Source organism: Patiria miniata, unplaced genomic scaffold, assembly GCF_015706575.1.
Source record: "Patiria miniata isolate m_02_andy unplaced genomic scaffold, ASM1570657v1 HiC_scaffold_2, whole genome shotgun sequence".
Taxonomy (NCBI): Eukaryota; Metazoa; Echinodermata; class Asteroidea; order Valvatida; family Asterinidae; genus Patiria; species Patiria miniata.
The window spans coordinates 3,090,786-3,143,710 of NW_024037058.1; the positions used below are offsets into that span (position 1 = coordinate 3,090,786).

The following is a 52,925-nucleotide window of genomic DNA, read 5'->3' on the forward strand; positions in this document are numbered from 1 at the left end:
TCGGGTACGTATCTGAAAACACCCGGCAACAATGGCAGCTCGAGGCTAGATTGCTAATGAAATGCATGGGTTAACGACACCTGAAAGACGCCTCCTTACCAAGCAGTTTTTGTCTCTGGTTTTCAATGAACCTTGTACTATCGCTTCCGCATCTTCGTTTTTCTTCAGTGTCTTTTGTCTCTGCCATTCATTCCATTCCTCATCTTCTTACCTCTCTTCTCTCCTGCATCCTTCTCTCCTTCCTCTTTTTCGTCCTTCCACTCTATTTAATTCGCCAATTAAAGCACCTCTCCCATCGTCTCTTTTCATCTCGCCTGTAATTCCCGGCCTTTGGGGCTCTCCCGACCTGCCAGCTAACAATGCTGCACATCCTTACTGCGGAGAGTCGTTTCCTGTCCAAACCCAAGGCCGACATGTCACCTTTTCAGCAAAGTAAAAAGAAAAACCTTCTCCAATGCTGCTGATTTTCATCTTCTATTACTTAATAGTCTCACAAGGCTTTTTTTCTTTGTTAAGTCGGCGTGAAATATCTATCTACCAAAGTGTCATTAATTTCAGGTAAAAATAGTTTGGTTTATCATTGCCAGCGTGATTTTTTTTACTTTTCTTTTTTTATTCTTTCGAAATGTTTGCTGTAACAACCGGACACCGCAGATCTCTTTTCTACAGTATGAATCTGTTAAATAAAAGTTTTCAAGTTTTCAATTTCGAAGTTCTCCATTTTTTTGCACTTTACAGTTTTGAGTGGTTCAACCGAGATGCACAGGAAAGAACAATCTGATTCAAAGATGATAAACTGTATTTTTTATAAATGGCCTCAAATCAGTGATTCATACCTCTAGAAGTTTGAAATCTGACTGAGGAAGTATCCGAGGGACGGCATTGTACCACGAGACAATGGCTCCAGAGCTTATTACCGCGGTAGAAAATGCCTCTTTTGCCTTCATGTGAAAAAAAATCCCGTGTGAAAACACCGGCATGGCGTTCTTTGTCTATTGATTAAATTCTGTCGTATTTTGGACAGATATCTCGGTCCCTATCTTGAGAACGTCACAACCGTCCTTCCCTGACGAGTAATCGATGGGCATTTCCTTGCCCATCAGCCCGTGTGATTGTTCTTGTAAACCCGAGGTTCACTCGCCCCTGCGCATCAATACTCAGCCTGTCACTAATTTTCTCAAATACATCTTTATCAATACAATTATCTACGTTATTTAAATGGCCGTGAAGGTGGTCTCATGTTCCTGGTATTCTTGGCGTGAATGTCGTTGGCACATTCTTCACATGGAATTCTCGCATGCAGTCTTTTTGTTACCAGTTAAAATACCATTTTACTTTTACATATACCACCAACATAACACTGTATAGGCGTTTCAGAGTAAACATCTTTTTTTTTTTTAATGAATGAGGCGTCAAACTTCAACTGTATCGATAGTAGTCTGATACCCGTAGCGAATGTATCATGGTATAGTTGTCTTCATACAATCAGTTGTACTTAGCTCTTAACACGATGTAGAAATAATTTCATCACTCTAGGATTCAGCATGGCGCACAGAGGACACATCAGTCAAACGGGGAACAAGGAGACAGAGAAACTTTTAAACATTTAAACAAATATCAATTTTCGAAACAATTCTGCAGAGGGAACAGGGCTACTGCATTGCAAACCCTAGTATGACTTGCCTGGATTTATAGTTCAAACACTGGACAATGAGTGTGTGTATGTTCGTATCAACCTGACCCGTACAGTTAACTCATCGGTTCAAAAGTCGGTGTTTGTTCCAAAATCAGTGGATTTGTTAAAAATGTAAACTTGCAGAAAATGTTTGTGAACTTTAAAGGTATGTCATCTGTCCTAAACAACGAGAAAATTCTGGATCGTGTTTGGTGTTATGGTGGTCTGATAACAAGCTGGCAACGCGGCGATACGCCAGGGTGTTTTTCCTCCCGGAGCTGAAGGTCGGGGGTTTCATTGTTCAGCCGTTTGACCTTCGTCGGTGAGAAGCCGAAGCCCAATGTCAAGCGAGCTTTGTGTCACCAGGGTGACATAGTCGCCTCTCCCTCGCTAGCTGCTCTCGCTTGTGCACGCTTCCTTTTCACAGAGGGGTCGGTACCTAATAATTGTGCCATTCGACATTGCAGAATTAGACAAATATCCGCTGCAGGTGGTATATATGATGATATAACAGCTCCTAAGCAGTAGCGTCTGCTGTCACCTTGTGCCCAGTATCGATGAAATCACACGATTCCTTTATGCCGGTTCTAGATTATCGATTACCAAATCCCTGTCGAGGCGTGGGCTCATTTTGATCAACCCCTCCGAGTTCAACTATTTTTTTGTTTTAATTATACGGGTGCTCGTGATGTAAGTGTCATGGTGTTGCACGCGTGTGTGTGTGTGGGGGGGGGGGGGGAGGAGAGGTTGGTCTTAATTACTGCAGAAATCAGGACAGGAAAAGAGAAGCGAAGGTGACAGTGTCTTGTTCTCATTTCGGTGGAAGTATTACCAGACTTGTCGGCCCTGGACTTGGCCATTGCGGTTGATATGAATGACCGGGCGATGCTTTATGACAATAGATCTCACTGATCACTAAACCTTGACCGTCTTCCCTATTACTAGCACATGGAGTTTCTAACCTTGTTCTGCCACAATGACTGAATCAGGGACAGAGGTTTAGCTGCAGCTATATCAGTCATATTTGTCCGGACAAGAAGACACTAAATTCTTATCTTGAATCTTTTTTTGGCTGCTGGACGCAACGGTACATAGCCTCTACTTCAACTTGCATGAGTGCTTGGGACACCATCTTTCAGTTTTTTGACATTTTCATTTTCAAACTGCTGTATTATGGCGAGTTGACAAAATCTCTGTCTGTCTGTCTGACGCGTGGGTCGCCTTTCTGGGCCCAATTTCATAGAGCTGCTTAAGCACAAAATTTGCTTAAGCACGAAAAAACATTGCTTAGTAAAATCACGTAACCCGCCAAAACTCCATGCGATGTACATGGCTTGTGACTGGTATTTAGCTGTTGTTTACTTAGCATAACAATCGAGTGGAGTTTTGGCCGGTAACCAGATTATATTAAACAAGATTTTTTTGTGCTTAAGCAAATTTTGTGCTAAGTAAGCAGCTCTATGAAATTGGCCCCTGCTTAGTTTGGTTCATTTGACTTGGCTCTGGAAATGAAAAATACTGTAGGTTCAAGTAGTAAAGATTGCGGATTATTCGAATTTAAAAGTCCAACTTATCCTGGGTTCTCTAAGCAGTAAGTTAGAAGGGTACTTATTTCGAGGAACATGAAAGCCAGATACTTTTCCATGACCAAAATTTGTTATTCATCCGCCCCGAGTCTGGCCAGAAGGCGTGCTGACAACACAGCACAGTGTGCAATGCTGATCGACTACTACAGGTGAAACATCGATTTCTAATAATTGGCCGTGCCTTTGAAATCGAATATGATTCTGTGGAGAGCTCATCGAATTAATGGCTTCCATCCAGTCTTCTGGATCGTGAACCTGGCACTAATAATATCAACAGACCACAGGGCTATCAAAAGTAAATTTGTTTAGATATCCGGGACTAATAGATTTAGGAGAGAAAAAAAGAGTACTCAGCGGTTTTTTTTGGTTTAGACGACCTCTGTGCGGCGATCGAAAGTTATTCATGTACCCATTCATCAACACAAATGTACAATTTTTCAACTCATCATGCACATATGGAAATCATTCTTTTTTCCAACTTTACCGTGTGAGGCTATTTAGACTTGGGTTCAAAATTTGAGTGTTCCAGTCAACTGAAACCAAAATGAACCAGATTGCAGAATAAGTTCAGCGTTTTTACCCATGCGCATTAGTGAGCATTGAAGGATCAATGAGGGCTGTGAAAACAACCTCGATTATTCACGAATTGAAGTTAGAGTGTTTCGTTTCTTTGCATATATCACGAGAAATAGCAATTTTAGAGGAAAACAATTGATAAAACATGCATGGTGGAGCGGAGCACCATGTAAGGCAGGCTTGTTTTCTACAAGTTCAGTCAGGTTGCGCATCATGACGTAGTGCACGGGGGGGGGGGGCCATAGGAAATCCCACCACGAGGTTGGGGGAAAAATGACAAAATTATTATTTGTGAAATGTAGGCTATGTATAAAGCATAATAAAAGGGAAAAAACACTTAGTAGGCCTACCCCGACCCGCCACCACCTCACCCTCATTCGCCCTGTCCTTGAACTTTCCTTGTATAGTCCCAACCACTCTAGGCAATTACATGAACTCGATCCATATTGTGTTTCCCCTATCCCTACCCGACTTCATCACTCCAAAACTGTTTTAATCCTAGCAAAACATGGATCCCAGTACAGTCCCAAATCGCATCCTACCTCGTCCATTCTTTCCGCCCTACAGCACCTCAAGCACGACTCACCCCCTCAAAACCCCCACCAATTCCCACTGCAACTTGCAATGCCAAACTTACCCTCCCCGCCGCATTCTCACACCAACCCCGCATCAATCCCCACCGTTGTCCCTGTTCCATTTCAACCCGCCCCATTCCTCTCTACTCTACCCCGTTCCATCCTGCTCTATCCATCCTTCCCTGCCTCCAATCTGCTTCAAATTCCCGTTTCCCTTGTATGTCAAAGTGCGGGTTTCTGGGTGTGTCTCCCATTGTGAAACGCTGAGAAACTTGTATTCAAGGCTCATGCCTCAATGCATGCTTATGCGCATGCGCACAAACTTTACTGTTTTATTGTTCTGGGCTGTTTGTTCACAATATCATCACCATATTGTTTTTTCTTGTTAAGAAAGATGTGTACAGAGTGCGATTTGCAAAATTCCAATTTGTATGAATTGAGTGGAAGCCGGATTAAGTTTCTCCATGGAGGTAGTCCAACTTGAGTAAGTCGAATCAAATTTAGCTCATTTTGAGACGAGTGTCGGATTTGAACTTAACTGGGTATGTGTGGAGACTGTCGAGGCGAGTTTACAAGAAGCGCGGTCGAGATGTCTAGTAGCATCAGGTGAAATGGGTGCACGGTAATGTTAAAGCAATTATCTTGCAATGTTTCCCTACAAGCAGATTTTAGCACTGAGAATGGAGTAATCTTTAAAACTTATAGACCTAATTGGATTGAATCGGAAGTGCACAATGTAAAACAGACCTGTTTTACAAATACATCCGGGTAGTTGCTTTGCATAGTTAGCCTATTTTTGCATCCATTCAAAAGGCACGAAGTGACATTTGCTGTAGGCCTATTGCAGTATTTTTCATCCACAGACGTTTACACTTCCGTGCACTAATAATGGGTTAATAGGTAATGTAGTTTCCAATACAAACAAGGATTAGCATTACAATATGCGTGGGCCTTAAATCGTAAAACAGACTGTCTGGGCTAAGCTTCAACATAATATGACATCAATCCATACCATATTTCAATTTCGGTACAATTCCGCCTGGCGCCGCGCCATCTGCCTCGTTACTGTAACCATTCTCTGTCTGAGCACGCGGCAAAGAACACATCTCTCAACGACCAGAGCTGTAAAATGCTCCCCTAATTCGCCCTTAAATAGCCGACAATTGCAAGCAAGGTAAGGGGAACCTAACCCCGCGCGGTGGGGTACTCCAACACCAAAAAACAACTGCGGCCGAAATCAGACTCATAGCAAATCCTCTTCCATGTCAGAACCTCCCCCGGGGACCCGTCTAGAGTCAGGGGTTAGGTAACGTGACAGAAATATTACAAGTGACCCCTGACCCCCAGCGCGGGTGGAAGAATTTGGCGCCCTCCCTAGGGTGGCGTTGCTCTACTTTTGGCTCGTTGGAGTTTGTAGCTGTTAAGAATCTTTTATTGGTTAAACATTTTCCCCGATGGTTAGCAGCGAGAAATGGTGAGACTCACATGTGGCATTATTTGCCTTTTGATCAGTAGAAGGACCAAGGGGTTACAAAAGGGGAAATAATATTAATGAGCCAAATTGGCCAAAAATGAATAACATACTTTCAAGTCTGTCACCTTTTCGATTTGGTACCAATCTTCATGCGTTAAACAATATCTTGAAACTGTTGCCACACCCAGCAAACGATTGACGTGGGGTGGGGTGGGTACGTCTCGTGGCTCATAATGGCCCACATATCTATGACATAGTTTAGAAATAGTAGTAAATAGGTCTTAATAAAAAGCTTTCATCCGAAAACAATTTGTTGCAAAAACGAACCATTTAACAAGGAAACAACAGCCCAACAGAAGCGTATAGTATTCGTCTTACGATGACATTTCAAGAGTATTTTCCAGACAAATTTCTCAAGTTTACTCAGCTGTGCAGGATTATTCTCTTGCAAATTCTCATCATTTAATGATGGGGCCTGTGCCTTGCCTCGAGGCCTGACCTGACTGACGACGTTTGAAATCATTATTCATCACACGAAGACCAAAAGAAATCTGGGATTTTTTTTATTGCTCGTGGCAAAACTCAACTAAGAAGACGACCCCGTGAATTGCGTCGGGTTTTTTGTTTCACGCGGTCGGCGCGAGCAGGCGACCGGGCAAGATAATGAGTAGGGCCGGGGCTCTGCCCCATCAAGGTGATACACCTGGCCCTCGGCACTTTAACACTCGGACACTTTGGTGTCTTTCGAGCTCCCCAAAGATAATAGAAATGCACGATGGGGGACGAACACCCGAAACATTTACGGAATCCTAAAATTCCAATCGGGTTAATGAAATCAACGGATGGTGTAAAAAGTCAGGAATATACATATATTTAACAGTGTATGCCAGTTGGCCACTTAAGCATACTAAAACGGCCTTTTATCCTCAAAAGAGCTGTGTAGCCTCAAAAGCATATTTTGAATGAATTTAGTACAATCTTCTATGACTTTTAAAGGCCCTCTCTCCATTTAAACTGATTGCAAATGTTAAAATAGTGTTTAACCATAACGGGAGATGTCCTTCAATATAGTAGCTGACAAGATTACACAGCAAGTTATCCTTTCGATGTCTGTATTAACTCAGCGACACTCCTCTCATCTTCACATTGTCGTTATTGCTTGGTGTATTTCGTTCGGACTTCGAATCCCAACAGGACCAAAGGTTGATTAATGTTCACTCGGATTTTCTTAGTTAACCCGCCCCTTACACTGCTGAATGGTAGTAGCTTGTTATGTCGCATGGCGCGGTCGTATATAGGGGAAAAGGGGATGAAACCTTTCCACTAAATTACTTCTGTGCATGCAGGCTTCAAATGTGAATTCTGAGGTACGGTCCAACTTAGTTAGGTAAGTTTTTGTTGTAATGTTCGGAATTGGAAAAAAGAAAGATATATTATCTGAAAAGTCAAGTTTTTTTCCCAGTTACCTCCATCTGCCTTTAGGCACAGTAGGTCCGCTATTGTATAATACCATCGGTAAGATTCTTGAGTGAGTTTAAGAAGTTGGAGAATTTGTTTTGAAATTTGACGACGGATGTACTTCCTTGTCCCCATACTTAGTTTGAAAAACACCTAAAGAAAAATGCCGGATTCTGGCTGCAAGGTGTGAAAACTTGAATGCTGCTAAAAGGCTTGTACTTTGGCGTAGGATTAGCAAAATCTTGAAATATCTCCAAAGACCCACCGACCGAGAGGGGGCGAAATGTAACAACCCGCCGCTAGACTCCATCCCGCAGAAGGTGATAGGATCAGATTTAGGGCGTGAGCGGGAAAGCTTTGCTGGATAAGCTGGTTTGGGATGTAGTGCCGTGAGTGTGAAATGCTGGCAGCTTTAGAGGGAATTGAATTAGTCAAATATAGGGTGGTGAAAACATGAAGATCGGAAGGTGGACCTTTGATGCACCGGAAATACTACGAAATAATGATTTATTTTGTGTTTATTTTTCTTTTTAATTTGGCAGCATTAGTTTGCCCTGCACTATCAGAAAATGACATTTAAAAACATTATTATGTTAAGTTTCTATTGGAAGTACGTTATTTATCTTTGCATCAACACATCATACGAAGGCATAAAACAAATGATATTCACTGTTCTTGTCAACCGTCCGAATGATGAAAGAAAATGATTGGAGTTTATACCGACCAAGCACATATCTAGTTATTCCCATTCATAAATACCTTTTCGGTCAGAAAATCAAAATTTTCGGTCCAAAATTGAAGTCAAAACAAGTCAAAGAAAATTTCCAACAATTTTGTGCAACATTTTCACTTCATGTTTTTCGAAACACCCCTCTAGCTATATAATGGAGTGTCCAGCTCGCGAGTAAGTCGTAAACAACTCCTTTTATGGAAATTGGCACGCGCGTCGCGCGTACTGCGCGATGTCGCGCAGAATGTAGCTGTGACGGTGCGTTGTAAATTTTGGACTTTAACATACTGACTCACTGGTAGCATGGAGCTATATAGAAGCTGGTAGTATTTCGCATGCCTACGTGAGGATTGTGAACGTTCAACCAATTAAACGGTAAAAGGCACCGGATTTCATAGGAGTCCAAATTTCACGTGATACTGGAAAAGTATTTAAGACCAGCCAGTCGATCTTTATCAACCGTTTAAGACCGGCCTCATGACGGGCTCTCGACCAATAGGAATGGGTACACTGTTTTAGATTTTATGAATTTGAAATCAGTCTCTAGATGCAGGCAAAAACAGATCCTTCCTTAGCGCAAATCTGGGAGAAAATCTATATTTTAATTATTGTTCACATGCCTTTTCAGAATCAAGGGCTTCATTCTAGTGTGATAAAAGAGTATCACAATGCAATGACTTTTTTTAGTTAAAGTTAATTCATTTCAAATTACACCAACAACAAATAAAAGAAAGGTATTATGTATGAAACTTGAAAGATCAAATCCTTTAGAAGCCATTCCTATGTTCGGCAAAAAAAAAATAGGTGGCAATAAAAAATAAAGATCATTTTGAGGAACTGACATTGTGACGAATCCTTCGCTTAGATTGATGGTTGTTGTTCTGTACACAACTCTTTATGTATATTATTCTAAGAGGTTCATTAATGTATTCAATGCTCAGTACATGGAGCAAGGATAAATGGATAGAGCTATGATATTCGAATGGTATAAAACCCAATGTTGTAGATGTGTTTATCCACGGTTTAGCATGGTATGGTATACGAATGGTATAAACTTTAAACCAATGTTGTAGACGTGTTTCTCCATGGTTTAGCTTAGGGCGGCAGCTGGGTGGATTTAGGTACCGTTGTCGACGGGTGTTGGGGGGCGGGGCTCAGATGTCGCCACTTTCCTCCTCAAGGTCTTGTCCACAGTCATTATTGCGACACTGAAACAATACTCTTACACAGTGCCTCCTTGAGCCTTTTGTGCAGGCGGGGGGTTATCCAGTGCGCTCTAAATCAACAACAAATATCCGCTGCCGTTACGGGTTGACCTTCAGCGACCGTCTGTCGCGCGAGGCACGCCTAGCCTCTCCACAACAATGGAGGTCATTGCCAAGTTGGGACCCGGCCGGCCGTGCCCCCTCGATCCCCCACACGTTTCCGGCGAGGCTCATAACGATCGATACCAATACCAACGGGGGACTCATTGAAAAACAAACCCTGTGTCGCCTGCTTCTCTGTCTAGGCATCCCCACAAGGAGAAACTTCAGCTTGCATGGATACTTTCTCTCTATGCAAGCCGTAGGTGCGAAATCTACTTAGTGGATTGAGGCCGCCAGCCTATAGCGACCTCATTTCGGCAGCCACCGTTCCCAACTCATGCAGCTACTTCGTAAGACTGACTATAGGAGTGGATTAATACGGACAGCGCGATTTGCATCAGGGATCGTCACCTACGGCCTACTCGAGTTTTGGACGTGCGAAAAGTTCGATCCTCACTCGACTGCTTGACGCCGATCAAGGGCCCGCACGCCCGCCGAGTGCTCTGATGTCGCTACCCAGCTACGGGTCCAAACAAAAGTCCCCGGTCCCTGATTCTCCATCTTGAATTTTTGACACCTTGCTCAGCTATGGGCCTTTGGTTGAGTCTGGGAAATAATGGGCCATTGTAGGTGATTGTGCGCGGGCCTTTCATGGAACTGACTTAATTTGACGCGCGAAAATTGCTGGCCAGCAATATCCGATGGAATCATGGAGAGCAGCATTGCGAGCTGGCCAATAGACCATTATCATGTTGCGTGATTTTTTCCCATTCAAATCAACGTAACCAAAGCGAGGCTGCCAGAAAAAAATAGTCTGGTTCCTTGTTGCGCAAAAAACATCATCCTTCAGTACTGTTATTGGATACAGGGAACATGACTGAAATGGTGGCTGCATGATAAAGGCCTATTGAATGAGAAAAGAAGTCATGTGATCAAGATTACCAAGTTTACGATCGGCTTGTATCATGAAATGCCATCCAAAGCTCAACTTTTACAATTTGTCGATTTTCCCCCTATAATACATTTTTAACTTTATATTTTATTCGAATTAAAAATCTCCCTCATTTCCTTATTTGGAAGTCTGCAACACCCTGATTTTAATTTTTTTTGGCACAAATATATCTGCTTTGCGAGCAGCCTACCCCGCAAGAACGGGAATGATTATAATTAAATAGCTAAACATGGGCCGATTTTGTTTTCGGTCGATGTCTCATTCAGAAGTGAATAACTTTTGTATTGTTAGAAAAATAACAAAGTTATAAAAGGAATCTATTTTCGGGACGAACCTCGAAAATAGCACGGGCAGTTGCATCCTTAATTTTTTTATTTTTTATCTTAAACACTTTTTACAGAGCAATAGGCCTAAACAATAAGGTTTGGACTGCAACAATAATCATATCGATATAAAGAACAAATGTAGAACTTGTTAACGTTAAGTTCTTTTTCAAAAGTGTTTTCAACATTAGCTTTCAAATGAGTTATTTCTAATTACCTTCCGGTGTTGCTTCGATATCGTCATCTGCAACGAATGTGAGTTATGTTCGATACATTCCCCCCGTGTCATGTCAGTGTAATAATCCATGCGTGTGATTTTGATCGACCAAGTGAAATCTCTTCAAACTGTTTTTCGCAGGAGTTCGTGTTTGCTATTCCGATTACGTTGGTGTTGTGTTTTCGGAAGTGAATAACAAATTAAATTCTGTACGAAAACAACACAATCATCATCATCAGGGAGATTAAAATGGCATTCAAACAGGACATTCCTGGCACGAAATCTCGAAAACAGCTCCGAGCTTATCACGCACACGGCATCATTACGACTAATAGGATGTACTTGCCAGGTTTTGTTTATGGCCAACCCAATATAGGTGGGCCAACCGATGTGATCCCAGAATGTGGAATACCCACACGTGTACCCTATCTTCTCTGCTCAATGAATCCATGTTATGATGCGCGGCTTTAGCACGGCTCCAGCCGGTATCCTGATCAATGATGCATCTTCCATGCCTTCTTCGCCCCCTTGCTGCGCGCGACTCCGCTGCTACCGCGGGATGTGAAAGTGGGTCAAGGGTCAACGCGGCGCCGCCATGTTAGATAAAGTCAAGCCAGCTACCTGTCATAAATGTCATTGACGCCAAAGCATAACGCTAAACCATGCGGAAATGTGGCTGTGAGATCATTACGACCAGGTGCGGCCAGCGATAACCATGGTTTCAGTACCATTAGTTCAACAAATTCAACTCAATACAAACTGATGGCGGTATATTATTCTCACCTATTTTAAACTCATTTTAAGAGCTCAGTACTGTATCCGTTATGTTCCATTTAAAATTAGGATTTTGCTTTACATGCATTTTTTTGTTTTTTACATCACTCAACATCAAAACAAGAATGTTCAAAACCTAACCTAAAGTTTCAGCTTAGTGGATATTACACTTTTCGAGAAAAAAACATTGAAAAACCATGCCCAACCTTTTGATCACGAGACACGATTTCGCCAATACAACTCTTTAAGTTCCCAAAAATCGCTCAATTGACTGATCGTTGGAAATCACTTACATTTCTTGATTTCTTCTTTTCTTGTAAGTGGCAGCAAGCCAGACGGAATAATCTCACGGGGTGCTTATCTTTAATCCAAGTAGGAATTCTGATTATAATTAGGTAGGTTACTTTTGGGACAAATGCAAATGATTTTATGTGCCTTTAAAAACTGTGAAATGCGTAGAAGCCCGGTGGGGTCAAAAGTAATTTGACAACAACACGCCGTAAACAAAGATACCAATGAAACGTCCAATTCCGGCACCGTGGGTAGTTCATTATTATCGAACATGCATACCAAAAAGTAGTTATCGTGAGGAAAGCGCAATTTGCTTAGCTGATACTAGCCGTGCTTTGAACAACTTTTCCTTAGGTTTTTGTCTGGAACTGTTCTTTGAGTTAACTTGCAATAAGTAAAAAAACGATCGGAAGGAACGATATTGTAGTTTCAATACTACATGTCTGTGAAATGTGCTTTGGATTTTGTGAGTTAGAGTCTGCTTGTAGACGTTCTTTAACCTTGACAAGAGGACGAGGTCGGGAACGCTTTGCGATTGACGTTCACCGGAACGATTCTCGGTCAGGACCCGGCTCGCACTTTTCGCGCCATTTCCCGTGAGTTAGCGGCGCCACCTCAATTTGTAGGAATTTTCTGGGCTTTACAGCGACACTCACTGAATCGACTAAAACGCGATCATCGCGAAGCGTGGGTCAACCGGGTTAACTCCTGTCCAAGCGCTGGATTTCGCCCGACTATTGAATTGATGATTATCAAAGACCTACATATTTTTTAATGGAAAACATGTGGTCCTCTCGTCTCTTTTTTTTTAGGAAGCTGGGAAATTGAAATAACATACGTCAGAGAGGCGCATGAGTTGATTTGGCTGGCCCTGCAGTAGGCCTTTGTGTGATCACCAAATTCGGACAAATTACTCTAAATATCTTGGTGTACATTTCAGCCTGGATATTGCCGCGTATGTGACATGAAGTTGGCTGGAAAATGCTAGCCTATACGCCTTAACTGGGATGGAAGGGTCCCAACACTTATAAGAAACTGTTGGAATTTCAGGCGTTCTATCAGGTATACCAACGGATGGACCCCAAAATAGTTTGTTTTGTATAGAAGCTCGGTTCCATTACTCTGCTCAAACCAAAAATCCCATTATTTATATGGTCTCAACTCTTGAAGACACTTTTGTGTGTGTGAAAATACGGTGGTTTTGGTGCTCAACGATTTATCATGAATTTGAGTGAATTACAAAGTGGATTCACACCAGCAAATGTTTGATTGTTGTGCTTGCATCATGTTCCATATCCATTTCCATATTCCATAAAATAAACAAAGTGCACTTTTTTTCACGACGTTAGCATAAAATTGCGTGGAGATAGCTTTTTGCCTTACTCTGAGCGAGTTTTCCTCAAAAAATGATTCATGTATTTGGGTCTCAAATGTAAGACTTGTCATTTTCTTCGTTTTAATCATTGGAAAAGAATGGAAACAAATTTAACAGGAAATTGCCAAACTAATTTATACATGCAAACAATTGAACACGAATTTACACGAGTCAGTGATCAAATTAAATGGATAAACCCGACGGGAATTTTGCGCATGTCCATTTGAACTTGATTTAAGTGATAATGAAGCTAGTGAGTACGAAGTACGGTCTTTTCTTGTGTAGAAACTCGACACCATGACAGGAGGGAAGAACCAGTCCAACACAATATTAAAATTGACTAGTATGTCGAAACAGGTAGACTGGTACACGAACCACCTTTTTTTACTATAGCAATAGCGGTTTAGACATCTAAAAAGTAAAAGGAATTGGTATAATGAGAAATCTTGGTCTCAAATGGGACATTAAGCCAGCAGACTACAACTGCGTCATTTTGACGACACTGTAGATAATTGAACTCTACGAGAATGCCAATTTTTCCTATCCGAGATATTGCATTTGAATTTTAGGTAAGAATTACCGATAGCACGCAATAAATATAGATTTAAAACGTCATGGTCTTTGCTGTGGTAAGGTTTATAAGGCAGCTTATAGTACTGAAGTAGTAGTTTAGAAGCCCAACATTACTTATTGCTTTTGACTCATTTCAATACCTGCCATTGAAAAGCCTAGGCTTAATTGCGTTTTTCTTTATCCCCCCTATATTCCTTAGATTTCTCTTAATGTACACGCATTTTGATTTCAATTTTGTTTGTGATTGAATAGAAATAAATGTTGCATTGAATTGTCTTAGCGCCAGTGGGTACGCCCGGGTGGCCATCACAGCAGCCACTAACGAAAATGGTGTTCCTCCTTGTTGGGGCTGACGTTATTTTGACGGCGATCAAGTGGCCTTGCGCAGGAGTCTGGATTCTTCCAGTCGTCAGCGCTTCAACTGTTTAAAAAATTGATTTGCGGTTCGCGCGCACATGTCTGTTCTTCAGACATTTGGCCGTGGGGGCCCCTTCAATGCACGCCATGTTACCAATTCATAATGCTAGTACCGTGTGCACCAACGACTCCATCGCCGTGGGCGAGTTCTAATCGTTACGGTTCGCGCCTAGCTTTACACCGTCAGACACCGGTGTCTCGATGTGGGTGGTTGGATGTGCGAGGCATTAAGAACAACCAAAAAATAATATGTACATGTGCAGTAATCGTCTGAATGCCAAGTTGTGCTATAGTTAGCCTGAAATCAATAGTATTTCACGCGGGGAAGGGTCTGTACGGCAATCAGGCGTAATTATGGAACTAGGAGAGTGCAGCAGTGGTAGACTCGATTCAAGCCGTTGCTGCAGTCAACACTTACTGCGATTTCATCTCCCTCAATTCCAACACGGAATGCTCTCTGCAAGGTAACTAGAGATTGAATTTGTAGGGTTTCATTAATAGAAAAAAAGGTATTTGTTGGGTCTAACATAAATGAAACTACACTTTCAGATTGTGTACACTGAATAAAATCGGTTGATACTACAGGCAGCAGCAGACAAAAACACCCAGAACATAACCATGATATCACTTTCATATTGTTCTATTCGCTTATGGCAAAAATACAATAAGAACAGCTTCAGAGTTTCAAGTAGTGTTTGTATTAACAAAATACGAACAGGCAAGGTAACAAATGTGGTTTCTGAACTACCATTAGGTCGTACAAACCATGAATTAAAGTTGATGTCTGTCAAAGCTTAAAAGGTATCGTCGAGTTTGCGCGGTTCTATCCGCAACGAAATCTATCCCACTACGACTACATTTTATGATAACGAGGCCTCGTAGTGGTACAAGGTCTCAATAGGATCATATTGGTCTTGCATGATTCAAATACTGCCCAAGCATGCATGTTTTGGGGAAAAAAAGAAAACGTCTGAATCACAACAAGTAGCTATTAAAGAGACTATTTTTAAAGTCTGTCGTCCGATTTTGTAGCTCTCTGAATAGTTTTGCCGAAGCATTTTTTTTAAAGTTTAAAGCACGGGACCTATTTTCCAGACACAAATTGGCTGCGTCGTGTCAGAAACGCATTAAGTCCCAACAGCTTTCCGTGCCAAGTTTTCCGTTCGCGCCCTCTCTGAATGACACGAAAAGAAGAAGGAGAAATACGCATACAATTGCAAAATTTAATTATTGATGGCATCAATATGCGCCTCAACAGCTGTGGTTGCCCAACCATGGCACCGTTGGGCTGTGGGATGAGACTGAGAAACAGGTGGCGTGAAGCCGGCCCTGGCAGGAGTCAAAAATGCATGCATAAATATTGCCGAGGTGTGAAGGCTGTATTAAAAGATCATTAGTCTAGTTTCTTTATTTCTTCTAGTCTTCCATCCCTCGCCCTGTTCGTCGCTTAAACAATGTGTGTTACAGTGGCACATGGGATGCACGCAGAGGGTGGTTTACAAATGACCCACAAGGGATGGGGTGTTTCATCACTCTGGTGCACTTTTGTGGCAGGGAGTTTTGGGAGCAACTATAAGACAGGTAACGTGAGGTGTTCAAGACGTTTCACTACAGCCAATTTGTAGTTTGTCGTCACAATAAAGACTCTTTTATACAAGTATGGTGGGTAGTCCATCAAATCCAACGATGACATATGCAAGTATAAAAGGCTTTCAATTGTTAAGAAGTTGATTAGTTGAAAAGCTCAGGTCAACTTGTTTATAAAAGACATGAGTCCATCTACAATAGTTTAGACGTTTGTATTATTGGAAAACAGCTGTAGGGCATGCAGTGTGCGAGTCGTACCTAAACAAAGCAATGAGGTCGGCACAAATATTGTTGACATACACAACGATTTAAAAAAAAAACTGGTCTTGTCATATGAGGAAAGTCGTTTGGGAGAGGAAGACGTTCATCATCCGTTGTTTATAACCTTACGAATATGTTCTAAACTTGAAATTGTTTGAAGTAATGTTCAACCCGACCTTGGTGCCTTCATGTTGAGACATTTAGGAAATAGGTTAATCTTAATGTCAGTGATCCCATTTTACGTTTGAGAGAAATAAAAGGAAATTTAAAAATGACGCACCATGCTGTATACTAATGGAGTTATAACGAAGGTACAAATGAATTATCTTAATGATGTAATGCAACATGCGACAATTGACTGTAAGTAAGCCTATTACTGTTGACGATGTTGATCCTTAGTGTATGATCGATCTGATATAGTTTATGATAATAATAATATTATTATTTATAATTTAACTTGATTATAATATACGCACAACATTTCAATCATCTAGTTTTAATACAACCATTACAAGCCCAAGCTCGATATATATCGAGAAATGCTTTGAAATTTCCCATAATTCAATGCTGTATTTCAAGCGTGGTGATGATAATTTTAAGATGAATTTTCGGTCATTGCTAAGATGAGAGGTCCAAAAAGGTGAACGAGATTAATTGTCAAGTAAAAACGCATAATAAACATGCCTGGGTTTGGCGGCTATGATGTATTGTAGGCGATCCACGCACAGTCTTGAACCATGCGGTCAACAGAAAGAAGAAGAAGAAAGTTTCATGTATTAACTATTAAGCCATGATTCAGCACCTTTAAAAAGCCAAGGGCCTGCAGCATTGATGCGGTCCAACGAACCAAACAACCGGAGCGCCATTGCTATTCAGGCAAGTGCCATTGTCTTTCACACTATCACACCTCGACACCGAGGCGGCTAGGGCTTCCGACCGGCTTAACACGCAGTCTTACCGGCTTCAATCTCACTCTAGCTCTCCCCTTGGTCAACAAATCCTATCAAGAGGTGAGCACACCTCGCATCTGAGATCCTCCTCCCCAGGGGAGCGGGAACAAGTGTCAGAGTGCGCCCCCCGGCAAGCCACGCTTGCCTCACGGTGCTCCCCACCTCCGCTTTTAATCACTTTCGGCGGGAAAGGGATACCCAGGCGCGAAGAATCCAAATGAGCTTATGCAAAATACATCTCGGTGTTTTGTGGAGGGAAGAGAGAGCTGGGTTTTGATTTGAGCCTTGTTGCCCCGAGCGTTGTTTCTCTACTCCTAGGAGGCTGTCGGCGGCGGCTTGCAAGCAGATGATGCTATAGACACCAAGGGTACTAAAGAATGAAGACCGAGCTCTAGGAGACGGCTGATGAATACTCAAGTGATCCCTCGTTCAAGTTCCCGCCAACCAAAAAAAGGAGGGAAAAAGAGTGAGACATGCACGGTACTTGCCATTGATTTCTCTCCTCAGCACCGACAGGAATTGGGGAGAGAAGAAATTGTCAGAGGGCGTCCAGTCGGAAATGATTTCTTCGCCTGCCTGATTGTTCTACGATCAAAAATCATGCACTCGGTCGGGCGGGATAATTTAAAGGAAAGATTTGTAGCTATTCTGGCGACAGATTATGATGGCATGCACTCTAGCGTAGAGAAATGACTAGTCGCTTACTGACAACCATGCGTGATGATCATTGCGCATACATGCCGAAGTAATTCCGATTTTCTCTCACACACGGCATTTTCCCGGCGGAAGAAAAAATACGTCACCGGCGTTAAAACAATATCACACAACGTATTGACATATTATGAAAAAAATATCAGTTTGAGTGCAACTGTTCTCATGTTTAGCCGAAGATGCGAGGAAGAAATCGATGGTAGCATCGTCCATGTGTATTGGGTGTGCCGGCATACCCAGAGCTCATTATGTTGATGTACTGGGTACAGAAACGGACTCAAACAAGTTAAAGATAGATACAGCCTCTCATTATTTTGTACCAATCCTATATTAAGAACACAATGGGTAAAGCTGAACCTGGATCTGGACAAGGTGACAGGTGATGTGGAGCCAGCAATCTCCACATCACCAAAGATGTTTGAAGTCCACTCCCTGATTCCATACTCGATATATGACGATCCAAACTGGCACAGTTTGAAACTACATGACGGATCCATCTGACCTTCACTTAACTTGGGTAAATATAACCAGAGTTTTCTTTTAATTATGATGTCATTAGAGTGCTATTTGCTTGTGTTGCAGTTCGAACATGGGGGATTATCTTAGATCAAAGATGGATTGAACGAAGGATGGGTCAAATTGGTCATCTTTGGAACCAATCACGAAGGGCTTCATAAAGGTTGATTTTAAAAACCACCCCATATGACAACGAATTCAAATCTAAGTAAGAACAGGTACACAAGACCTGAGGTGTTCATTTACACCTGTCGGAAAAATGAAAGCGACACCACAGGTGTTACTTTTACACTGTATGCCTCGATCGGGTGGAAAGCCAGAGCTGACGTCAATACAGTGAAGGTCATCAGTGGAGCGTCAGATCAGTTAAGTTGACCCAAAACCCTTTGCGTTTCCTATCAAGATTCGTCGCAGAGTTAAGTAGCAGGAATACCATCCAGCGGGCGTGTTCTTTTTAGGAAAATGGCGCAGATGTACATGTATAAACGTGCATGTAACATGCTTATCATGCTAACAGATGCCATTTAGTGAAGAGGAACAAGATGTAACGTGGACCAATTGTCTTTATCATGCATTTTTACTGCAAAACGTTCTTCCTTTTTTAGGGTATTTTTTAACACTTATGCACATGAGAAACAGGATTCGAGAGCTAAAGAAAGGATATAATAAGCAAAATCCATGATTGTTGAGTACATTGTTGTCAGTGACTCCTTAACATAGATTGAACGTTTGTGCATTCTTCACCTCAACGGGCCCGCTCACTTCTAAGGATGTGATAGTAATACAGTCCTCGGCAACACCTTTATCTCATTATCTCACAGCTCTTTGCGGATCAAATTATAGATGACCGTGATCTGTTCGTCTGGCCCATGTCCCTGGCTAATTCTCCTCATCGGTTCAATTCAGCTGCTCTGCAGCTCGGCCCGCCGGTCACACTGTCTCCAAGAAAGCAAGCAAGCAGGCAAGCTAGTCCTGATATCTTTTTAGTTTCTGATTCAATTATCGGGTTTTCCCCTCGCTTGGATACTTATGATGCTGAACGCTTATTTGTACAACTGTGTGTTACCAACGTGACTCCCTGGCCGTTTTCAGCAGGACCGATCCGTGGGGTGTCACGAAGCCCACACACGGCCGACGCTCCGCAGTTGACTCAGGGCTCGCCTCGCTGCAACCACCGATTTCTTTTCCTGTCTCGGCATTTTTTCTTGCTAGAAATTCAGGACAAACATTGACTTTTCGTGGCTTATGATCATGACTCAAAGCTTCGATTGTAACACTCTTCTATTTTGGAGGTGAAAGTAAAATCGCCGGTAATTGTTTGCCGTCTGACACGTAGGAGTCTAGTTGACACATCACTTTTCAGATCTGTTGACCATTCTGGGCCATCTATTGACCTTATTAATGCCTCACATGCAATTCGCTGGTAATCTGCAACACCGTCATGGCTGATGCTGTTTTACAAGGTGTACCAATGAAGATTATCATCAGGTTGCCAATTCAGTTGTCAAACGCTCTTCGGACAGTTCAATAATTTCAGGTGTAAACTCTACGCCAGGCGTTTGAGCTTGAACTTACTCTTTATGAATCATGCTAACCTCTCGGCGATAATGTGAACCCCTGCCATCTTTTCGAATGATCATTTCAAACGATTTCATACTCTACAACACTTTGAACACAATAGAAATAGCAGTGATATGTCCAAAAGAGGCATTGGTATATAGACAGTTTCATATGAACTCTGCAGGGCTCAATTTTCTTCTGAATTTGCAGCGTCTCAAAAATATACAAAGTTTAGAGGTTTGGAGACATGCACTAATCAAAAAAGGTCCTAGAGCCTCATGGTAAAAACGACCAAAGGACCACCGACTCCCAGTCTAATCTTTCCCCCTGTTCACATCACATTTTGCCACAGTATTGTCAGAGCACGGTGGGTTCTGTGGAAAAATGAAAAACAAATGTTTGCACGACTAACAACACAGGGAGAGAGCATCACATTCAAATTATCCAAGTCTTGCTACTGTGGAACGAGGAGCCACATCACATGCGTGTTACTATAGCCACAGGACCAAGCCAACAAATCCCTGCTCTTGTGTTTGTCCAAATAACCATAATTAACCTCGGATCAGAGTATTAATGGCATTACACGGAGCCAATAACAGTTTTAACTGGCGGCCGTCTTCGCCACCCGTCAGTATTATTAGCACGCAACACTCGCGCTCAGTCGCCAAATGAAACAAAAAGCGCGCGCTGATCCGGCGGGCTCGTCGGCGGATTTACGCTCCACTTGGCGCGTTTCTTCTTCCTCCCTACCACAAAATGCCACCGTTTTTGTGGGCCGGTGTTAATGACTTTGCAGACGATCATCCTGGTGGGGCTGTCTGCACCGTCTAGCCGGCGTTATTATTCTAGGGCTTACCAGAACGGCAAAACCCATTCCAGACGATGATCCGAGTGACTATAATAGAATTGATGGTTTATTTACTTTGCCAAATTAAATGACGCTTCCTTGTGTGTGACGTCAGGCAAAGCATGAATGGTAGTTTCAAGTTTAATATCATTCCCAATCACCAGAGGTTCCGTTGTTTGCATATCTAATGACTTACAGCTTTGAAAATTGCGCTGAAAGGGTGAAGGACCTTTGTTCAACAAATTCGTTTAATTGGACAAAATTCTATCCAAAAATGTGTGTGGTTGGAACCATAATCCACGTTTTGCATATAAAATGTTTGCTACGCGATTTCGATTCTAATGTAAACTGTTATCGCATTTGGTCTTCATTCTGAAAAAAAATCAGGGGCATATCCTACTGTGGTGTTGTTGACGGACGCCGATATTATTTATGTTAGCGTATGTAGACACCACCCACCAAGAAAAAGGTGGAACTGGAAGTGAAAAGAGAAATATGAACACCGAAGGAGCTTAAATTAAAAACATCAGGTTGAAACAGACTTTAAACACTCAAAACTGCTGGAAACGAAAGTGAGAATGGGACATGATTTGCAAACATTCAAGTTTCAATAATGAAAAGTGCCACCAAGAGCTGTTTGATTATATCCCAACGTTGACCATACTGGGGACCAGTAGCTAGTTTTCATGTAAAGCCTTTGATTGGATCAACTCTGCGCGTGCGCAGTATGATTTTTTTATTTTTGAAAATGATGTTTTCGTTCTCACACATGGATGACAGTATGGCTATCGGAACACTGACCGTCTTACCATACCAGTGGGCAAAATCGCCACAGCTTCTGCACGAATGCAATTTTTAAGCATTTAACTGCATAAGTTCAAATACTGAAAGCAGTGCCCGTCTCTTTATTGATAGTTACCAGAGACTAGCGAAAATCGAAACTTATCACCACACAGACTGCGCATTAGTGATAGCACTGTTGCCATTTTGCAATAGGGTGGTACTGCGCTTACATTATCGTTGTGATTTTGTATCCAGGGGGTGGGATTCAGACCTACCCTAATTTGCATACACCGGGAGGAATTCCTCAAGGATTCATTGCCTGCTACCGGTCCTTACATTTGAAGTCCGAAGGACAATGGAGGGACCGGGAACCAGTCTAACCCCAACGACACTGATCCAGCAATGTTGACAAGAACTTGTTACCTCTGGTATTGTGTGTGATGACAATGTCACTTTCTCTCAACAAATTTACAGCTTGAATGCGCGGGTTGTATAATGAGAAAGCCCAAGAAGCAAGGAAAGAATCCCACCACCGAACTGCGCCAACTTCAGTTCCAACTTCACTAGCTCACATTCAGCCAAGTTAAACTTATCCTCCCCCCCCCCCTACGAAAATCCAAACGAAATTTGTAATCAAACAACGTGGACTTAGGTGTCAAATGCCAGTGGGCATTGATGTCTGTGGTATCCAGCAAATTATCCTTCCATTATTGCTATAGCCATGGGGTATTATATAGCACGGATAATGCTCATTAATGAACATGTAGGTCATAGTCCTGGGGCTACTATGGTGAGAATATTACGATGACGCCATTCCACACACGATGCACCTTCAGAGTGTTGCACTCTCTCATTGTTGGCACAATGAATAATTAAAAAATCACATGAGAGTAGGTTGCTCGAAAAATTTATTTGCGCACACTAGAGGGCGCTTCAAAGAATGTATGCAATGCGATTGTCATAATGTTAGCTTGGTTTTCACATCACAAACTATACCATGGCACACGCGCAGGTTTCCTAGTTCGCTCGTATTCACCGTTATGTCCACGAGCATTGACTCCTTCATGTATTCTCTTCCATGCCATATTGTGAAAGAAACGCAAAACGTATAGTATACCGTCTCAGATACAGGCAATAGTGGCGCGAGCGAAGTGAGGGACCTGGCGTGGTGATGTGAAGGGCGTATCCAGGAGGGTGTTAGGGTGGTGAACCACACCATCCCTGACTCACCAATGGTAGTAATTTCCAAATAGAAAAGTATCCCATACATGCAATTCCATAATTTCCCTGAAGTCATCACTCAATATTGCCGATCTTCATTCATTGCCTGAGCTTGTGGTTTTTTTTCATGAATTGACTGCAGTCTGCGATGCCTCATCCACCTCCCCCTTGAAAATCTTGGACTTCCACAACCCAAGCACGTAACCATCCAGCGAGATTTTGCAAGTAACTATGGAAAACGCTGACTAATTGTAACCAACCGAATTCGCAAGCTGCGAATTCAAATGCAAACCGCCCTTCCAGGAGCTTTCCTCATCTGGAAATAGGAATTGTTGTTGGCATTGTTAAGGCGAACAAGTGAAATGCCTGTGCTATAGTTGAGCGTTAGGGCGTGGTGCAGCGCGAAATTCATGAGAGAAGGATCGAGCGCTGAATTCTTTCTTCGTTCATTGCGTTTCATGAGTTCAGCCACATTGATTTTCCGTCCTTTTGAACCATTGCTATTACTGTGCTACCATTATGACGAAGCCTCGTCTAGCTGTATCTGGCTTCTGACGGCCCTTTTTGTACAGAAGTACCTTTGGGTGAGCTCAATTTCAAAACTAATTTAGTAATTTAATTGTGTATGTTGTAGTGACTGTATTTGAGCATTCTCGCCCCTCGACTTCGTAACCAGCTGCGGCTTCCAAGTTCCAGTGCTAACTAAATATGAACGATACTGAAACCAGGTCTTTCCGATGTTAACCAAAATTTAATAGGAAATACCGGTAATACAAGTATGTAACAACCAGAAAGCCAGTCGATCCCCCGTCAACCCAATTATTGCCAACCGCAATCGGTGACAATTCAGGGACATGATGGGCCTAATTTAATGGGTGGATGAACACAGCCTAAACGCCGCGGTGCCCCGGCGCGCTTGAATCATGCGCTATTGAGAAAAACATGCCCCTAGGTCATTGTAGCTGTAAGCCGTGCTGGTAAGCCAACCACGGTTCCTATATAGCTCTATGGTTGATCCAATTAAATTGTCCTTCTTGGTGAGTTTTGTCCGTATCGAAGAGTAACTGAAATTTCTTAGAATGTCGTGAACTTTTTAGCTGAATTAAAGGGAATGTACATCATTGGCAATTGTTGTAATTTTCAGAAATGAACTATTTGACGGGTTAGTATAATAGATCAAATATTGTTACACTGACATGTTTGAAGTTTTGTGTTCGAAAATGCTGGAAAAACTAAGAAAAACAAAAATGTTCGAGGAGTCTGGTTCCCTGACTCCACTAAAGATGAAATGGATCAATTTATAGATGCCAGAAAATTGTAAGGTAGTGGAACCACTCTAGCTGGCCTGCACCCGTTCATGAACATGTAACCAATAGCAAACAAAATTTGGATTGAACAAAAATGGTAAATTGGAGCCAAATGGTGCACGAAATGGGGGGTTCTCGGTCGGTAGGTGTTTTCAGTAGCGCTACTGAACCCTACACAACTGAACTAGTATCCTGTCACAACCTAAAATACGCACACACCTGGTGCCATAATTTTACAGGATGCTTTAAACTGTCATTTACCAACATCCTAGTAAGGTTTTTCGTAAAAAAGGGTAGTTTTGTTTTCCGATGTTTGCAAATGTTGTATATTCCCTTTAAGGAGGAATACCAAATATTATTCGTGCTTCGAAGGACGCGAGAGGGCGTCTACAGTCGGAGGGGGGGGGGGAAGATAAGCGCATTCAACCATGCAGGGGAAGGTCTAGGGATAAAAAAGGTCGATCCTTGAGCAGGCTGGTATCATGATGAACATTTTAAAATTGTATTTGCAGAGGAGGAATAATCTATACCCATTCACACACTATCAATGTGTTAATGCTGGATAGTATGAATGCTCAGCTATTTCTAACTTAGACAAATCTTGCTGTTTTGTTCAGGTCTTCTGTCTGGAACACTACTTTAAACATAAAAAGTGTCTTATTTTAACAAAGACAGGGCTAGAATAAAACCTTTTGACTTTGAGTTGGTAACCTTTGCGGCGGAAAACAATCCCCACCGGTAACAATGGTTTCACTTCGATTTCATTGTGTCATATATAGTGGAGCCCCCTAAGGTGGTGCACTTCGACATTTCCCCCCGAATTTCCTCATGCAGTGTTGCAAAACCTCTTTCTTGACAAGCTTCAAATTCTTTCTCTTGTTTGCTGTCGAACCCTTGTGAACAATATTAGTGTGGTGAAAGTGAGTCCGAATTTCAAAAAACGGTGGCGTCCGGAAAATGGGCATACAATCGGTCGAGCGTTCCCTTACGTGGTGCACTTGAAAACATTTCAGCAATTCAGAAGTTTACATTGATAAATGTCTTTAAAGTCGACAAATTCTGATAAACAATATTATCTATACTCACATATTATCCAACAACATGTTTGTCGGAAAATAAAAGGGTTCACTGCACACTTAAAAATGTAATTTTACCGGAAAATATTTCCTAACTTTGTAACGGGTTGGTAAAGTCAAGGTTAATGAATGGGAATGTTTAGAGCTTGATGAAATTTCACTTACTTCTAAATCTTAGGTAAAACTTTTGCTCAAGCAAAACATGAGGCTAAAGTGCGCCATAACGGCGTTTCGAGGCACAACCCTTGATAACGAAGTCAATTTGTTCGCAGCCGAATCGCCACCAACTATAAAATGAAATCAGTGAGGAAATCACCATGGTCCAGACCAAGGAGTTCACAAACGGCAGGTTTGTTTCGTCATTCGCCACCAAACCCTAGCTCAGCTATTCCTTTATGCTTCGAGGTGCTAGGCTGTGTCAACGTGCAAGTCCGTAAACTTTCATTTGGGGTAACTCAGAAACATGACCAAGTGTATCGGTAAGGGGCGAGTCGGTGCCCCGTCGCCAGCAACACTAACCTCCGCCCTTCGTTATTAACTAGAACTAAGTCTGTTAGCAACAACTGATAGCATAAACTAGCCCACGCTATGAATATGAATTCCTCCAAGATAATTGTTTTCGCACATGGCCGTGGACTCTCTCAAAAGTCCTTCTTTCCTTGACTCGAAAGACCGTGAAACCCGATGGGAAATATCCTGATGAGTTTTAGAACAGTTCCATTCCGTTCTTGCCTGTCATCACCGTGCACCTTGTGGGCTTATCGCGGCGTGACCCAGGCAGGTCGGTGAAAGCCCGACGCGCTGCTAGCTTTCTCTCCGCGCTCGACTTGGCCCGGCCCCTGGAGCTCTACGGCACAAAGTATGTTTGTCTTCTCACAAGACGTGTCCGTATTTATACACAAAAAGGATATCACCGGACGTTTGACATGCAGCGGTATGTTATTCTAGACACACTACACGAATATTGTTACCAAAATTGTTTTTACAGAGCCGAGTGATTGTATACTTTGAATTGACAAGGTCGTATTTTCGTAAACTGTGTTCTTTGTTTCCTTGTCTAGCTAGTTAAAATGTAATGGAAATTCCATTTCAGGACAAATTATCATCTAAGCTATTATTATCTTGTATTGAATAATCGATTAAAGTCCATTCGATATTTCAATATCACAATCCAATTTGAAGCTCGACTTAATTACTAAAATCTCAAAGAGCGCCGCCAACGTTTCAAAAAGCCAAGTATTGTTTTATTCATTTATTTTTTTTCAACAGGGGGCCGGTTCTCACATTAGCGATAATATTGTTGTTTGGGAAATTGTTATTCGTTAAACAAATCGATCGTAAATCAATCCATTTATCAATTAAGGGGGCAGGTGTGAGATGTGATATTTTGTCGTGCCGACAAAATACCGACTAGCCGACCCTACGCGGTGTGAAGGACAAGCCCGCTTGATTCTGATGGTTTGTGTCATGTTGTTTTTGAGTCGCTGTGAAATTAACTCCCGCCATGTCTGCACAATGGACCAATCACAGGGCTTCCTCACTACCGCATATTGTCTTCCCTTCGTAGGTATCAAATTACTGTTGTTGCACTCGACAAGGAGACTGTACTGAAACACAAAAGGATATAATCAGCCCACTGTAAAGAATCTGGGTCGTGCTGATAAAGTTTGGATTTAAGGGGCAAATTTAGAGCATTACTTTTTCGGCCTAAAATGGCCGGGTTTATATCCTTCAATTAGAATAAATATTAAAAGGGTAAGATAAACAAAATCATTGGTTTTGCCCATCAGTGCGCTTACTGTTGGGGGCCAACCTGTGATGCCTGGATTTGAAGTTCAGAATAGAGCCAATAATTAGCAAATTAACTCCGGAATTAAAACCCGCAGTCTCGTGCATGCTTTGTTCGAGCTGGCTTATTGTCAACCAAAAATCACATGACGTTATTTCAAATTATTTGTAGGAACTATTATGCATTCTATGATGGGGAGATTGGAAATTATTATCAGTTATACTTATAAACCGTTTATAATTTTATTTTTAATGTTTGTTTGTCTTCTCGGTTGCTTCGACAGTACATTTTTAGCTTCCGGCCTGGCTCTTCCTCACCCTCCGAGGGAGCCCTTCCTATCGAGTAAAGCGACTGTCTTTCGCTCACGTGGGATTCCTTCGTACGCGGTTGACATGAGGCCGTTGTTCCCAGCCCCAGTTCGGTCCCCGTTTGATTTATTCCCATTTGCCCTCGTTCGCATTTAGCAGTGTAAAGCTACCTCTAGGGTCTCCCTGCCAGTTTGCCCCGGTTTCCTTATAGGTTAAAGGCACGGTACGGTGTGGGACATGATTAAACCAATCATCGCCAGCAACATAGTGGCGGGTTGGCCGGTGCAAGATTGTTTTTTTTTCGTAAATCGGCGGAACCCATCACAGAGTGGGTGGAAACACTGCAGGTGCAGGAAAACGTTCCATCCGTGAATTGTATTTCATGTCAAGAGTGGTTCCTCTACTCTGAAAAAAAAAACCCCGCAGTATCTTCTCTTATATAGGGTGATTTAGTGTGGTTGCATGGCATAAAAGGCGAGATAGTTGTGTGACTATGGTTGAAGAACGCAAGGACAATACACTCGCTTTAAAATGTGACTGCCCTTTAGGATGTCGAAAGTGACACACTTGGCAACCCCAATGCCTTCCTGAAATTCATGATACAGGAAATAGATGTTATTTGAGATCGTTGGAGGATCTAAATCCCCATAAGACGACCCTACATCTGTCCCAAAGTTCGGGTGTCTCATCTCACGATCTCACCCCGGCCCCCGCTTAGCTAGGATACAGGTCCGTAGTTTACTGCCAAGTGTAAGGTAGATGATTGCCGGTGACAAGTTACCGCTGACTGCAACATGATTGGGTCATTTCAAATACAACATCATCTGTGAAACATACATGAAATGCGCAACACATTAATGAGGCGATACTCTGGGGCGATCGACTGCGTGCAACTCGATACACGGATCCATTTATAAACCGATTGGGATGAAATATTGCCCCGTAGTGCCGCCGCGTTTCCCTTCTGCTTGGTGCGCCCGTAATAGTTTCCCCGTGTCACAAAGGAGTAGAAAGGCGTCGACCGCGACATGGGCCGAGCGGTGACGGGAGCAGCCCGGGCATCACCACAGGTGTAGCACACTGCCAATTTACGATAAGTTGCCGGTCTGCCAGGCACGGTTACGACCCCTCCGTGGCTTCTTCCCCATTTTTGGAGCGCGGTTGCAGCGTCTTGAGGGGATCGTAAATCATCCATTTACCGAAAACAAGAACACGAAATCAAAGGTTTCAACTACAGAATTAAATGCGTTCATTCGGTGCGGAGGGCGATACCCTATACGAGTTCAGATCATTCACAATGCAGAAACTACCGTTTCTCCATGCGCACGCTCTCCAAGATTTTCTGATCAATGCAGGCCAACATAAAAAGTTAGATTGAGTATGGTCAAACATTTTTAATCTTCCGTGTTATGTTTGTTAGCAATAAGCAAATGTCGGAAAAGTTGGTAGAAATTTGGCCGATTGTCTTTTTAAGGTCTTCCCCAACTACGCATGCGCGTGCATGTTTAATTTGTCCAGGGTAAACTACTGACTGGAAAAGCCGGCATGCCGCATCATCGTTTTTGCAAAAGGCTACTGGGAGTTGATATTCAACTGCACATGATCGGCGCCATACCCTATGCATCTCGATGATTGATAGCTGTGTTGATGAGGTCCCACTGGTACATCCGATCTCTGGAAAATATTCCCAATTCTATATATAGATCACACTTAAATGTTTAATTAAGCTCTGTCAACTCAACATTTTTGCCATAATTTTCTTTTGCTCGCGCAGAGGTTAAGAATGCATGGAAACGTGGCCTCCAGCGGTTATGTATAGAATGGGGTTTCAGCGACCGAGCAAGCCCTTTAGGTGTATACTCTATAAAAATCCTGCGGGTGCGGCGCATGTGCAAGTTGCTGGATAGTCAGGGCAATTGATGAACAAGTTTCGGGGATCGGCCTGCCGCTCGTTGCGACAACGGAGGGGATTTTTTCGGGGTCACCAAGCGGCCCGGAATGCGGTCGACACGCCGTCTACGACCGGCGTGGGAATCGGTGGATGAAGAGGCAAGAAACCGCCAGGGTGTACGGCGAGGAAGATGTAAAAACACCGCTGGAAGAAACAAATGTGTTAGGGTTTCCACCTGGCGTGACTGGGGGTGAGGGACGGGGGTGACATTGACGTTTTCTGGATGGGTTGGTAGTGGCAGCATTCCCCCGGGTCGTTGGGTATCTGTGCCGGATCAGAAGATTGTATGGAGATGCATTCCTTACCTAGATGTTCAGCTTGGACTGCGCGGTTTCTGGTGACATATCAAAAAATGACCTCTGAAGCTCACGTGTATTTAACCAATTTTTTATTAAGTAACGAGGTCATATTTCCCTTTTGAAATCTCTTTTTGTTGCATGCGAATCTCTCAGTGACGCATTTCTTACGAAGAGATATCTTAAAAGAAAAGCGGCAAATTATAATGTTAATGTCCCCCAAAAGCCATGAATATATTGTTCTATCGTTTCTGGCCTGACTCTTGTGGGCAAAGTTGTTGCACCCGAGCTGTATACTTATCTCGACCAGCCTTTATGTCTGTTATGTGTCGCTTCCCCGTTTTCCACTGTCTATAGGCCTACATCACACATGTTCTTGAACTATTCTTTCCAGACATTGCATGGAAGATTAAAGGTGAACTATTGAATCAGAGAGCATTTATACACCTGGGCAATTCCATCACTGCTGTTATTCTACAAAATCAAAGCATTTAGGGTGGATGTTTCTCACAGAAAATCCCTCGAAAGTAAGTGACTAAACTACAAGATGGGCCAACAAAATAAAGTTCGGTTGGTTTGGCAATGAACTTTTTTTTTATCGGTAACTCAACAGAAAAGGACATAGCAAACATTGAAATACCCTGCATTTGAAGGTTTCCTCATACGCTACAATTTCAATTAATAAAACTAATCAGTCACAACATCTCCTGAGGGATATATTTCGGTGACTCACGTTACGGTAACTCACGTTATGGTAACTCATGTTACAGTTTGTCCGCCCATCTTTGGTAGGCCTATTAAGAAACTGATTATCAAACAAAGTCTTTTCGAATAAAATATGAACCTTTTCTCTGCCTTAAAAACAGAATCTCACAATAATTTTGCAAGTAAAAACAAGGTGCCAAAACTACCTAATATCCATAATTTTAGCCCCCCAAAACAGCTTTTGACAAAAACGAATACACTTTACCTCATTCCAACTCACTGCCTATTCACTCGAGTGAAAGGTATTGTTGTCCCTTTTGATGTAATGCTTGTAGTTTTGAAATTTCATAAATTGTCTCATGAAATTGCCCACCACATATTTCCGATCAAATACACAAACTTGTTAATGATTGTTTTAATACATAAGGAATGGTATTTTGCCTTCTAAATATCGATGACAGTGACAATGCTCATTATAGCAGCCGACTATCTTTCTTATGTAAACTTCACTTTTTAGATAGCATGGAATTCATTGATTTTACTTATATCTTTAACAAAATTACATTACGTGACAAATTGCAAAGTAAACCTTTTTCAAAATTTAAAGGCTATAGTATTTTTTCGAGATTAGGTATAATTAAACAATACTATAAGTTTCAGGTATTTTTTAAAGGTTTTGATATTGTCACGCAATGTGAGCTATATCGAGTCAATTATGTCCAATTTAATTTGCACTGTCTGCATAATAATTAGGACGTGAAGTACTTCAGTCAGCCAGCATCATCTTTGCTTGAATCATTCTATAAATATAACCCATTTAGTTCGCCCACACATTGTGCACATCGGGGAGTTGTCCTATTACGTGTATTTATCTGTTCCATTAACCTACTTTCTCGGTAGATCGTGCCTTCCTACTTGGAAGGCAACTCTCCTGATTTATCGGGAAGTCAACAATTACATATTCAGTGTTTGTTTCTCTGTAACGAGGCACACTATACATCAAACCTCCCCCTTTCCCTCCTCAAGATGTCCCCTTCAGAAACCCACCAGGCTTGAAATCTAGCGACAAGAGATATTGACACAGGAGGAATCAGTATCTTAGTCACATCGCAACGACACCACTCTTGGCGGAGGGGGTCCAATGCACGCGTATTACACGGCATGACTTGACGAAGCACGCGGGAAGGAGTCAGGCCCATCCCCCGTCCGTTAATGTGTTTTCTTGTACTGAGTGGCTGCCCTCATAAGGCGATCACTCATCAGCGGAGGTTGCTCAAGAGTTACAGTCGGCTTGATATTCCATCTTGCCCATCTTTGTGTGCTGAGAAGCGTGTCATTGCCTTTCCTCCTCCCACTTGACCATCCGTGAATGTTGTATACATACCGGCAAATCTAAATAGGGAATGATCTAGCTGCCTTGGCCATAGGTACATGTGATAGATTGGGTGGGTATCTTGACTAGTGGAATGGTTAGCTACCCGTGAATACACACACTCGTGCGGCTAAGAGGCAGGGGGGGGGGGGCATGTGGACGGGGGAAACGGCGATGAAAACTCACCGCAAAAGTTGTCGGCCAATTTACTCTACTCACGGAAATGCCTCCCGCACAGTACGACACGAAAGGGGGCTGGCGGGTGGGTAAGGGGGTCCGGCCTGGCGCTCGCCTTGCCTGCTTGGGTGTGCAGGATCACGCTGGCACGGAACACTCGACCAGGGATGCAAGAGTCTCTCAGCGACCGGCCGCCAACTTGTAGCGTGGATAACGCGATCTCTCTGGAGTGTCTCTCGAAAATATTGACTCGGCCACAAGTCCCCTTCAGGGTTATTAAGACGGACCCAATTCGGGCGCGTGCACAAATACTTGCGCGGCTGAGCGAGCAGCGAGACGGGGGGCTTGGGCACGTTCTTACCCGTCCGAAGAGATGGCTGGTTGGAACCGCCGCTTGTACAGTCGAGTACGAGTGCCTAGCTCTCGCTTCTCACATCTCGCTAAAAGGTACCGAGTCTTCTCAAGTTGATAGTGACAGAGTGAGAGCAGGACATGGCCCGTTGTCTTGCTGATGTTTTCACAGAAGAAGGATATTCCTCCATTAACCCTTGATTTTGTCTACGTGATGCCTCGTACGATCTGTACCTCTCCACTGAAAAAATATCGACCTCGATTCACAGGCCTACCTCAGGGGGAACGGACCTTTTAAATCTTTCCAACTGTTCATATACCTGTAACCCTTTAATTGTTTTTGTTATGATGTTAAAGTCATTTTCCTTTCTGCAATGTACTTCGAAACCATTAAAGTAAAAATAGCGCAAACTTTTTTTTTGCTACTGAGAAAGAATATGCGCCCAAATACAATATAAATCGTGTTTTTTTTTCACTTGAATAATGGAACAGTTCAACCCAGGACTACATGTCATCGACATCACAGAATTAAAGTGGGACTTCAAGATTTATGGTTGCCGCTTATCTTTTAACGTATCCCTTAAAAATATATACTGCATAATATTTTTACTAACTAAGGAAGTCGCATGTTAAAAAGGGACATTTTAACTACGTTTTGGAAATGAATTTAATCCCAAAAATTAAAACTCAAACTCAGCTGCTCACTTTTTTAACGTGAGGATGAGATGTTATACTTGTTTGTCTGCTCCACGGCTTCCGTGTATTAATTCCTGTGTGTTAATACCCTAAACTTGAAGTATTTTTGTCCTAATTTTATTGCAATTAAGTATCAACATTAGGCCTTGATACCGCTACATCAATCTCTCCCCAGCCCTACCCTGACCTGCCTAGGAATCACGGAAGCCCTTTCTGCCTCACCGACTGCCGGCCCCCACCGACACCAGAGATCGCCCCCGGGCCAAGTTCACCCCACCATACGGATGGTGTTCAACCCTGCAACTAGACTAAATATCCCCCGACATCTCTACCCCCTGGCGACATGGCTATCATCGGTGGTCCAAAGCGCCCAGCGACCCGAAATGGAATTCAACAAACTATCGGGGTAATTTTCATCCCTTGCCCCACCACGCCAGTCTCTCTGGGTCTTTCAAGGAGATATTTCGCCGTAGGGGCAGGGGCGGTGCACTGCGTTATCCCGGCTATAGGCTGGGTGTTTCTTAAGAGGGCCCTTGTTATGCTTGTAGTATTTTGCCGGGGGGGGGGTTCCTTCACCCTGATGAACAAAATATCTAACGATTGTAGCGTAAGTGATTGGTTTATAAATATAATACGCTACTATTAGAGTAAATAATTGTCACTGAGTGGGATTGCTGTAGCTTGTGCTGGCTGGGTATTGTTGCTATACAGCCTAAGGCTAGACGTCTGGTAACCTTACAGACAGTCTTGTACAGTGAAACCACTTTAGCAGTTGAATGGATCTGGACCAGTAAAGTCTCTAGGTTTGCATGTACGCAGCTGACGCCCACATGATAAGACAAACTATCAGGTAATGTCGAGGAAATGATTATCTGTGGTGCTGGCTGGTTACTCTTGAGATACTTGATGTAGGCTCTTATACTTACTATCAATTCCTTGTTTTTAACCGAAATGGAAAAAAAATCCTCTCAAACAAGTTACGACGTTCTCATAAAACACGCTATGTATGTGAGCATTATAGAGCTATGGTCGATTTCACAATAGAACAACAATTTAACTCACAACTTCCACTGGCCCATACTACTTTAAAGATTGAGCATGCGCTATCCAAAAAGTCCTTCACATGAAAATCAAATCACAAGTCATTCAACATACATGACTTGCAACTCAGTGCCGACAATCCATTGTCTAACATCACAAATACAGTGGTTTGAAACTTATTCCATAGATCTATGATATATAGAAACAAAATCCTGTACAAGAACGAAATCAACACAAGTCCCCCACTTCCCGATCATAAATCATTATCAAACATCAAAAAAATAATTAATTCATCACTCAACACCAAAAACCATAACCCAGTTTTAAGACCCGAGCTTTGAGAACAATAATTAGAATGCGTTTTCTTTAAATTCCATTTGAAGAAATTGTCAAACCATTTGCAAGAAAACACAGCTATTTATGCCGATTCACAACTCAGCAATACAATAAATCTGAGGTAGGTTATTACTGTAAACATCTATCCTGTTGAAATATCAGCTCATATAACTGAATCCTACTTTTTGAGAAAACTGTAAAAATGCATCTTCATTTTTCTCGATGCAAGGCAAGGTTTTAACTTGAAAGTCCTCCCTTCCAAAATGTACATTAGGCCTACATGTAAAACGTTTAGATTGCACCTTCTTGTGGTGCGATCCCCACTTTGTAAATTGGGAAAAATAATATTACCGATTGCAAACTAAACAAAATTCAGCAAATGATTAAAAAAAAAAACCTGTTTATTTTCCTCGTGATGGTTGGTCCTAACTAGGCCTGGGCGAGTAGTGGATTTTTTTCTACTCGAGTACTCACAAAGAAATTACTCGTGAGTAGTCGAGTACTAGCGAGTAGTTAACCAAATTCCCAGGAAAGCAGAACAGTGACATGCGTTATTATGATGTGAATTAACTTTGTAAGTCACACCACATTCTTAAGCACTGAGATATCCTTACTGTGCGAGGTTTTGGGTCATTTACTTGATTTTTTTTTTACGAATGGAATCCTAGGGAGAGAGAGATGGAGGGAGTGATTCCCTGTTTGCAGGGGACGTATTTAGTCGTCAATTCTAAACCTTAAATTGCTACTCACGAGTACCTGACTTCTACTCGCGCCAGGGCGATTACTCGAGTAGATGGAAAACCAGGAGTAGAACGAGTACTCGAGTAATCGAGTTACTGGCCCAGCAGAAGTCCTAACCATCGCGACTAATTGATGTTAATTTCTCTTTTCTCGAAAATGACAGCATACTATAGGCGCAATGCTTTCACAATGATGCTTGATCCTATTATCTACACACAGTCAAGAAGGATATTTCATATTGGCAGTATAACCTTTGAATGTTTGCAAATGGTGTTCATTATCTTAAAGCTAATTTATGTTACTCATTGATAGACAAATATTCTGCAGCTTAACACTTGAATTATATGAAATCAAGCCATATTTCATATACATGTATATATATATATTTTTCTCAAATACATTTTCAAAAACTAAAAATCAATAGAGCATTCATCATCTAAATCAACCATTCATTATATTTTAAATGAGTTGGTTATGGTCTAATTTAAGCCAATTCGATTGATTTAATTTCATGTTATTCTAATACAAGTATTTTTTTCTAAAGTATATTACATTTGTTTGTCTATTCTTTCATTATGAGTCAAACTGTTATCCCTTCCACACGACCCGTTTTGGAATCCTTCTGTCAGTAAGTCCAAGGCTGGAAACTGGTTCAACAAAGGATTGTTTTCCACATAACACCTACAAACCACACTTCCATTTTTTTTGGTATTTACTCCTTTGGGGATAGACTTGTCGATAATAACCTATAGATTTATTCCAAGAGGTAAAACACCACGGGCAGCTGTATAGCCTAGGCCCGTTTCAGACGTCGTGCTAAATAAGCATGTGAGCGGCGGTGGACGATCCGACACTTTAGAAATTGAAAAATGAAGTTATCTATCCGCTGAGGAATGGGAGAATGGGCTCTGCTTTATTGAATGGTTAAATGTGACTTTCGTCCGGAGATTGCAACAATCCCATGTTTTATTTCAAAGTTCTAGGACACAGAAAATCCACACGATGTCATACATTTACATAGAGAAAATGTTGAATAATCCCGTGTCTGTGCAGCCAGTGCGGCAGTAATGATTGCCTTGCCTTTTTTCCAGCAGTGAATGAAACCATCGAAGTTTGAGTAAAACTTTAAACATATAGATAACGCTGTATGAAATACATATCACGCAAGTGACACATGTTTGATAAACGTGTGAATAGAATTAAGAATAGCGCTTCAACGGCTCGATTTCTGAGGATCAACTTTTGTACCCGAAGATTCTTTTACGCGATAATTACAAATCTAAAGTATAGTTATGTTAAACTTCATACTAACGATCTTCCGAACTGTTTCCATTTCGTGATAAATGCGCGCATTCTCCCGAAGGTGCTCTTTTAAAGTCTTTGAAACCTAGTTAGTACATTTAGGGGTTGGGAAGAGAAAGATTTTGTGAACTTCTTATGATTTTCACCCCCATTTTTTGGTTCATGTGATCTCCTGCCCTTTTCTGTGACTCTCGATTCACCCTTATCAAGTTCTATTGCAATGTGTGAAGCAGAAATGCAATGTTTCCGCTGGTGTTTTATTTCTTGACTCATACTTTCTCCATTATGATAGAGTAGAAGGGAAAAGAGGAAAGAAACAACCTTTGTTTGCAAGTCGGAATTTGAAAATTGGACTTGGAATATAGACTTTGCTGCTCATCTTAAGATACCTGATATTCCATCTGTGGTCATCTTTATGCATTGTTAGAATGTTAGCACTTCGTCAAAGGTAAATGTATTTATCGGTTATAACATTACTTAAATTTACCATTCATATTTTTCTACCATAACTAAACTGTCAAGGAACTTTCTTCGCACAAATAAATCCAGTGCCGGTTGATTCTGCATTAACATTGTTGTTTCTTTTTTTTTTTGGCACCAGACAGACTCAATTTGCACCGATCCGCCAATCAGTGCACACGTTTCTCCCCCTAGTATCCCATTTAGCTTGTAAAGTACAGTCAGGCCACCTAATAATGATAAATCTTCCGCCTAATTGACAGTCAGAGGTGTCGGGGTTTAAAATCGAGTTTACCGGTGTGAGTTTCAGGGGCCTTGCGCCAGACGTGGCACATGTGGTTTCGGTTACTGTACCACTTTCTCGCTGCCTGGTCTTGTTTTTTGGCGGTAACGCGGGATCCTTGTTTAATTCCACGCCCCATAAATATTAACACGGTTTAATACCGACTGCAGCATTCACGGGAACCAAAGTCGGCCCCAAAGCAATAAATTCAATCAAATGCGAGGGAAGTCAGTGACCGTAGCTCCAACACATTCGTCACCGTTCATGTCTTTGAATTTCCCGCACTTGTTGAAAGCCAAGTTTGGTATCTCGGGCTGGACAATGTCTGCTCTGTTCTTGGATCGAAATTCACATTATCTGAGAAGAAAACAAAAACGACAGTGAATACATATGTTTTTGGTTAATGCTTAAAAGAAATCGCACATTCCAGTTTTAAGCCTGGTTTTGGAAATATTGTCACTGTGTTTCTTTTCACAATTTTGACAAGTCCGTGTAGATTCAAAATAGTGTGGCACCAAAAACCCACCTTGCATCCTATAGGGTTTTGACGGGGGGGGGGGGGGGGGGCGGCTCGACGGCCACAGGACGGACATTAGAAGAACACTGTATATTTATAAGTAACGCATGTCCATTTTACATAAGAAAAAGTGCATGGGGCTTGTAAGGGCAAGGGGATAAAATACTTTTTGTCTACGTCTGCATTGACAATTAGTCCCCGGCAGAGGGTAGCTCATTACTGCAATGACATGTTGAAGTCTTCTATAACATCTTTCGGTACTCTAGTCATACGAACATCGACTCTTCATGAAAATAGTTTCCCCAATTTTTTTTCTCTCAGTATCTGACTGAAAGGTTGTCATTTGGAAATCCGGGTTTCTCTCGCTTGGTTATTTTCGCAATGGTTGTATAAACTGCATTGGTTATTATAGGGACCTCATTTTCTAAAGGGGCTCTCAATGGGTTAACAATAAATACCTAAATTTTGCCTTCCCAAATTCTAAGCAAATGGATGTTTGGCAGGGGGGGGGGGAACGGTACAGGTCCCTAATTGCGCCACTGCATTCTCGATATGTACATCTTGGTCTGGTTGAAGCAATCGTGTTTTTAGGTAACTTTGGTTATTTGTTCCTTTCTCAAAGCAAAGCAAATTGTTCTTGTTAAGTTATATGATATACAACAGTAGGCTGGACTTTCAGAGACCACATTGGCAACATTCAAGGCAATGACCACCTGTTCAGACGCTCAGACCGGCCGATCATAATAAGAACCGACCCGTTTTGACTCGGAATTGGTCGTACAAGTCAAGGTCTGACCAATGCATGCAAAAAAAGTATGAAATAAAACGACAATAACAGCAACTTAACGTCAAGAGGAAGAACTGGTCACTATCGGATGAAGTTAAGTACGACGGGGGAAATTTACTCGGATTCGCTTCCGGGGCCATGTTGTTTGGGGCTATAAAACTGTACAAGTTTGTAACTCGTGTTGATGGGTACATCGCAGGCTTCGCAGGTGCCCAGTAAACATTAAAGGGGCACTCACTGGCCTTATAACCATCTTCGGTCGTACCTAAAAGAGACACGGGGTCGTTCTAAAGCCCTTTCCACTTGACACCTAAAAACTTGAGATCTTTTCGCAATGCTACCGTGTGAAAGGACACCTATGCTAGAAAATGACAACTCGTGTGAAAGCATGCGATTGCTGTAATAATTCTTTTTTGCTAACTCGGTCACTATCTTTTTTTCTCGTCCTGTATTAATGATAATGAGGAAGGTATGTTGATGGTACATGTAAGAAACAATGAGTATTATAAAGAGATACATGGTTGAGGATCATAATGACGCCTGATTATGGTATCAGTAGGATAAGGGATAACGATAAGGGGTGAAGACCGTCTGAGATTAGATTAATGACAAGATAACGGGTACAGATCGGTTAATCAGAGAAGTACCACAAGAATTGATCACGGTTATATGCTTGATACAGACCACGGGGATGATACGGATGATGAAAATGATAAGGATGATCACGTTTATTGCAAAGACATTGATGGCATGGCGACTATTGTAGGGCCTACGCCAACACAGGTTGCACTCATTAATCCCTAATGTGATGGTAAATTTCTCTCCCTTTATCCGTGGATCTTGATCTTTCATGGTTAGACGTCCAACAAATGTTCCGTGGTGATGTTAGATTATATACACCCGAGTAACTTGGTGCACAAAGAAAAGGTTGTGCGTCCGAATTTACGTACATAGCCTTTAGATACAGACACATTATCATCTAAAATTTACTTTACATCTAACTGAATAAAATATCAACGAGCTGCAGACATTGTGTACTTTGTTCTGTTTGATTTTTTTACTTTTATTTCAGAGAGTGAAACGGTGGATTTAAAACTCAGCATTAAGTATTCGGCACTAAATAAAATCCTGTCAAACTCTCACATCATTTACAATGATCATGGGAACTTAATTTTCAACATTCCTTTGTTTCACCAGCCGATCGTAAACTACAATCCTCCTTTTTTGCCTGTAAAGAGACCAGATAATGCGAGGGATTTTCCGTCCAGCGTGTCCAGGCAGCGATGAGCGCCGTTCAGTCTAGCTGAAGGCCCTGAAGGAATCGTCGCGGCACACGCTGCAAATGGAAATCGTTTCGGGGGGCCGAAATATACCCGCGGCATTTCAATCAACTGGTTATATTTTCTTCAGCCAAACTTGAAGAAAGAAATGGACTGCATTAATACGGAGAAACATCTTTGGGAATTAGGTCTGAACGCGGGCAACATGTGCCGTTACGTCGAGATATAAGATACATACATCCCAATGTAAACTGTTTTCGTTTTGCTGAAAGAACACTCACCTTTTTTGTGATCCGTCGACAAAACTTTAAAACGGTGTTTGTGTTCAAAATTCCGGAACTTGAAAAGTACATGAGTGACTTTAATGATTCTTGTACTAAAAGAAAGCTTATTAATTGGGCTTTCATTTTGCAAGTGCTACATGCAGAACTTCATTAAATAATTGCTCCTGCCATTTGTATTTTTTTTTTTTGTTACTCACCCTGTATTTCAATATTAGCCTATATTTATTTGCATTCACATTAAAAAAAATTATATATTTTATTTTATTATATGTTTTCTATTTTCGAAATCAGAATAAAATGAGGTAGCTTCTTTTAGAGAGATCCACCTAATTGGGGAGCAAGTTGCAAAAGTAGTGCACTTTGAAGTCAAAGCGGAAGTCTATTCTTTCCGAAGAAGCTTAAATGTTTGCTTGGTCATGTTAAGATTGCGTTTTCAATTATCTGCATTCTTTGGTATGGTTAATGCGCATTGTACATGTACTGGACTTGTTCGTGAACGAAAAAAAATGTGATGAATGTATCAGGGCTGATAGATAGTTTCCTGTAACCCAAATGAACGTTCAAAATGAGGAACGTATTTGCCTTTGGACGATGACATCCAAGTTTCCTGCTAGTGAACTTGTTCGGCTTTTGCCGATTACACCCAGCATTCGGCTCAATCAACAGTAGAAAGATGCAAAACTGAGAAAAATCATTTCATTGTTTTGTAGTTCATTGAAAAGAGATTAAACTCTAAAAACCAAATCGTTTTTGTTTATGAAAGGAATAGTTCGATTCTTAAAACGCCATAAATACACCCAGGTCTACATAACAATTTGTCCTTAAAAATAATAAAAACATCCATTCTTTTTCAACAAATGCCTATAAAAATAACCATTTCTTTTTGGTTTCCTCTTGTGAAACCGCGAAATTCCAAGCGCCTATGCCGTTGTCATCAGCATAAAAAAAAATGGATGGGTCTAAGACCCTGGACTCGTAAATATGCTAAAGGCCTTACCGGGCCTACCCGCTGTGCTTCAGTAATTGGCTGTTATGGCGTTAATTAGGTGGGAGGGCTTTACATCGCGCTTGTAAGGGGCGTGGCCCATGTGCCTCGAGGGACACAGTCCAATCACGGTACACAGTGATCACAAAAGGCATCACGTGATGACCCTGTCAAGTTTGGGCTCACATTTGACTGTGTTAGAACACTATACCTAGAACACCGTGTGCCATTGTAAACGTGGTTGACTTGCTTACGGTCCTTCTATACGTTTCTTGTACATTGTGTATATGATACTTTATGCTACAACATCAAGAGAGAATGAAGATATTGAATTTGCCAAGGAATTTTCTTGCGTTTCTATTTTGGAAATGCTAATGATGTGAAACTTAGCCTTGAAAATAACCTCCATCGCCTATATTTGAACTACGGGTTGGTTCTCATGTGACGATCGCCTACCCGTGTTTCCCGTCCGGGGTGAAGATTTTTGTCTTAATTTAGGATGGCGGCAGTTGATTTCCATTTGCATGTTCAGTTCCTCATCTGAACCAAAATATCATACAGCGACGTGTCTGGCCGTGCCGCCCCGAGGCGGCCCCACAAATCGCTTGCAGATTGGGGAAGCCCAATCACACAAGTACGCATACTGCAGGAAACTAAAATGAAAGAAAAAAAATGGATTTCCTCCCAAAACAGACTGATAGATGAAATGTCTGATGAGAAGGGACATATCCTCGTTCAGTTGGCCGGAGCCCGGAAAACGCAGTGGTGAAAACAAGGCGTTGGGTTTCACGTGTTGTAAATTACACGCCAAAGCGCCTGTACGGTACCGGTTGGCCCATCTCCTGTCAAGTTGTCCGAAAATATTGTGGTACAGTTCATGAGACTTGGCCCTATAGGAGTTTCGATCATCTGTCATCAACCTGAACATTTGACAATGGAATTTTGACAATTCTGTAAGTAATATCGACTACCGGTATTTATTGTTTAGTGGAAAGTTTCCCAAATTCATACCAAACTGCTTGACAAACACGTGTGCGCACGCATGTTTACATTACATACGTAGTGTGTACATACCTTTGTTTCCGTGTAGTTAAGAAAAACCTGTGAAATAAACTAATTGTACTCACATTGTGAAAACTCTTTCAACCCATATTTTGTTTCTATGATTCCCTTTAGTGTTTCTCTTCATTTTGCCACAGATAAACCTAACACAAAAACCTGTGTTTCAGGGGGGGGGGGGGGGGGGGGGGACACTGTGTGAACGTAGGCAAGTCCACACAACGTCGCAGCTACCTGGTTTATGTGGACCTCTTTTGTTCGGAAGTCCACACAGTGAATGTAATGCTCGTACAAGCTGACCACTTCCTTGCAGGATCGTGCCTGCATTTCTTTTGGTATTTCTGACAAATTGCAAAACATTTTTGGCGGTAACGACTCTCTCGCTCTTCGCAGAAAATGTTCAATAATGATTAAAATCGTAATAAAAATAGCAACCTTTATAGCTTAAAAAATAAAGGTTCGGATAATGGTAAGTCAAAATGACCGCATTACATTTTGTTCACTCTAGAGGGCGTGCTACCATGTCATCATACCACGTGATTTACGCCGCAGGCAGTCAAATTTAAACGTCGGAATTGATTAAAGAAAACCTCAGCCACACAGTCACCTTTGTACCTTGGAAGCGACTGTCAACTACTTCCTCAGTTTTTGTTTGTCGCCACCAATACCCACAGCTGCCAATCTTGATTTCTTTGAGAACGTACATGCCCAATTTCTGACCTATTTTGCGGGCATGATGTGATCTGGGTTAATGTGCTGCTTGTCTATAGCGGATATTCATGTGCAACAAAGTCCGGAATGCGTCTCGTCTATCGCTGTGAGCAATGCTCACTGCAAATCCTAAACGCATGTCCATACTGTTGGTACAATAATATTTAAAATAACACTTATTAACCCACATTGATGGCTCTCGCATTAACTAATATGAAAATACCCAATCGACCAAGGCCGATGTTGATATGCAATCCCTTATTTACTTATCCATCAAAGAGGAACGATTGATTTGATGCGAAATGTCTATAGACCTTTTTATCGCCAATCCGTAGTTAGCACATTTTGCCAACCACGGGTTGCAAACTATGGAAGGCCCAACACTGCAAAAATGAAGAATTGTTATTAATGATTACAAAAATATTATTTGATTGTTGAAAATACAAAATAATCAACACACGCAACAAAATACTTCTTAAACATGCCGTTTTCTTAATATGTAATGAAGTGTTATGAGGACTTTTTGGAAAAATATGTTGCCAACCACGGCTTTAATTTATGCGCTTGCGGCAACCCGTACAAAATGGCGCTCAATGTTTACAAACAATAGAGAGGTATATGGTTGCAGACCGGTAAATCGGTCCGAAATTGCCTACGCCGGCCAAGTCACGATTTGCAAGCCCTCAAAATTTTCAGTATTTGAGCATGCTGTGGGCCATGAACTTGAGGGTTTGTACAAAATATGGGTGGAAGCCGTGCACAGGACTGTGAGCTTGTAGTTCCGTTCATTTTGGATGAAATCTCGGCCCTTAAAGCGCTCTATTTTGCAATGGAGAGTAGGCATCGTTTTTCAAAATGGCGATGGGCTTCAGGACTATTTTCAGGGGTGGTCATCTTCGGATGGAAATTTCTCCTAAAAGTCATCAGTTGACCCCCCCCGAAAATTGAAAAGAAAATGAAAGATGATGAAATAAGCTTTAATTTGATGTGTGTCTCGAGCACCTTGGAGAGTTGTGAGTATTTTTCCCGAATTTTTGAAGTGGGAGCATTTACCATTGGGGTCTATGGAAGTTTATTTACTGGTCTGGAACCCTATACTCCGCAAGCGCCCTACCTCGACATTAATAACGAAAGGGCAGGCAATATTGTAACTCAAAAAAAAACCCATTCAGTTTGCTCATTTGCAATGCTCATGCCGGCACAGGTTGAAAGGATGAAATTCCAGATAACAAGAAATACGGTCACGTAGAAGGTTGACTTGATAGTAAATAAATTTTACCGGTGTCCTGAGTATCTAGCATAAGGATTACGCATGGTTGGAGAAAAGTTGCAAAAATATCATTCAATCTGCGTATGGGTTATTTTATTTATTAACACTACTTTCAGCAGAGCGCAGCTAGCTACATCGATTAGCAGAGGCTATGCGACAGGAAGATTATAAGACACACGAAAAGAGAAAGCGCCGACGACGGCCGACCGCGGCCTTCTTGAACTTTGTCTGCAATTACGGACGAGCTCAAACACAAGAGCGGTAATTTGGGGGGAGTTGCCCGGGCAACCACCCCCGAAAATGTCGCCAAAGTCCGGAGACGCGAGGGCGTGGAAAATGCCTAGAAGTGGGTCAGTTCAATATCCCCTGCTAATTAGGCGGACACACTGTGGCATTGTTCAGTGCGCAGAAATGAGGAACACATTGTGCTTTACCGTAAGTAGGCCAGGGGGCAAATTTCAGATGTAAGAAGAAACAACAATATTCTTTACGAATGAAACTGCTAATTACGTTGTGAATAGCAATGCAATGATTTTCGGACCCATTACATCAATGCATGTATTACACACATATGAGACTCGTTATCATAATTGTAAATCCACTAATATTAGTTTTGTCTAAGAGCAATTGTGTGCTTATTATTTATGCACATTCGAGAGTCAAATATTAGCTGTGCGATTTTTAACTAAATCTTACATTTTGGACGTTTTCTTATACAACTGCGTTTATGTCAAAATACGTGTCTAGTCGAGCGACCTTGCAAGAATTGTCTTCTGAAAAAAAAAAGATTAAGAGAGTCTGAGACAACATCGAAAGATTAAACTATACCGATTTAAACATTGCCACTACATCAGTTGTTTCATCATTACATGTCCAAAGAGAAAAGGAATAATAGAAATGCAGTCATATTACAAGCCTGCGTGGTTTTCCGGGTTAATCCTTGCCTGTCAACGGCCCGTCCCCGTCTGGATCTCTCCAGGCGAGTCTTGGTCCGAGCGTCCCGGTTGAAAGCTCGCACTGGTCGGCCGCTTCACTAAAGCCTACAGGCGCCTATCTGTCTGGCGTTCAACCCCAGCACAACGTCATTTAAGCCTCCATTTTAATACCTGACCGTTTTATTATTTTCTCCGCCTGATTTTTTTTCAGGAAGGAAAAACGATAACCAGGCCGCATCAAATGATCAGATTCGTGCACGTCGCGTCGAGTGCATGGCCGTTAGCCAGACATGATGGAGCAGAAGAAATATTGATACGGATTTTTGGCGCGAAAAACTGAGTGTGCAATTATTTTGAAATAAAGACGAGAGTTACATTTGCAGATTTGCAAACGGCGGATATTTCATGTCTCTAGTTTCATGGTAATATCAAAATATATGATTTCCCGGCTCAATGACTATCAATTTGTCTTCTAAGTTTTTTTTTCTTTTTCTGAATTCACAACCCTATTTTAATTCCTTTTTTTCAGCTGCTCAAAATAAATGATCGAAATAAAGCAATTGGTCATCAAACGTATCTCTTGAATTTAATTTAATATTGTTTATTAAAACGAAGATTTACCCTTTCAGACGCTTCAAGATTGATGTAAACCATTTCGATATTTGTCTTAAATTCAGAGACACATGCCATGATGCAATATACAGTCACTCATGAACAGTCATTCGCGTTTGCAAATCAACACAATTTTTATCTTTTCTTGGTCAACAGAGGGCGCACCAAATGATTGTACACCCTCGTCCTCAACACCAGATATACTGGGTGGTGTAAAAATAGGAAACTTTTGACAATTTTCACCTACTTGGTAAGCATATTTCAAAACTTCAATTTAATGGTATTAAAATATTGACCTTTAACCGTAAGTGACGAAAAACGATTCAAATGCATATTTTGTCTCTGAGATATGGTAGTTCAACAATTTCATGTGCCAAACCTGTTTGTTCACAGACGGCTTTATTCCATTCGCTGGACTGAGCTCTGGAGCTTGATTTGAAGACAAACACACTTGTATTGACTTGTATTCAAATTGGCATAATAACACTATTCTTGCGATTTTTTTTTTGTACCATGTATGGTTGAAGAGCTACACTTCACTGCATTATAAAAAATACTAATTCAAACAAGTTAGGTAAGTAGGTTAAAATTCCTGTCTACAGTGGGTTTCCTTTTTTACACCGCTCTATAGTGCCAAAACTGAGCTGGTGTTATATCGACGTAAAAAGATCTGAGCTGTCAGCTTTCCTTTCTTAGTATGTCAACCACTTAGATACTGACAGTTCAAAATCTAATTAAAGTCTTCATAGATCTCGCCCTCGCATTTGCCACTATTTTACAGCTGTTTTCTTGTAAATTTAATAAGACTTTTTACTCAAGATAATCCTATAGGACTAGGCCTACTGGACAGATTAACAGCGCAGTGATTGCCCTTTTTTCCCTTACTAATTAATCCTCTGTGCGGGAGTGGGATGACTTCAACACGCGTCTCTATTGTTAACCTAATTACCGAATTGTCTAATCCAAGAATAAGAGGCCGCGGTCGTAAAATAGAAAAAATCATCTTTGCGACATTTGTTCGTGAGAACCCAAAGAGAGTAGATAATTATAGAAGTCTTTTTGTTTTCTTGTCTTAACGAACCCGGCCGTGTCCTCCGTTCCCATGGCAACCAAATCAAAGTCCCGATTTATCCAATTAAATACTCCGTCCTGGCCCAATCCAGCGGGTATCTTGTACTTTTCTGGCCAGCGGTGCTAATGGACCGCATCTGCACGCATTGATGTCAACTGTTGAATTTGGACGGGTGAAGAGGACACGTACACCGGGGGAATAGGGGCTCTGAATCGGCTCGGGCAAGCTCGACTAGCCTGCATCTCTCTGTCTGTCTTTTTTCTTCTGTAGTGCCTCCCGTTGAAATGCAATCCCCGAAAAAGTCAAGTCTTGTCCTGGCTTGAAAACGGGAGCAAACACGCCACCAGAGCGCTCGGCAAACACCCCCCTGTTTAGACTGAACTTGACTATTCAATGACCGAAAATATCCAGAGTGTTGATGGGTGGTTTGGGGCGTAGTGCGGTACCAAGCAAAGATAAGATGGGGGCAAAAGGGGAGGGGGAGGGGTCGATTTATCGCTTCACTTGGACTTGCTAAAGATAGGCCCCGTGTCCTTAATACCGGCCACCGCTGATGATGGCCCGGTAACACGGAGAATGTATTCTTGATTAGGTGTACGTGTCCGACTAGTTTTCATGGAAACCAGAGGAAAACCGAGTACCGAAAGACCTTTACACCAACTAAGGAATGTAAATACAGCAAACATCGGTGATAGAATCGACTAAAGCTAGGAGAGAACCACAATATGTCACATTGGAACACTCTACCAACAACATCCTCAACGCAATTGAATTCTGTAGAATTGCAGTCACTTCATTCTCATGCAGATTCTTATTTATAGACAAGATTCCCTTTGAACGTAGAGTTTTAGTCAATAATTTTCGTCAAGAAGTATTGTCGAATTGACGAATTTTAGTTGCAATCAATGGACATAAAGTACCTCGTCAAGTTTGAATATTTTTCTATGACGTTTCGTGCAGACGTTTCGGCTGAGTGTATACTTTTCAAGATAAAATTGAAAACCATGCATACATCATTGCATCTCAACAGATCCAGTGGTAACCAAGACCCGTTTCCTTTTTAAAAATCCTTTTTAACCATTTAATATACCAGATAGGTATTATGTAAGAAGAATTTAATGTTGATTGCTGTTGTGTGAATGTAGCTTCTTTCAAAATAACAGCATGTCATACGAGAGGATATCCTGTAACGATAGATACCTGTTCATGTCCATACCAAGTTTCATTTAAAATTTAATCCGTTTGTTTGGGTACAAAAACATTTCCAATTTTACCAGGTAAACATCATCAGATCAACTTTAAATGCAACTGAGAGACTATAGTTCAGGAAGAGTAAGCATTTAATGATCGGTACTGTTAATCGAGGTTTCCAGTTTGCATAAGTGCCGATGTAAGTGCCATCTTGTGTCTAAAAAAGACCCGACCGGTCGTAAACTGTGCAGCTTTACCCAGGAAATGGTTCTCCAAACCAGGAACAAATAGGATTTGTATTATCATTATGTAGAATTAAACTCCTACAGAGCCCGGCAAACGTGCCCCATTCGCGCTTTGAAACACGGATCTTCGGAGGCACATGGCTTTAAATGTGTTCCCGCTTTCTTCTGTACACATTTTAACAGGCACCTTGACGACTGAAATGGCTCAATTAAACCATGTACGATTGCGTGTTGTTGTTGAGCAGATAGCAATGTGAAGATGTTTCTTCAGTCAAAATGGAAAGATAAAACAGCACATGTCAACACAAAGGCATTTGGAGTTGTCGGTATCATTTTGCGTCTCTCTCTAATTCAACCCAGTAGTAAAAAAAACTTACCATGCAGGAAAATGTCATGTGATGTGTATATTGCTTAGTATTAGTAAATGTTAAACACTGTTATTGTGTTTTGCAATGTAAATTGACTGGGAATCTATTAACTCAGCTATATTAATTCAACCTAGAAACCAAACCATCAGCCGTTTATATTGAACAATAGGCGGGCCAATTTCGCCAAAATGTTAGATCTCAAAACAAAACTAAACAAGATTGCAAAAATTTCTCAAGTCTGTTTAAGTGGCTTTATGCAAGGAGTTTGAGTTAAAAAAGATCAGTTTCACAACTTCGTTTATAGGCCTAAAGTACCTTTTGTGAAACAGAATTCAAAATGTGTTATGCCATATATAGAAACTGCAACTTTGCCAGTTTCTTTGAGTAGTATTTTTAGAAAAGCGTTGACAGGTGTAGCAGAAAATGCAGACTATTAGTGGTGCCGAGACGCAGAAAGCATTTTTTTTTCATCCAGATACGTGAGGCACAAACGTTATGAAAGGTCTAGCAAGCTCAATCATGTACCTGTACTGACGTGTCAGCGCAGAGTTGCAGCTCGACATTAACGAGAGGAAACTCACCATCTCGGCACCGAATCTTGGCCGTTTCCCAGCGGCATGGGCCCGGCGGCGCAAGGAGCGTTCCGCTGCGGCCCAGGCGGCGTGAAGGAGGCCTGAGTCCTTGCACGTTGAGTAATCATATTTTATGCTAGGGCACAACAGACATCGTGGCAATCTGTCGATCCGCATTAGTATCAGACCAACAGCGTGTATGTGTCACAGCCATACCAAGGGGGACGCAGTTTCAACTTTTTAAAAGATATTGCTGGAGTTGCTTTTACACACAAAAATGACAAACTGCAGTGGCCACTGGATACTGTTTCTTGAACGATGGTATAGTTAATTGTAACAGTCCCAAAAGTAATATGCTACACCTCAACTAAAAACAGAAGTCAATTCAAATAAGAGTTCGCATACAGACCATTCTGAGCACGCTATCCTACATTCATAAATGTTGGTCCTATTTTAATCGCGACAACATTGTGGCATCTTTTGTTTAAAACAATAGCCCCGTGACAGATTATCTGAACGATGCTGACAAACTGATTTTACCAATGAAACGGGTATCTGATTGATCTTTAGTCCAATGGAAGACTTCAATCAAAATAGTTTGGGTATCTGTCAATAGTCAAGTACTATCTAATCTCAGACCAAACCTCAAGACAACATTTGTGATTACTGATAAGCATAGTCTATGATGTCAGAATGAAGTATTTTGAAATCAAGATTCATCTTGTAGAAGCTGATCCCAATCCTCAATCCAACATGATCATTTAGCTGGGGCGTAGGGGAGGTTTATGTACATAGGGGAGGTTTATGTAAGCGCCCTGTGATGGCACAATGAAAAGGGGGTTGGGTTGTACAACAATTACACCTCTGGGGCCTACCCGAATTGTGTATTCTGAGTAGTCGTTTGCTGTTTTATTTTGTGAAGATGTTGATGTCCTTCGTTTCTGCAGGAACGTCTCCCATTACAATATGAGTACGATTACATAAAGATACCTTAGATTGTTTTTCCAATGAAATAATGAAGTCCAATACTAGCTGCAAAGTTGTAAAACAAAAATTGACAGTCCAACAGCACTTGACAAGTCAGAACCAACAGGTCCCTTCCCAATCCACCAATCACGTCCTACGAACAATGACGTGTCAGTTCGACGAAATCGTCCCAACCAATCCGACCTCCACATTTTGAAGCCTAGACACGCCCACGGTTTGGCAGAGGGTCCACGCGGGTTCAAAACATGGCCGGACGGACTTCATTCGATCAATCCGCAACCACGAAAGTGAAACGGCATGCAGGCGGCCGGCATCAGATCAAGATTCGTCATCCATTTTCAGAACGAATTAGATCTGAAATACTCCAGACATCGGTTATTTACGGTACTCTTATCCTGCCTCAACCAGATATTTTGCTGTGCCGTGTGGACCCGTAGCCTCTTTGGCTTGTCCTCCATAGCTACTCCCGCGCAAACATGTTGCCACGGCTACCCCTTTTGCCGCCACGCGCCAAACTACTTTCAGATGGCGCGGAAGTTTCCCGCGTATCACCTGACGTGTGACAAGCACATCTGTCAACACCTCCCCTCTCCCGCCGGCCTGAGCCTCTATCAACTCAAAAGAGAGGGGAATTTTTTTGTCGATTGACGGCCTGACTAGGGGAAGCAGCACAGGAAATTCTTGACCAAACTCCTTTCATAACATGCATGTGAGGAGAAGCCGCTCATACAGAAGGACCTGCTCCCCTCTCCTTCCTGCCCACACGGCTCATGGGTGCACGCATTAGGGTATAGCGCCCCCCCCCCTTCTGATCTGTCAGTCAATCTCGGGAACCTAAGGGGGAAGCTTGTTGCAAAATACACCAGGCATGTTGGCTGGAGATCTAGCAGCCTCATGAGGCCCAACCTTTAAGGCAGCTCAACTTGAGTAAATGTTGTCACAGGACGAGGTTTGACGAGAGAGGGAGCAAGCAGCGTGCTGACTGGCACGGAGACGGGACGCGGGGATCTCTGGTCCCCATCACAGAGATGGAACGTGAGAAGGCAGGAACTGACCAGACTCAGCGATAGAGACTTGAACAATGGCAAGCTTAATTGACTCTGATGGAATCTTTTCATCTTGACATGTTTTAAGCAATTGATCATTACAAGGTTACAGTAAAAACAAAGTTGGATACCTCTGTATGAAATTGTTTTGTCATTTTCTGCGCATATTATAGGGACCGTATGCGAAATCAATGAGGACTTATTAAATGTTGAGCTTTTTGCCTAAAAAAAAAACAATTTCGAGTAATGGAATCATCCATCATTTATCCATGACCCTGCCTTTAATCCTTGAATATGACCAATCGAATGACAAATCAATTTAGTGATAATTGGAAGGGGATAATAGTTTGCCCTGCGATAAGATCAAGAACAAACCGAGAGGTGTTGATGTGTCCATTACAGACGGGAGACTCAGGAAGCGGGAACCCCCATCGGGCTACTGTCTTTCACCAGCTTTCTAATTGATGGTCGTTGGTTGATTAATCTGACGTCGCTGTTATGAGCCCCTTCTTACTCCCCAGTCCCTTTGCTGAAGTGTGAAGCTACTCATCTCAACCCTTTTTGTCACGTGATGAGAACACTGTGTATCACTGCTCCGATTCTGATCGACATAGGCCATACAGTAGTTAGTTGTCATGACAACACAGGATTCTCAATCAGCAAGCAAACAATGAATTGTCTCTATAGTAGAATTTCAAGTTCTCTTTTGTGTAACGCCCAATCCTCAATCACATTTACAGTCCTTGCAAATGTATTAATACTAGTGTAGCGGTAAAGCCACACATCAGGGTCGCCTCGTCGGCAGGCCTCGCCAGTTAATTAAAACACGGATGACAAAGCTTCTATCTCTAAAATTTCTTCTTTCTTTTTTTGTGCAGGGCCCTCACAAAAGGTGTTTAAGGCTCAGTGATGATGCAGAAAAATAAGAACCCTGAAATTACAATTAGTAAACAACTTAACGAGCTAGGGCATATTAGGCCTACACAATTTTCCATTACTAAAGTTTCCGTTTTAAGAATTAGATTTCAAAATAATGTAGTACAGAATCAGATACATACCCCAGTATCAGGTCATTTCTTGATTGGTTCACAGCTCAGTTCAACACCAGAGATCTAGGCTCATCAAAGGCTTGAACGTATGTAGCCCGACAATGAGAAAAGGCCTACATTAAAAGTCTGCAGTCGTTAGTCGAACTGACTAACGTGGTAGCTGGTTTTTTTGGCATGCGTGTCCCAAATGTATACATTTCGTGGGGCTGAAGAAGTATGGAGCTCATATAATAACAAAATTAGTATGGAGCGCCTCGATGATTTTCGCTAATTCCCCACACTAGCATAGGTTGTTTTTTTGCTTCCTATCTTTTTTTCTTTTCTTTTTTACACAATATTGAGCCATCCATTTCTAAACGTCGCTAGCTAGGCACTTCATGAACGCAATAATAATTGCAGCACGACCTCTCCGTTAAAAACAGAGGTGTTACCAAACCACCTGGGCCTCATAGTTGGGCCCTTGAGCTAAATGTACATGTAATCTTTAATGAGTGGACAGGGAACACGACTACAATGTCAAGCCATTCTGGAAGTGCAAGGCATATCGGGAGCAATTAATTAGCTGCTTAACATCATCCACACTCTCCATGGTGAATTAGTGGTGGTTACCAGAGCGCCGCTCAGTTGACAGAAGGAAGGGAAAAAAAGAGCCGAATATTAGATCAGAGCGAATGGAAGCACAGCATTTCCGCAGAGCGTGAAAAACATGAAGACCTTCCGTTTTGCTTAATAGGGCGGGCAGCTGGCCTCTGGCAAGGTGACAAGAAAACTGGGAATTTTTTTATATTGAAATCTTGGTGCATCGATATCATAAAATACCAGTCTGTTTTTGAACCTAAATAAATCTTTGAACATCTTAAAGTTTGGTTATTAAAAACAAAGCGGCTAATCATTAACACGTGTATACCTGTCAGTAAAATAGAGCTTATACGATCAACCGATTAACCAAAGCTTAATTTCCTATATACAACGGTTGTGAGTTACACCTGTGCAATTCAGAATCATGGTCAAAACAACAATGTTTCC

The 52,925-nt window shown here is 41.8% G+C and overlaps 1 long non-coding RNA gene across 1 annotated transcript; it reads left to right on the top strand.

The window, feature by feature from the left end:
• Positions 1 to 23,133: 23,133 nt before the first annotated feature.
• LOC119727012 lies at positions 23,134 to 35,431 on the top strand. Its single transcript, XR_005270880.1, has 2 exons — positions 23,134 to 23,323; positions 32,943 to 35,431. It is a non-coding gene; the product is annotated as an uncharacterized LOC119727012 (long non-coding RNA).
• The last annotated feature ends 17,494 nt before the right edge of the window (positions 35,432 to 52,925 follow it).